A 72089-nucleotide genomic window follows, 5' to 3' on the forward strand; every position below is an offset into this window, starting at 1 on the left:
AGAGAGTTGTGAAGAATATGGACAATACGGAAATATAAAATATATGTTTTTGTCATTTAAGTGCTTTTCTATATAACTTCATTAAGAATCCTGCTGGCAGTTGAATGCTTCGTAAAGCATAGCCGGATGTCTCTCTCTGTTGCAGTATTTCCTTTTTAATTCCATCCAAGAACAGAAACACATAAGTAAATTATTGCCTCTAGGTCTGGCATGTGCAATAATTTTTATTGCAATTGAGCATTCCTCCTGTAGTTACTGTCTGTTAGTGTTCATTTTACCATATAACAATTTCTTTATGACGAATAATGCTATTTATACATACTGTGATAACAATCAAAGAACTATATTTACGTAGGTGAAACCTCTTGTCAGTGTTAGGAGGTTCTATAATTTAATAAGTGGGTTGAATGATCTTAATAATTTCAAAATTGATCTGTTATCTTGTATTAACGTTAACTTGATTGTGATTATCCAGGCACTCCACTCGATTCAAAAATATTCTTAACTATGTTAATTGTAAAAAAAAAAAAAAAAAAAAAAAGTAGTTTACTGAAAAATGTTCCTGCAATGACTTTATCTCTTAAAGTGGGCACCTCAGCTGTACAGTTAGCTACCCTGTTGACACAGAAATCAATACTGTATACCGATCCTTAGAGGAAATGGAAGTGGTTTGGAAATATCTCCGACACATTCCGTCAGCCAAATATCTAAACAGGATAAAATATTGCCTAGGGGACAAAGTTTATGCTATAGAAAGAACTAACCATTAATATAAAGATCTTTAAAATTGGCTTTACATCTGATTGTTTTGGATCGATGGATGAGAGTTCTCAAGTTATCTCTTTTGATGAATGTCATAAATTATAGAAGTATTACATACTGTAGCAGGTGCTGGCAAAAGGGCAATTGTTATCTGGGTTATTAAGATTTAAGGATTCTTAGCCAGTACCTGAAGCGTCTTTGTGTATTTGATTTGCAGTTCAAGATACAACCACCAGAATAAAAAGATAGAACTCAAGAAGGTGAATGACAACAATTTAAAATTAAAACTTGTTACTGTTTATTGAAGTCGGTTGAAACTAATGTCAAACAAAAAACAGAGGCTGCTAAACAAACAAAAATCAATTAACTAAAAATAACAAACATTTAAAAATATATCACATAGGTGAAAAAACACTACAATCCTTGAACATGTTGTGGTTTATTTTTATTTATATGTAATAATTTAGTCTGAGAATTTAACCAATGATACCAAAATTATTTTCCTGTATTATATGGACAATTAGCACACGTTTTCTTACTTTTCCCCTTTAGCATATGGGGGGCCATGTAAAATTTCAGAAATAATTTGGTAAACTGTATTTTTGTGATTTAAATAACAATCCCATGCATCTGCTTTTCATTGCGGAGGTTGCTGATCTCATAAAAAGCAGGAGGCCAAGCTCTTATTTCAGGTGTATTCTAGTAAATGCATGTTCTCTGTAGGGTTTAGAGCTGAACTAAATCTAAATAATATAGATTGATTAAAGTGTGTGTAAACTCTCAGGAGGGCAATACCATAGATGTATGTTGTTTCTACAGTAACCACAGTGTATAAGCTTTTCTTCCCAAGGGTTGAGAGCCGTTAATTTTTACAAGTGCAGTTGTAATGAACACACTCGTCTGTAGACAGACATTAGTAATCAATCTAATCAGCGTGTAGAAAGAAAGACAGAAAATATACCTGCCATTTATTAAGATAATAAATTTAACAACTAGAATAAAAAGTAATTATATTACATATGGCCTTTAATTTTTATGGGGAAAATATATAAAGAGCATTAATGTGTCTGGTGATACTATTAGATAGGCAGCCACTTGCAATGTTAAACAACTGTGTTTCAAAAATGCAGCTCCGCTAGCGGTAGGAGGGATAGGGATGGGAGAAGGGGCTGGCAAGATGCACTAATGATGGTAGGGTGTGTATGTATGTACAGTATGTATATATGTGTAACAGGGTCGCCTTTAATATTGATTGGACTCTGGGCAAGCATTTACTTGCCCCCCTACTCCCTGGCATTGAATCACAGCCTACACTCTAATACAAAAAACCTTGCTGACTCTGCAGATTAGGAGTCAATACAGTCTTCCCTCTTTGTGACCCTAGAGTGACGTCCTCACGCACAGGATAGGGGAGAATTACTATTTTATATTGTATAGGAAATGCGGGTCCGGAGAGTGACCTGGAACCAGGGCCGGCTTTAGTTGTTCAGGCCCCAGTGCAGACCACATAGTGCCCCTCCCCCATCATCACTGTGCCACACCTCTTTTCATCTCTCATGTAGTTCAGTTATAGACCAAATAAACAGATGGAAACACAGCATTGCAGATATAGATCAAATTAATAAGATATACAAACTTTGCATTTGCAGGTATTAATAAATAACACATGAAAAATAGCATTGTGGGAACAGAGCAACTAAATAACACACAAATTTGCAGTTATAGATCAAGTGAAAAATCACAGGCAAACTCAGCATTGAAGGTATAGTTCAAACAAAACAATGCATTGATACCCTAAATTGTAGACATAGATCACACACCCCAAAGGCCAGCCCTAGCACCCAGATCGCATCCACAAGACCTACCTAGCACCCAGATTGGATGATTAGGATTTGCCATCTTTGTCACCAAACATACTCCCTGGGCCATCTTTGCCCCAAACAGCCTTCCTGTGCTGTCTTTTCCCCAAACAGCCTCCTTGTGCTACACTTCCTCAAACAGCCTTCCACTGCCTTCTATGAGCCAAACAGCTTCCCTGTGCCATCTTTGCACCCTACTTACACATCCATCCTATTACACACATACACATTTATTCACTCACTCAAAGATTCATTCACAGATACTCATTCACAAATACTCATTCATTCACTCATCCACACATATCCATTCACAAATACTCATCCACTGAACACTTACTTGTTCAGACACTCTCTCCCATCCCCTTACCTGAACTGTAGATTTTTCTGTGGCGCTCGCAAGGGCCGGCAGCTTCCCTCTGTGTTGCTTTCACTCTATTCTCTATTACTGCCCAGAGGAAGCTGGAATGCAGAAGTGTCACATGATGTAATGTGACTCTGTTTGGGTTCCTGCATCCCCTGGCCAGTACAAAAGACGTTGCTCATGCAGTGAGAGCAACGCAGAAGTAAGCAGTGGACGTGTGCGGAAGCAATCATGGGTGAACCTGGTCACACCTCTGGCGACTGCGGTGGGCTCAAGGGGCAGCCGCCATGGGCCCTCCAGGAATGACAGGGCCCAGGGCAGTTGCCCATTTTGCCCCACGTTTAAGATGCCCCTGGTGTGTAACTGTAATGTGCTGAAGTGTGTATGGTGTTAATGTGTTTGTGTGCATGTATGTGTAAGTGTATGGTGTTACAATGTATTTGTTAGTATATGGTGTTAGCATGTGCGTTTATTACTGTATGGTTTTACCATGAATGTGTATGCCAGCATGTGGTGGTAGCATTTGTGTCAAACTGCTAGATGGTCAGGAGCGAGCCTACGGATAGAGTTTTTAGGGAAACACAGGAAGGGTATAATGTGAGTAATTCCATATGTATTAATTTAACCTTTACAAAAAGAAAAATAATACTTACCTTAGGTAAATGCTGCAACTCCAGTGGTCGTTTGATTGAATCAGCCAATCAGTGGCAGGAAATCACTTCCATTTAAATCAATGGGGTCTTGTTAGTGCCGCTGGGGCTGACCGGGAGTATGAATATAAGGGGATATGCTTTGCCTCTTTTTCACACTTATTAATAGACCTGGATTTTGTCCTTTCAATGCAAAACTTAGGCAATTTTAAATATCAGTCAGTCCATTATCTATTGGAGCCCAATACCCATTGATCTGTAATGTAACCCTAAGATTTGCCTTGATTGGCACAAATACATGACCCTTCAGAACTACTCTATACAAATCTGTATAAATCCACCAAACTACACTAAACGAACATATTGGGATATCTGACTCAGGACAATAGGATCATTTTATCTAGTTGCCCTGGTTCCCCAGTTTAAGTCACTAAAATATTGGTAGAATTAGAAACAGAAGAATCGCTACCCAAGACCCATAAATGACCTAAATGTTTCACACAAGTACTCACCCACCCATGATCCCCTTGTACCTTCAAACTTGTTCTTACAACCTGGAACCCTCCTAGAGATCAGAAAATTACACCTGTTACATTATACATTTTAATGCACATGACAGATGAGAGGTCCCTTTAAATTGCTATGATAAGTCTGCAGAATCCCTCTATCCCTCATTATTATAAAAGCACCTTGATTTATGTCTATTTTTTTGGCTATGGACTATATGGTGAACTCATAAGCTTTAGCGGTCACAATTATTAGTGAAGATAGGTTTGATGTTTACAACAAAATGAAAAAAAAGAATCATGTGTTTCCATCACAAGCCTTCCAAAAATATACCCCTTCTTTATCACCTGACCCTATCAGTAATCAGCATGTGTCCTTATCTCCTTGTGCAGTTATCAAAGGCTATCTTTGTAATTATTTGCATAGGAGCAGACTAGCTGAAATCCAACAAATCTATGGAATGCCAAGGGTAGAAGAGAACATGGAATCCAATTTCTTAATTCTTACCTATGTTTGTGGAGGACAGAAACATTACCAAAAGCACTTATAAAAATACAGATTAGAGATAAATAATGTTTAAAGACCTACTGGTTTGCAGCTTCATTTAATAATAGCATCTCAGGAGATGGACTGAAGACAATTGCCTTTGGGGATATTATAAATATCTGGGGAGTAATTACAATTAGATTCCCTTCTTTTACTAGATAGCAATTAGTGATTTTTAAACCAGGAGGTTATTTAGAGGTTGTATTAGTTAGATGCAGATAATGACCTTATTCTGGTTTGAAATTGCTTTTCATAATGCATAGTTTATTTGGTGCTGTGTCAGTTTGCCTACATTTCACTACTCTCCTTATAATATACACAGATCCGACTCATAAGAATTTTTTGGAATGGCATTGAGTACTCCTGTCCTTTTAGTTTATAAAGAAACACTTTACCTAGTTAGTTTTAAAAATAGTTAATTAGTTGTTATGAATTGAGTACAGGGACTATTGTATATTTTACAGTATTGTACTATTTATGTATATTGTGTGTGTGTGTATATATATATATATATATATATATATATATATATATACACACACTACATGGATAAACGTATTGGGACACCTGGCCACTACACCAACAAAGACCATCATAATAAACTGAGGCACGTACTGACGGTGGTACAGCATAACACCTATCACTATATACTGAGCCAGACTTTGATGGTGGTACAGCGTAATCCCTATCACTATACATTGAGCCAGACATTGACAATAATGCAGCATAACCCCTATCACTATATACTAAGCCAAACATTGATGTGGTGTAGGTCTACCACTTTAGTGTCTGGCTCAGTAGTAGGGATGCACTAAAATGAAAATTCTGGACCGAAAACTAAAATTCAGAATTCACTTTGCCGAAACGGATATGATTGTTAGCAGCAATCACACTCCTATCATGCCCATGCATACAGATTCCAGCATGTACTAGCTGACTTGGCATGATAGGAGTGTGATTACTAATTAGCTAGCAATTTGAAATTCTGGAATGTAAAGGTGATTTGGGAGCTATACTGATTTTTAGGTGAAGAATAGAGTTGTATATTAAAAAGCAGAACTGTATTCGACAGTAAACATCATATTTGTTTATAGTAAAAACATCAGCTGACAGCAACAGTATCTTTTTTGTTTTAGCTTACATTACGGAATTATCATACCTAGCCTTATGATATCTAGTCCTCTGTGTCAGGAAGGATTTGTGAGACTAAAACTGTAAAGTGAGAATATTTATTTGTGTAATCCCCCAACAGATATCAGTTAAACTGCCCTGCAGAAAATAATAGCTCGAAAAACACAATGTGGTACGTAGGAGTTCTCCTGACAAACTCTTTCAAAGATTGATAATAACAATTAATAATAACAATAATGTAGAAGTTTGTCGGTTAGCATTTACGAAAGGCCATCAATGACATCACTCTAAGCACATGTATCTCCCAATGAGGTATGTTCAAGGGCTAAAACAGACTGAGCACCACCTTCGCCGAGAATATATGAAAAATTTTATCCTGGTATATCCACTGAAATAATTGTGCAGCTTCAGCACTGATAGTTTCCAGTGAGTTATACTCGAGTGAAGTTCAGTGAATGGGGAATTAATATACCGTATTTGCTCGATTATAAGACGAGGTTTTTTTCAGAGCAAATGCTCTGAAAAATACCCCTCGTCTTCTAATCGGGGTCGTCTTCTAATCAGACCTCAAATAGAGTCTGATTAGGAGACTAAGATCCAGATCCCCCGCACCGCTGCAGGGGACCTGGATCCTCCTGTCTCACCCCCCCCCCCCCATCATACACACACTTACCGGTGCTTCCTGCTGTATTGCCGGGGCAGCGGGTTGACGTCTACGCGATCCGCGTAGACAACGTCCGCTGCAGCCGGAAGGAGGTGTGGCTAGCAGCGGGGGTTGTCTGCGTCCGTCGCGCAAACCTTCCCGACTGTCAGAGATCAGAGTTCCCGCACCGGTGCGGGGAACTCTGATCTCTGACAGCCGGGGAAAGTATACGCGACGGACGGATACAAACCCCCGCTGCCAACTCCACCTCCTTCCGGCTGCAGCAGAAGGCGACGTCAACCCGCTGCCCCGGCTGGAAGCACCGGTAAGAGAGGGCTGAGAGGGGAGGGGAGGGGAGAGTGTGTGTGTGTGTGTGTGTTAGTTAAATGGGGGTATAGGGTGTGTGTGTGTGTGTGTGTTAAATGGGGGCATAGGGCATTTCTGGAGTGGCGTTAAGTGGGCATTTAATAGAGCACTCTGCCTCCTGAAATGCCTTATACACCTATATGCCACTCTGCCCCATAATATGCATTTTAACCCCCTAAATGCCAGAGTGGCATATAGGGGTATAAGGCATTTCTGGAGGCAGAGTGCTCTATACAATGCCTTTTAACTCCCTTAATGCCACTCTGCCTCCTGAAATGCCTTATACCTCCCTATATGCCACTCTGCCCCATAATATGCATTTTAACCCCCTAAATGCCAGAATGGGATATAGGGGTATAAGGCATTTCTGGAGGCAGAGTGGCATATAGGGGTATAAGGCATTTCTGGAGGCAGAGTGGCACATAGGGGGTCAAAAGGCATACAATGGGGCACAGTGGCATATAGAGGGTTAAAAGGCATATCATGGGCCACAGTGCCATATTGGAGTGGCAAGCCTGGGGGCAGATGTGCGTAACTGGGGGACAGGTTGGAAAATACAAGAAATAAAAACAAAAAAAATATTTTTCTCAATCATAGCTTTTATTAAAAAAAATAGTTTACATGAATTAACATTTACTGGTAAAACTTTTTTCCTTTAGGGTCGTCTTATATTCAGGCTTTTTCTTTTTTTCCTAAGTTAATATTCAGATTTTGGGGGGTCGTCTTATAATCGAGCAAATACGGTACATAACACAGAACAAATTATGCCTGTTGTGATAGCTGAGTAGTCTACCTTTATATTTTTGCGCTGTCCCTTTTGCAAAAGAATGGGGCAATATCCCACACAGAATTCCCTAATATCCATCTGTCCTTTTCGACAGCCCCTGCTAGGTTTTTTCCTCCTTTTTTTCATATTTAATATCCATTTTTTTTACCGGAGCTGCCACGGATATTAAGATGTGCTTCAAATAAACTCAGTCTTGTACTATTATATCCTGAATAAAGTGTTCATAATGACAATGACTATTAGGATTTGATAGCACATCCTCCTAATTTTGCTTTGCTTCATTGGCAGGAGAATATTATGGGAGATTGGACTGCTGGAAGCCACCACATTGACTTTGAGCTGACAGGTTCAGTGAAACAGAGCTCAGTGTGAGCGTTGTCATACTGACAGTGATTTGAATGCCTGAGCAAAGGTTCGAGCATCCCCTTCTTGCATTGTTTGCACCAATGTCTTAGTAAGGTTAGGATTACAGATCAGTCTGTGAAGGCCTCATACGCCTTCATGTAGAAATATATATATATATTATAAAAGGAGCCATATAAATCTATACATAGGACTCTGGGTTATTGCTAGACATATTTTGGGTTCCAACAGCATTTACTATTCATTTTCTATATTTTTTACATTGAAAATAGTTCTATTTACGTGAATATAGTTTGAAAAGAAAGAATAAAGTTATATATTTTGTCTAATTTATTCTAAACAAGAAGAGGGGGACATGACAAATGGTATAAGTGCCACTCTTTGGGTGAGGGGGGTCAACATACATTTGGCCACAAAGGACCTACACGGATCAGGCTTTTTCCTCTCAAGGTTCTGGCACGGTTTGGGCTGTAGAACAGGATTAGGTAAGATGTTGAAGTATTCGCGGAAACTTTAAAAAAACAAACCCATTACATGCATATAAAATGACATTTGTTCTGTCAAAAAGAAAAGACCCTGTGCGCGTGTGGACACAATACGAATGTGCGTGAATATCGTCCCGCAGTGTTATGATTCATTAGAATGCATGTGTCCGTGTAGAATGCGGTCCTATAGCAGTGACGGGAGATGCCACATGTCCCCTGGGCCACCCTGTCTCCCCCGTAATCTCCCTGTCAGAGCCGCCCACCGTGTGTGACAGGGAGAGCCGGCGTGATGCATGCTGGGTCGGGACAGCCCCCTTCCCGCGCTGTGTGAGCTGCAGACTCTGCGCTGTCGCCGCCATGTTGCCAGCAGCCGCTACCGTCAGCCTTTAGCTGTGCCTGTATTCCCTTTCCCCCCTCCCCCTCTGCATCTCCCTTCCTCGACAACCCGAACCGGAGCCGCTAGCCGGAGACTGGAAAAGCCGCTGCGGAGTCATCGACAGTAGGGAGCGGGCCCTTCCCCCGCAAGCTTTCCAGCCATGTCCACCGTGGACGGTAAACAATCCACCACCGAGCGGGCGGTTAAATGTGAGTCTGTTTGTGTCAGTCTGACATCCTCGTATCCTCTTGTAGCCTTGATCCGGGGAAGCCCGCTCTCCCCATTCCTGGCCCGTGTGACAGGTTTCTGTCCCCCCCCTGCCTAGCTGCCATCCAGCTATAATAAAGATGGCGGCCCCGACACTTGATGGCAGCAACCGAGCAGGGAGATACATGTAACGGCTCCGGCCTGCTCTGAAACGCACCCTGCTTATTGTCTGCACGGCCCTGATCCAGCGTGTGTGATTAGGGCTGCCATGAGGCTAATCTGTGCACCTGGTGTGGGAGGGCAGCCTGACCCCTCTGTCAGTCGGGTAACTCACACATTTACGTACATCTCCCGTGGGCTGCACGGTTTTTGCCCCCACTCCATAGGGCTGTATGCAGGCTGTGTGGCATTGCAGAAGTACATTGGCAGCTATTCCTGGCACACGACGCACGGATACCGAGCCCGTCTTTACTCGGATTTGAATTCTAGTTGGTGTTTATGGCTGTGACTTGTAGGGCATTTAATGACTGGGGGGGGTATAGTCTACCTCAATGACCTGTCAATTGGAGGTATTATTATGTGGTGGTTATACAGTGCCAACTGTGTACACAGTGCTTTGTACAGTATGTACGTTAAAAGTATTTCGGAACTAGATTGACGTATTGCTCAATCCAGATTTTAAAGCTATTCATATAAATGCCGTCCGTGATGTAACTAAGTAGGGCTAGAAAAATATTATATAAGCAGTCAGTCTAGACAGCTTAGAATTGTTTTAATGTCAACAAGGTATCAGACTTCATGATCTCCAGTAGGGTAGCAAACAGTAACATGGATAAGTAATAACGTACTGAACTCTATTAAGCATGACTGTTTCGTAGGAGCAAATCAATCACACCTCGACCTGAGTAGTCGAGGTGACTTAAAGTCCACTCGGCAAAATGTTATCTTTACGGGAAGCAAAAACATTTTGATTATCGGTAGAGTGTCTACCGAGGGACGAGACAAGTTCAAAGAGGTATGTTTTAGCCGGGCACGTTAGTGATGTGTGGTTTGATCTGTCCAGCGCCAGAAAGGATCTAGTGCATTGTAGAATCGGGTTAATATCACCTTTTAACTCCTTCCTTACGTAGGGTTAACCCTTTTCTTTCCACACGAGAAGTTTGCCCAAGTAGGCTGTTCAAAATACGTAGCTAAACCAAACGGAGAGGGTTGTTTTTTTTTGGCAATCTGGACCGCACAGTTTAGCGAATAAACTCTTGTGCGGACTGAACACAAGCAGGTGGTAAGCTGTCTGCGGCGGCTCATGTGAGAAGAAACGCTCCAGATGTGTTATGGGTGAAGTGACTGTACCTTGTGAGATGTAAAGGGATTTACCCCTGACAGGAGCTCCTCGCAGACCTCGCTTATCTGTCAGATCATTGCACGATCACATTAAATGGAACTTATTGCTTTCAATTATTATTATTTTTTCCTTTTTTATTGGTGGCTTAGTTATGGAGTCAGTACGGGTCCTGTGTAGTCCGGTGTTGGGTGTAGCAGTGCTTTGCGTAGGTGTTCTTAGTACCCGATTCCCTCTGTGTGCCAGGGACTTCAGGGCGCTCCAGCCGGACTTCAGACTAAATGGAGACGGCCCTTACAAGAAGCCGCGTTTTGCTGAAAGGAAAGCTTTTTCAGTAATACGCGGCTTGAGTACGGGGTGTCTGATGCCGTTTGCAGCATCCATATTTGCTCGATTACATTACGTGCTATGTTTGTTTGTAATCGCTGCAGTGTTCTGCTCTCCGGGCTGTGAGGACAAGTCTATAGAGTGCCAGGAGATATTTGTAGGCGAGTACTCATGTGAAACGTTTAGGTAAGTAAAATTCAATAATTATTGGGTAATATGAAAAGCCTTGTGATGTAGACTCGGCTATCATATGCATTGGTGTGTTTGCTGGAATACACCTTTAAGCCTTGTGTTTGTAAAAGATCACTATTTGCAGAGGACCTTTCATGAAAGTTTTTGTTCTTTTTTCATTCACAATAAATGTTATGCTGACGAAAGTTAAGGTTGCTGCATCAAACTATAGGAAGCACCGCTTTTTAGTCGGGGAGCCTTAGCAGTTGGCATGTATTAAGCATATTCCACGTGAAACCATGACCCACACTTAAATTCCACAGCGGAGTGTCCGCTCTTTCTTATCTATTCTCTTAATTCTTCTGCTTGGTATTTGTGCAGCTATTGAGTGGATCAAAATAAATAATTTCCCAAACATCAAAACTGAGGGATTGTACGCACTTGCTTTGCATGCGCTGGATGAGAGATCCTTTCGACTATTGGTTTAGTTCCCATCTCGTGCAGCTATGATCTTGGTGCATCGCTAACACGTGGAAGCTTGTCACATCTTACTGCTGTTTTCTCAATGGCTAGTCATATGATGGGCTTCGCAGTACTGTCGTAAACTAGTTCAGTACATGTTAAGTTGGCTAATGATACCTTTTAGTGGATAACATGGATAGTGTAAGATATTGGGTCTCGTAGGACCTCGGAGGTCCATTTTATGTTTTTATCTGAAGTGCCTTCTAATCAAAAGGTTTCTTTGAGACCAATATGATTTTTAGAATCGTTACTTTGTTTGTAATGAGCATCTAAGGCTTGAATGTCTGTATATGTGTGACTTGATCGTAGTATCGCTTCTGTTTTATGTGCATGAAAGCTGTCGGTAGTCTCAGTTGTCATGTTATGACTACCCTAGTAATGGATAACTCTGGTCCACTCTACTGGTGTTCAGAGGTCAAATGAGGACAAGGACAGTATACAGAAATAGCTTTCTGATCCCTTGTTTGAGGTTTCGAGAGTTCTTATTGATGTAAAGCTGTGTGGTTAATGAAACTCCATAGATGTTTCTGTTTGCTACTTTAAGGCAGTAAAATGCTGCTAAAACCATCATAATAAAATCTTGGCGTCCCGGTGCACCGATTTACCAAACCCTGAATTATGTTTTGTTTGCTGTAATGCCGTTAGAATACCATTTTTCCAAATGCCTTTGTTTTTTGGTGAATAAAAAATGGAAAATGCTTTGGAAACTGGAAATAACTCTTGCAATGTATTTCCAGTAGAATGATGGATACAATGTGTAAGATGAGGTTCATATATAGTGTTGCTAAAATATTTCCTCGGCATGTCATTCTCTGTACAGGAGGGACAAGCGGTGCTTTGCAGTACAGTACGGTATAAGCCCAAATGTAAAAGCAGGATCTGTTTCTACCTCAAGAGGCGGCGCTGACCTTTCCACACAAGAGAATCAAGAGGGGATTTGTACTTGAGTGCGACCTTTGTACTTCTGAGTGTCTCTTGTTAACATGTGCTTTGCTAGATCTGCTCCTGTCCTTCCGAGTCTCTCTGGCAGCATCATCCCTTACTTTCTATAGCGGTCGGAAGAAGTAGATTCTTGCCGGCTGGCTCAAAAGCCTCAAGAGAGGTGACAGAGCAAGACTGAAAATATTTACTTTTGAAGCAACTTGGCTTCTTCTCCTGGGTCTGTGACCCTCGGGTAGACAGTGATGTAAAAGCAGCTTAAAGTGTTTCATACCAGGGATATAAACTCCAGTCCTCGGGGCCAGCAGACGGGCCACAATATTGGGATATCTGATCTTGAGCACAGGCATCTCAATTAAAAATTCATTAAACTACCTGTTTTGTCCCTTTAAGACAGTTGTGCAGCCTTGTGTTGTACTTTATGCTATACCACCCAGCCGCTTGATTTGGACAAAATCACGATGGTCTGGCGTCTTTAGCGATTAACAGAGCTGCCGTGCCCAAGGTAAAGAGCAGGGCCTTATTTAAGAAGTTAATGGAACCTTTTAAGGTTAAAAAGTGACGGATAACTTGTGGGGAAAAAATGATCTTTATATCACTAAAGTACAAAAAGAAAATAGTGAGTGCATGTGTTTCAGTTCGCTTTAGTACAGGGATTGCTGTAATCTTTAATGCGTCAGAATTAAAATAAGTAACTGTACAGTTTCACCACGGAAAAACCAATAATCAGGACTGCTGGAAAACGCGGTGCAATTAGACTTTGAAATTAAAGGGATCTCCTTCATGAAACTGTGTACCTTGTGCATGATAGTGTCATTTTTTCCAACGGTACTAGGAGATAAAATGGGAGCTGTTTGCGATAGCAAGAATCACTTTCTCCGGTACGGATCGTTTCAAGCAAAGGCTTTATGGCAATGTTTTTACGGGAATGTTTGGCGCTCCTTGTGACTTCAGCGGAGCAAATAGCAGCATCTTCAGGTCTCTTCTAGCTGATCGCATAACCTCCACATTGGCTGGATTAAGACAACTCCAGTATGAATCTTCATATTTGATTGGAAGGGCCCTTATATATACTTGTTTCAGACCATGTTTTGGGTGGGGGGGGGGGTCTTGAGAGGGGTTACAGGGCACTCAGACTTGATGCAACACAGAGACTGGTGAGATCAATAAGTAAGGGATCAATGTTTGAGTGTTTTGTTTTTCCCCCATAGCCTAGTTAGGTCTGTGAATTTTATAGATTAGAGAGCTTTATATGAATTGTGTTTTCTGTATAGGGTAGTTTTGTGTAGATAATTATTGCTTCAAAAAGGACCCTCCAGCCTTCAGATCCACTATAATGCGGATGAAAGCTGTGTGGTCCTTTTACATTGTCATGGTGTCCTCCTTGAAATGCATGGGAGGGATTTTGCAGGACCCCTGTATGTCCCTTTCCCCAACCCCCAGCTTTTTTGTGTGCAGGAGATGTTTGACCGAACGCATCTCCTTGCACGCGGTATACTTATTGCCAGGCCGCTCCGGCACTGGTTCCGCAAACGCCGAGGGTGGGGGGTCTGCTCAAGCCCTTGTGGGCATATGAGGAAAGTGATCCCATAGTCAAGGGGGAAAAGAGGAATCATGCAAAACATGATTGTATTTTTACATTTTTACCTATGTGGCTATGATCCATTAAGCAGATTGACTATTAATGCTTACAAATAAGTTGCTCACTAGGGTTGTAATTTTACAACAAAAGGAACATCAGAGTTGCTGCCTTCCATAAGAAGACCTGCAAACTTCCAGGGCCTGTAGTCTGCGTTGTTCAGCCACCATTTAATCAGTAAAGACAGTTTAAGTAATTGAGCAATCAGCGTCTGTCACTCGATTGATCGCTCTGCCTTCCCATAAAAAAAGGCTTTCCTATCCCAAGGTCTTGTCGCGTTTCTTTTCAGGCAGGCTCGTACAGTTGTGGGTAATTAGTGTTAGTGTGACTCTGTGTCAGTGATGTGTGCGTGTTAGGAGTGGGCATGCAGATTTGCAATGTAAATTTTTTATATATATATATTGTCAATGCCAAAAGCATTGAAACCCTATTAGTACAATTTATGTTGGGTTCGTTAGCAAATAGAAACATGCACACATTTAAATCAGAGTTTAGTACGTTAATGACTGTACTCCATTGATTGGGGGTAGATCTGTTTATTGTGAGTTGATATAGAACTGTACCAGAGTAGACAGCGTTGACATATATAAACATTCAGAGTTGAGCTGATTATTTTGTTTTAATTTATGTTCGTTTAATGTTTGATATCATTAATAAAACATTTTATGTAAAAGTATATTCCATTGAAACTTTTAGATATGTTAAAGGGACAGTCTAATGTCTCTGAAGAAGACAGTGGCAAGTATTTGCCTTCCCATTTAAAGAAACACACACACAGTTTACATTCACCCCACTAATCGGATCCCGCAATTCTTGCCACTCGGCTGCTTGAAGCGCTGCCGTTGATATTGTTTGTAGCCATTGTCACGCGTGCGGATCTCGCAAGGCTTACAGAACCAATGTTGGTGCCGACTGATGGTAAGAACGTCAGGTGAGGAAAATAGCTGGTGCGGCAGATACCTAAGGGGAAATTATATACTTTATAATAATGTATCCCCGTGTATTTGCAAAAAGGACACAACCGGAATTTAATGGGGTGTCTCGGCTGTCATCTGTGTTACGAGTACATACGCTGGTCAGAGTGCGCCTTCCGCTGCTTTTTCGTGTGAGAAATGTAGCCGGGTTATGTTTTCAGAAGGGCCATTTACAATCTGTGTTCCCGGCAGCATATATGTACTTCGCTTTAGGGCTTTGGACATCTCTTCTGCCCCTTTAAAATGATAGAGGATATACTACCCATGTGTCTGTACTGCATATTATTGTTTTGTCTAAGTTTCATTGTTTGTTTTCTCAAACCTTTTTAATATTTGTTATCTTGCGTGTTTTGTGATTAGGTTTTTAAACTCCTAAAAACTTCAGAAACAAGGATCAGGCGTACACTAATGCGAAAAACAGCCTCAGGGATCTGGCAGTAGGAATGACATTTGGGTGTGGGGGGGCAGATAAAATGTAAGATGAGGTTTACATCATTTCACGTCACCTTTTCTTGGGGCGCAGCCTTAAATAAGTAGCGGTCAGACTGCAGCATGCTGATGCTTTCAGTAATTCTAAAAACCCGGGTCGGAGCATTGCTGCCCAACTCCAGGCCTCCAGCAAATCTCAGCTCGAACGTGGTCCTCTCAATTAAAAATTCCTAAATATATTCACAAAATTGCTGGCCTGTATGCAGTCCCTGTCTGGGTTTAGTCCCACTACGGTAGTTTCCCACTTGGCAGGCTTTGGATGAATCCCGTAAATTGCTCATTGATTCGGTTGCAATAAAAATGCGACATTGGATTGATTTGTTTCAGTATCTGATTTTTGTCTCTTCTTTTTGATACAGCTGTCCCGTTTCCCCCAACGCATCGGTTAACGTCCGAAGAAGTATTTGACAATGACGGGAAGCCTAGGGTGGACGTTTTGAAGAATCACTTGATAAAGGAAGGCCGTGTAGACGAGGAAATTGCACTTCGGATCATTAATGAGGGTGCTGCTATTTTACGACGTGAGAAGACCATGATAGAAGTAGAAGCCCCGATTACAGGTATAGCACTTTCCATTGCTCTGTTTAACCTTTTATTTAATAGTAACATGTATGGTAAAATCATTTGTGTTACGCTATAATTTAGTGGTGGAGAACAATAAGGCAAGCAAGCGATGCAAACAGATATAGAACCTGGGATCACCTTTTCATGAAAGTGCCATTTTTAATGTTTGCTCTTTTTTGACAAAAAAATTAATAGTGCTTTCATTCACCAAAATCTGATTAAAGTGTGAGATGCCCAAATGCTGTGTCGTAGGAAGACTGTACTTTTATAATCTGAGGTTTAACTCCTTCAAGCCAACCATGTGCGATAAATGTTTGATGTGGGTCAAGGATGTCAAACATATAACTTGGCGCCTCTGTAGGCTTTCAAACTTAAAAAAGATTGCAGAAAAAAGCTTTCTGTAATGTAACGGGGATGCTATTTGGCTTCTGAGCCAATCGCCGTCCATGCGCCCGACCTGCCACAGAACTCTTATATCCATGAAGAAGAAAACCTCTTGTCTGTCGTCACATGCTTCCAAAATGAGAACAAAATTAAAATCCAACACTTGCCTGACCTAGAAGTTCCAGTCCTGCTGCAGCAGCTTCCTTCCTCCATGGCGCAAGATACTCATTCAAATCAGTGTCAGTAAAACAGACCCCCACACGCAGCGTGTGCCAGCGCTGGATCTGAGTATATTACGTGCAGAGAGATGCGTTCAACGAAACAGATAGTAACATAGAACATAGTGACGGCAGATAAGAACCGTTCCTACCATTCAGTCTGCCCAACCTCTGAGTACTTTCCTTAGTACCTGCCCTCATCCTATATCTAGCTTGGCGTTATGCCTATCCCATGCTTGCTTAAATGTCTTTACTGTATGAACATCTACCACTTCTGCTGGGAAGGCTTTTCCATGCATCCACTACCTTTTGAGTAACGTAATATTTCTTTTAAACCTTTGCCCCTCTAGCTTATGACTATGTCCTCTTGGTTTGGTAGTATTTCTCCTTTTTAAATAAACAATTTTCCTTTTATGAGAGATCTCCTGCAGGACAGTTAGCTGGGTGCGTGTAGAAAGGGGCGACTGCATATGAGGGGAATCAAGCAGAACAAACAGCACAAACATTTTAAGGGACCAAACACCTTTATTATACATTAAATTGCGTTACCAAAGCTTACATGTTGTGAAACCTTTACTCATGTACATGCAAACATGGCTTTTCTTAACAGCAGGTTTAGCGCTCTAGTGCGGTTCATCATGGAAGTATTGGATAGAGCATGAAATACTTGAATGTTTAGCAAATGTTGAAGAAGTGGGCTATAAATACTGTATGTTTAATCCCTTTAGCATGTAATGGGTCCATCAACCAATGCTGGGACCGTGTGCAGGAAGATTGGGGGCTTGCACACTATTTCTGCTCCGTTTTAAAGCTACATGTGTTGAGAACAAACCCCTAGTTGAGACAACTTTGTGTAATCCAGTGACCATGGCTCCTTTTACAGAAAATGGCGGTTTGGTCAAATGTAAAAGTGGACAAATATGTGCCTCCGGATAAGTATTGGCACTCGTTAAACTTTGCAGTTGGTCATTATGATCAGGTATCGTTCCAGGAGACTAGAAGGTCACTTCTACAGAACCACGGCACCAAAACATAAAAGCAGGAAAAGTTGTCTGGGAACTAAAGGACAACGACTTGCTTTAATAACAGAAACCGTGGTGAGAAGATTAATGCGATCCTGTTGAAAGAAAAGGAAAAAAACCATCTAATAATAAGTAATAATTGGCCCACTATAGCATTCTTTTGCTGCAATATTATGTCTTGAGTTATTTGGTATATAACTAAAAACGTGAGATGAGGGGGGAGCACAAGGTGAACAATTGTGTTACTTTGGGCAGCGGGGGCAAATGCTTCCCTAAAATTAAGTTCATTCCTAAACTCCATACGTTGGGACTGAATTTATAGAGGTGAGTGGACGCGATTTTTCCAAAATGATAGTCGAGTTTATTCATAGGAAGGAAAGGTTGGTTATGGGGTTCAGGGGTATATATATATATATATATATATATATATATATATATATATATATATATATATATATATATATATATATGAAATTACTGGTGTCCTCAATGCCTGTTTGTGGACGATACAAAACTGAGTAACGGTTCAGTTCAACTGGGATGAATAAAGAAACTAAAGGAACACAATGTTTAATATGATCAAATGTAAAATAATCCACTTGGGACGCACAAGGCGGTAAGGGAGACCCAAATTCATTCAGAGCATTTAAACCTGAGCAGGCAGTGTAGCGGCAAGAAAAGACCGTACATTTAGATGGGTTGGCGGGAAAAAACCATATACTGATGCAGTGAAGGGCTGGGGGCATAGTGAGAACATATAGGAAAGGATGGTACGTATGTGTAAGTAGTACAGAAACACGGTGAAAAGGCATTACGTTTGGTATATGGAATAAAGGAATAAATAAGTAGAAAGTCTTTCTATAAGGGCAGACTATATGCTGTCACGACCTATGTTTCAATCCGGACAGACCTGTAATTTTGCCTCAGTAGCATAACTTTGGCTATAATTTGAAGCTCTGACCACCCTTCCCTTAATCTGGGCATTAAAATATTCTTTTGGAGCCCTAATAGTTAGGATGAAAGATGGGTGTAGGGAATATGAACTAGTGTTAGTGTCAGGTGACGTACATTATCAAGATTTGACTTTTCCCCGGTTTTTCTCACTCGTAAAATGGTCATTTGTTTCATAGATGGTTTATTTTCTTATTTGAGGTATTTCTGCCATCGTTTTCCTCGTAGCGCAATACGTTTGCTTTTTCTTGCAGTTTGTGGTGACATTCATGGGCAGTTCTTTGACCTGATGAAGTTATTTGAAGTAGGAGGATCTCCAGCAAACACAAGATACCTCTTTTTGGGGGACTATGTAGACAGAGGTTATTTTAGCATAGAGGTAAATGAATGCTCTATTGTTTACATGCATTATTATCCATAACATGGCATGGTTTGGCATTGTTTTGTGAAATGTATCAGTCGGGGAGTCTTTTCTCCACAGAGGTGAATTGACACATTTTAAACATTCATGTAAACCGCAAAATAATGGGATCTGGCACAGCATAGGTTTAAACATGTAACGCTTTTAATAGTGGGACTGCAGTTTGAGGTCACCTATAGCTTCACATATTGATAACTATACATCATTTGTGTTGGTTTTATCAGATCATAAATAGGATTGAATAAAAATGTATATAAATGTCGTTGTGCTGCATGCAACCTTCCTAACGTCACTTTAGCTGTAAACTTTTTTTTTTTTTTCTCCATCTGCAAGTAGAAACTTAAAAATACTGCTGTTGGTTCCAGCGTTTGTAGTCTGTTAAAGTTAATGCTTTTAACGTACATACAAAGTATCTTAAAATTGGAGATTTTGTTCTGCAACTGCATCCTTGATGTCATTATCTTGACTTTAAGAAAAAAAAAATGCATTATTTATGTCGGTGTCAGACATTCATCATTCAAACACATACTGACACCCTGCATCTGAACGGGTGTTTGAATGTGCCCACAGCTCATAAGTGCTGCTGGGATGTTGCCCATTTTTTTTTAAAATGAATGAGCAATAAATGCACATTTGATGTGCTGTCCCTTTTACCAAAACCCGCCATTTCTTAGGTAATAAAATTGTTGCTGTCTTTCTCCATGGTTTTCTTTCTTATTTGATATAGCTTGCGAGCAGGGCTCTCTCCACCAAATGTATCGGTTTGTTTTAGTCTGTGAATTCTTGTCTTGTCATATCCCTTGAATTTATGTATTGTATTAAGCGCTGCGTAAACTGTTGGCGCTATATAAATAAAGGATAATAATATACATTTATTTCCAACAGTGTGTATTGTATTTGTGGGTTCTGAAGATCCTGTACCCCAATACCCTGTTTCTTTTGAGAGGCAATCACGAATGCAGGCACCTTACAGAATATTTCACGTTTAAGCAGGAATGTAAGTCAATATTTAATATCTCTGTCAACAAGAAAATAAACAAATCTGTTCTCATTGATAAACGTTTGACAAAAGTTACATTGTGGGCTACAGTGTACAGTAAGGGGGTGTGAAAATATTATCTAAAATATATTATAAACCGTAAACATGTTTGGTATATACAAACCAGTTTTTCACACTCGGACATCTGCGCTAGAATCTTCCAACTTTAATACTGACCTGATTGTGTCTGGATGTGGACTGTTATTTGGGTCATGTTTGGGTAAAGTTAGCATTTCAAGATTTCTTGTGATTCTAAATGGCTTTTTGGGTGCTTTCTGTAGGTAAAATAAAATATTCAGAGAGAGTATATGAAGCCTGCATGGAAGCTTTCGATTGCCTTCCTTTAGCTGCACTTTTAAACCAACAGTTTCTTTGTGTACATGGGGGACTTTCGCCAGAAATACACACATTAGATGACATTAAGAAAGTGAGTATCCTTTTTACTTGTTTTAAGAAAGTTTGTCAGTTTCAATGGAATTCATAGAGACCTAGACTTTGACGACAGAGAAGACGACTCAAAACTTAATCGGCACTTGGTCTCATAGCCATATGCATATCCCATTCCCTTATTAAGTTAACCTCTATAACCTCTGCTGGGGGGCTGCTCCACCTATCTACCACCCTCTCAGTAAAACGTCCATAATTTTGAGTTGGGCGCTACTTACCGCTGGATGCTGATTGACATAAATTAACAGATTTAACTAAAAGCAATAATGGATTGTCGAGTTGCAAGAATGAACTTAGTTTGTTGTTTCCACTTCATACAGTTAGACAGGTTCAAGGAGCCGCCTGCGTTCGGCCCAATGTGTGACTTGCTGTGGTCCGATCCTTCTGAAGATTTTGGAAACGAGAAATCACAGGAACATTTCAGTCATAATACCGTCAGGGGGTGCTCTTATTTCTATAGGTATGTCGAATACTTCAGACGTCGGCACTACACGCGCCTAAATAAACATTTCGTTGATGGCTCTCTCCTCGTCTTCTTTTATAGCTACCCAGCCGTTTGTGAGTTTTTGCTGACCAACAACTTGCTTTCAATCATCCGAGCGCACGAAGCACAGGACGCAGGGTAAGAATCTGTACATAGTGAGTTTCCACAATCAATCCTCATCATGCATTAATACTTTTTTGTTTTTGTTTTGTTTCTTTAAGTTACCGAATGTACAGAAAAAGTCAGACAACAGGATTTCCTTCACTAATAACAATATTTTCAGCACCTAATTATTTAGATGTCTACAATAATAAAGGTAAATGTCCTGTGCTCCTGTCTAGTTTTTCCTGTCTTTGCAGAACAGAATCGTGTACAGAATCGTGTACAGGCATAGAAAGTTTATTTAAAAAAAAACAAAAAACACCTTGGTTCTCATTCATATTAGTATTTTGGCCTATATATGTCTTAAGATATTCAGATAGAAGACTAGCAAGTTTAGAGGTGGATGTACTATAACCCGTATATGTACGGGCTCAAAATGCATTGTTTTCAATAGGTTTAGGGACCGCCATTGTCCTTAAGGGGATGATGTGCTAACCCGGAGTAAGAAGTGTAAATATTGACTGACAAAGAGATCAAAAACCCGTATTTTAATTTTTCCATATTTGGTTTAATACTGTTTTAAAATCTTATTACCACAGTAACTAAAATATTTAGAAAACCTATACTATTAATGGGCATCTTTGTTAATGAATGCCAGAAATAACAGCAGATTGAGTATAGAGATCTTAAATCATCTCATTTTGGAAACCGTTTTATGCAACTCGTTAAATTTAGCCTTGGACAAACGGATGGGTAGCTATAAAAGAAGACAATCTCTCGTTATTTTACACGAATGTGTACTGGGCATGGTAAGGGGCCCATAGACCATGCTGATTTTACCATGCTTCATTTTTGTTTTGTCTTTATTTATTTTAATGAAAGTCTACACTGAACTAAAATTGCTTTATATGATTTTTTTAGGGTAAATATGTGTCTAATACTTTCAAAACCTCACATTGCAGCTGCTGTATTAAAGTATGAAAACAATGTGATGAATATCAGACAGTTCAACTGCTCGCCACATCCGTACTGGCTTCCAAATTTTATGGACGTCTTCACGTGGTCGTTGCCATTTGTGGGAGAAAAAGGTATACGGGCGGTCTTTCCTATTTTATTTATTTTTTAAAGAAAAAAGACTGATGGTCTTTTAATGGGTTGTAAGCTTGCGAGTAGGGCTCTCTCCACCAAATGTATCGGTTTGTCTTAGTCTGTCAATTCTTGTCTTGTCATATCCCTTGAATTTATGTATTGTATTAAGCGCTGCGTAAACTGTTGGCGCTATATAAATAAAGGATAATAATAATAATAATAATAATAATGGGTTAATACATCCCTTTTTTCAGTGTCCTGACTTAGCAGGGAATTATGTTGTGGGGGTCTAATGGTTGCAGCATATGTTAACTCATTAGCGAGTGCACATTTTTAAGTAATATGGGATATTTTTGTTTTTAATTTAGACCAGTCTTCCACAAATATTTGCTCCTCAATACCCCTCAATGCCTGTATAAAGTCAATGCTGTATTAAATGTTGCTTCATTGGGGTTCCTGATGTGTGATTAAACTTTTTTTTTTTCCTGGTAATGTAGTAACGGAGATGTTGGTGAATGTTTTGAGCATTTGCTCAGATGACGAGCTTATGACTGAGGGAGAAGACCAATTTGACGGTAAGATCATTTTAATATCCCTCTCTTATTTTTTGATTCTTTTATTTCTTTGCACAAATTTAGCTTTCTAACAAGGGGTGCATTTTCTCATGAGTTTACAACCCTTGAGCCAGACAGTGTAAAAGCTTTAAAGTGAAATTTCACAACGTGCCCAAGGATGATGATGATGTGCTAAGAATCTCCTATCCGCTATGTCTGTATTTGAGCCATCCCTCTCTAAGCCTGAAGATTATCCTTACTTGGTCGAATCTCAGAAAAACTAATTTCTTCAATTAAGTTCTCACAGTCAAGCTGAACCTTAATTCCTCGATGAACTGCCCAAATCGGTCCGGGTCTAGTTAGAACTCACAGCGCAGTTAAATGTTACAAGTGTCTTTCATCTTCATTGGGATGTCTGCACTTTAACCAATTTATTTTAATTTTTTGTTTTCACATTCCTTGTAATCATGTGCTTCTGCTTTATATTGTGTATATGTTTGGGGGGTTGCACCAATAAAATGAGGACCCAGGATGCACATGAACACGGTCTGCACAATATCAGCGCGTGGTAATGCATCTAAGAAAGGGACTCCATACACAGAGGATCTCTAACGCAAGCCCCCGTAGCTACTGAAATACATGTAGTGTAATGTAAGAGGGTAGGTTGCCCCCATTAGCTGTTTCATAAATAGCTTTTTAACATCAACTTTTAGTGAATTTGTCGCTATATACACTTGGTCTTGCCTGTGGTCATGCAGATGCTTGGGCTTGTTCCTTGCCTAATCATCCTTCTGCATCTAGTTTTGAACATGCTAGCCCTGCTGTAATATATACACAATATGCATAATATACATGAGGGTATTGTGTGTATACCTGTGCGTACTGCAGCACTTCTTACCTCCGCACATTATAGGCATTCCCTCTCCATTGTCCCTTTTACAGTTACGTTTCTAAGATCCAACCATTCAATCTAAATTCATTTACAAATACACATTGCTATTTTTTTTTACTGTCTGTTTTTTCTGTGTAGTCTATTAAATCTCTTAGTTACCAGTTGTGTGTTTTTAAGTTCCAAGTGGGTAACTAGGAACTAGTTGTGTGCAGCCAGAGCAGACTAACGGGCCTCTGTATATACATTTCTCATGCCATATGCATCCTAAAACCAACCTTTCTGCTTTCATGTTTGATTTAGTTGCTGGATTGCCGACACCCTTTTTATTTATTTATTTATTTTTTTTGAAAAAAAAATTGCTTTTCTTTGTGTGTTTTTTTGGGTATTGTTTGATATTTTCTCATAATCTTTGACCCATTTGTTTGGTCAAACTCATTGCAAAGCCCGGCAACGTCCACATTTAGGAACATTACATAAGGTCCTATGTGGGAAGCATAAAGACCACCCTTTGAAGTGCAGCTTTTATGTATGTTATGTGATTAGCAAGCGTCGCTATTTGTTCTATGAATTAAACCCTTTCCTTTCTAGTCTTCAACGGCAGCAGTATTGATAACAATGATGCCTGGCCTGAATTTTCTTCTTTGGTTCTTCTTTATATGCTACCTTTCAGCTCAAGTGCAGTTTTAGAAATGTATTTTATGATCACAGCCAAATAATCCCCACGGAATTGAAGATGTGCAAGCATGCCATTTCCATCGCATGGCCGTGTTTTCCAACATTTTTGTCTCTTCTCAAACGTGATCTGCCATCTGTTCTTCTACATTAGATCTGGAGACGGTACAAGTGATACTGACAAGCTGTAAAAATATACTGTAGGCAAGGCAGCAGAGCTCATGCACTGCCTCAGAGCTCTCCATGTTCCAACACATTGTCTTGCTAATGGCAAGTTAAGTACTTAACCCCTTCTAGACCTCTGGGGCAGATACAACAGTTAATCATAGGGAGGGGATGAATTCCTCACAAGGGGTTACACTCTATCGCTGCACCCCACTTACATCAATCTGAATGCTTCTTCATGCATTTAAGCTCTGCATTGTTTCCTCTCATTGTAAATAGAGTCCTACAGTTGCAGCTTTGCCTGTTCCTTTTTTTCTCCTCCCTTTTGCCTTTTCACCCTCATTCTTGTCGCTGCCAAGTAAAATATCTTTATTTTTTTATTTGTCTCACTCACCTTTTTCTCCATCGTTCACTTCCTTTTTTTCTGGACTCTCCATCTGAAGAACGACTCATATATGGCAATAAAAAAGGTACAGACCAGACAGAGCTCCATTGTTTCGAAATATGACTTCCTAATTCTTAGATTTACTGTACAGTACATTAAATGATGTTACATGTGACTTTTCCATGTAGCGTTTTATTTTATTTTTCAAACATATATATTTTTTAAATGATTCGCTTTTTTTTTTTTTTTTATCATGAGCATTTGAATATAGTTTGCTTTCTTTTGCATCGTTCTGAAGTCATATTCCTAGACATCTGTCTTTCTGTGCATGACCGTTTATCCTTCATTCTTTTTTATATCCTCTTCATCTGTATAGAACATTCCATATATCTGGCCCTGCATGTCTGAGATATCGTTCATTTGTCTCTTTGTGCCATGATTTTAGTATTGGTATTTTATATATATATAATATATATATATATATATATATATATAACACATTACATAAATGTCTGTGTAAGTATTTCATTTCACATTTGCATGTTAACCGTTTTTGAATGTTACTATGGAAATTTTAGGTTATTGTCAAATGCTTTCTTTTTTTGAAATGATTGGGAGGTTTTATTAACACGTTTCATTTTATTAATGACGTTCTGTGTAACAAATCTAATGTGCGGTCAAACATTGCTAGTACACCAAGCCTCTGAACACCGGGAGGGTGCAGTTCTTTGCTTGCATTTCTTCAACATGCCCTTAAGTACGATACGGTTGAGGCCGTGCAAGCCGACCGTTACATTTGGAAATTAATGCTTGAGGACTGAAATCCTGTCCCCTGTTCTAAGGAATAAGGTAGCGGTATTTCATGGGATGACCCAGAAATGTGTTAATATTAAACCTGTTACCAAAATGTTTCTGATTGTACTCTGTGCTGTCGTCCTAGAAATGTCTTCCCCTTGAATAGCTCTTTGACAGTAAAATATTCAGTGTTCTCACAGCTGGCTCGTATGGTGTTACAGCCTGCAAGGATTCTGCTCCGTTGCTTTTAAGAATGACTATTGTTTGTTCCCTTGCTTACAGAGATAGTACAATGTATTGGATGTGATCCGTATCACACCTCTTGGGCTACACGCAGCAGATTTGGAGGTTAAGACTTTTGGGAATTGATCAGCGAAGCACTTTATAGAAACTTATAGAAACTCTAAACCTCTAGCATGGTTGTGACCCTTGTAGGCTTATTTGAATGATGCTACCGCACCATGTTTCAAATGTAGCTTTTAACCTCCTGTGTACCCGATGTGTATTTTAATCACTGTGTCAGCGTATAAGCAGATCGGTCATAATAGATGCCTTTTATTTGTCAGAGAGCAAATGAGGAAAGAGACATTGACCATAGACTCCCAGATGCTTTATGATTACGAAGGGTCCCGATAAGCAGTGTGGTTAACAAATGGTATAGCGAGGAAACATGAACATGAGCGGCATTAGGACCTAAATTCTGTTTCTTTTGCTCTATGTATAAATATTGATTCTCATTAGGACCACGTTTCCAATGTTGCACCAGAATAACTTTTATATATATATATAATATATAACTTTTATTTTTATCTACAATTTGATGTTTATTTCTGTCTTAAATTGTAACTATTAACATTTGTGGTTTTAACCCTGCTTAAATAGAATCCATGTGAATACCTTTGAATGTGTCTCATCAGTAAAACATTGTTTTCTTGGTTTAACACTTATTTTTTCTTTGTTGCTTTTATTTTGTGCCTTATTTTAGCTTAAGTCCCTCCCCCCCTCCATATTTAACGTGCGCTATCTTTATTTCGAGTGTGTAGTGGTGTTGTGTTGGCATTTCTACTAGAGATTGTTTAAATGGATCTTCTGTGTTCCTGAGCTTGAGATTTTTCTTATTCCATTGAAAGTAGGTACAGCTGCAGCACGAAAAGAAATCATCAGGAACAAAATCCGGGCAATTGGAAAGATGGCAAGAGTCTTCTCTGTGCTCAGGTAAAACACCTATCTGTGTAATAATTATACATAATTGGTTTACAAATGTGTGTAATGTGAGATCCCACATTTCAGTGACACACACACACCGATACCTCGCATGAAAGCGGAAATAAGTGGACCTGCTTTATGCATAAACTGATAAATAGTGTGAAGGCATAGCTATTCGAAACATAACCTAGTTTACATAAGAAATCTTAAGATATTTTTGTCTTAGAAAAAAAAAAAAATCACTTTTATTGAATTTATTTATTATGCCAAAATTGCATTATTGTTAACCCCAAAAATGCTCCAGTTTTGTAGTAATACTTTTTTTATTTATTTATTTTTTATCTTGCTTTTCAGCACATACGAAAAAATTCAACCAAATTAAAATATTTGGGTGTTGGGAATGTTTGTCATTTTTTATAATTTTATTAAACTAAAGAATGCTGAAGTTTACTACATTGAAAGTCTAGTATAGGGCGCATGCACACTCCACTCCCATCATTTGTGATGCGGTAAATGTCATTGAGACAGAAATTAGCATCATATTAGGCTTTGTCGTATGCAGTGTAGCAAAGTGATTTAACAAATGATTTACAAATCCTGTAATAACGGGTACTTCTGAAATGAATATTACTTGTGTGAAAGCAGAATCATTTAGATTTCAGGAACATGCCTGTTTGCATTCTGTGTAAGGTAGGCTCAGCTGCACACCCGAGGAGTGGGCATGTAACATACGGTGCTTTGCGGCTAAGATTCTGTTTTTGTAATCCTAAACAATACTTGTAACTCTTAAAGGATATAGTGAAGTACTGCACAATTCTTTCAGTAGACGTACCCTGGTTTATTCTCAAAACCCGGATTTGGCATGAAAGTTGTGGTTTTCACAGTGGAGCAGAAGCTCGTTGAGGTTGCCGCAGTGTAAAGTAAAATCAATTAAATGAAAGCACAACTCTTCTGTCAGCTCCTGCGAATAAACCCATTGTATCTATGGTGTACTTGGTATCCTTCTTGGCAAATATGGGTTTAATGCATTAGCAAAACACTTAAACAGTACCAATACGTCATGAAAAAAGTGCAAAAGTATAAACTGACCTAAAAGAATTGTGGTGTTTCTTCTATTAAAGGAACATATGTCAGCTTGTGGGGTGGTCCAGTGGCCTACCAAAAGTGGTCCAAGGAAGGAAAAGCAGTATACCAGCGATATGCGTTAATCTCTGAAACACTTCCTGACTGTGTTTGCAATTATCTAATTCAATGAATGTCCAGTGTATTGTCATTCATAAAACACGCTCCATCCCATTCAGAAATCTCTCAAACGTATCCGTCAATTATAATACCGATCTCCTCATTAGTGTTAGACCTCAGTGTTTCATTTGTGATTAACGGAGTCTCCATAATGTATGGCTTTCCTACTAACCATTTACTTGCTGATTGTACTACTCATAAACTCGCCAACCATTTTATTTGCTCGCTGGTTGTACCTATATATATATGCATACTGAAATCACCAGTCAACCTATGGATGTATGCAAAAATATCCGCTACTCAAAATCTAACAGTGATAGTTGGTCAAATGAAATCAAATAATGTGAAAGGAACCACTGCTGGAATTAGTTTTTACTTCAGTAAAGTCCACCTAAACCAAGGGTGTCCAACCTGCGGCCCTCCAGCTGCTGCAGGACTACATCTCCCATACTCCTCTACCAGCCATTGAGCTGAAAGAGCATTATGGGAGCAGCTGGAGGGCCGCAGGTTGGACACCCCTGACCTAAACTGTTGCTGGGAACATGGCTACCTTGTTAGTAGAAGTGTGCAGATTTTGGATACAATTTAGAGAAGTGGTCTTCAAACACATGCTCTTGTGTTATTATTGCATATTTATATATTCACAAAAAAAAAAACGGTGAACAGAAGATCTAGAAAAATTATCTAGAAAACATGCATTTCAAGGTTTTTGTTTATAAAAAAGGCTCACATGCATCCTCCCAATCAGTGCCTGATAATGCTGCCTTCTACAAAGGAACACCTCCGTGAGGCAAATGCTGTTTGCCCTTATTTAATGCCATAAATATATTTTATTTATTTCTATATAGCTATATATATTGCCGCCCCTTTAAAGCAATAACTACCAACATGTGCTTTTTTGGCAAGAATGCTACTTTCCTTTCGTCAGAATCGATGGTAAATTACGCACTAAAAAGTTAGACAATGAAAAATATTTGCTCAATTTGAGCCAATTGTGACATGAATAAGTTTTATCAAATGTTCGCTTCATGCTGATTGGTTGCCAGAGTGTTCTTGAGGGCCGCTAACCTCAACATGCTGTATTTCCCCTTGGTTTACTTACCTTGGACTATATTGGGAAAGGAACTTGGGCCCCCGTGCGAGTCCCCTAGAGGGCATTCCGCTGCCGCTCATGTCAGCAATGTAATCTCTGCGTGGATCGCTGAGCCGGCATTCCGCGGAGCGGTGGGTACAACGTTCAGGAATGCCTTATGTTTTTTCGAATGGAGCGTTTCCTGAGATCTTGCTCTGCATGCTTGCTTTCTTTTGGGTCTCCTCTCCATTTTTATTTTGATCGTCTGCTTTTCACTCCCAAAAACAGACCTATGTAATGTTGTACTCTTTAAATCACTTGGCATGAAACCTACAGCATAGAATCTTTACTGTATGTACAAGAGACACTTTTATGATCATCGAGATGTTTGACACGATTAGTTTTCCCACCGTTTAACTCTTACTCTCCTGATTTTAGCTTTTTTTTTTTTCTGTTTCCACTTTGGATATGAAAGTCAATGTCTACCCTACTTTAGTTTGCAGATATTCTTACAGCAATATGTAGGGTATAATATCGATTCCATTCAGTTGTTCTTTGTTTAGTTCTAGGGAATAGAATAGGTTGCTGTCCGTACTTTTTGTCGTGGATTCTATTCCTGATTTATGCTTTCCGTTTTCATGAATCCTTCCGCATGGGTTGACAGTGCCACTTGAAGTAACACGATGTGTTCCAAGGAAGTCTTTGCATTCTGCCTGCCCCCCAGCTCTTCTTGTTTATGGCATATATATAAGGTTTTCTTTCTTTTCATTGATGTTTGAAAAGCAAGGAACTTGCCCTAATTCCGACTCTTGTTTCTTGCATCAGGGAGGAGAGTGAAAGTGTGCTGACGCTCAAAGGCTTAACACCTACTGGAATGCTGCCCAGCGGGGTCTTGGCCGGAGGACGACAGACTCTACAAAGTGGTAATGACACAAAGCTTTTTGTACCTCCGATGGATTGGGGCACTCATTCCTTTCCCAATTCTACACCTAGTGCATGCTGGGAATTTCTAATGCTCTTCAGCTCCTCTCGTAGCGGCTAGTACTAACAAATTGTGATGTTAACTATGCGGTAGCCGCGTGACGTTTATACCGGAATTCAGCCGCATTTCTTTTGAACGTCCGTTAACCTCTTCAACATCTCTCCCACACTGGTCCCTTCTTACAGATGTATTGGTTTGTTTTTCTGTCCTGTCTGCAGCCCTAGCCACATACCTAGCCAAGTATAAGGTCACTAACCAAACCTCAGACCTATGTCTTTGTTTTACTACCTCCTTGTCTCTCTTTTTCGACAACGGTTTTCTGCTGACACACATTGTTTTTATTTAAAGTATCGCAAATATTCTTTGTTTAGACCTTACACAATCGGTTGTGTACATATATATATCAGATATAAGGCTTCTCTATGTGCCTATATTATTGCGTGAAAATAAAGAAGTATGTTCAAACATTTGTAATCTGTGTATGGAATACGTCTAGATAGCCAATATTGTTTCCCTTGACCTTTTGAAAGTGGATTTCTTGTCTTCGTTTAACCATTTACTCAGTGGCAGGGTCATTTACTGTGAACACTTTATGCGCAATTCCATTTTCAGATTAAAAAACAACAAAACACAGGTATCCCAGGTAAACCTTTGAATGAAATTTTAGACCAAAAAGTCGCACCTACGCTGGAACTACTACATGTGCCCAGCACTATGTCATGTACCTCACCTATGGACTGTTTTATTGCAACATAGAGGGGCATTATAAACGTAACTCACAATCTATGCTTTTGTGAGGTGTATGAAAACTGTTTCTTGTGCCTTATAGCCTTATAGGCTTTTTTTTTTTGCTTCCCCCTTGCAAATGCGTGGTGGGGTTCAGCAGAATTTGGCCCATGCCCCAGCTTACCTGTCATGCAAGTTACTCCTTGCTTGTGAATCTATTCTTAACTGTAGTCCGCTCCAGCGCTGGCCCTGTGAACGCCTTCCGTCGGGTCCGTTCAGACCCCCCGTGCGCATGCATGGAAAGAGCTGTCATTGATTTTACTTGGGAGTATTTTCCTGCTAATGACCAGCAGAGGGCAGCTGCTGCAGCTTCTACCACAGTAAGTCAGTTTATTGTCGAGCAAAACTCTTGCCGTGCATTTGCAAGGTGGTAAGTCTAACATGGCACAAAAGAGGTAATTACTTTTTATGAACCTTTAAATCTTAAACGTAGAATAATCCCAAACATTTTCAATCCCAAATGTTCACATGGCTATATTTTAACCCCTTAAGGACAATGGGCGGTCCCTAAACCCATTGAAAACAATGTGTTTTGAGCCCGTACATGTACGCGCTTTGTCATTAAGGGGTTAATATAAATGGCCATTTGCTAACACTGTTGTTATGATGTATGACGTGTAATAGATTCTGTCTGGGAGTATAGGATATTTCAGTGTATATAGTCAAGTTGAATGGCTTAGTTTTGTCCCTCTATCTATATATATATATATATATATATATATATATATATATATATATATATATATATATATATATATATATATATATATATATATATATATATATATATATATATATATATAGCTTAACTTCCACTTTTTAAAAATACCGCTATATAAAAACATTTTATTTTGACCTCAAAATACCCCAAAGTTCTCATTATTTTCAACTAAATAGCATTGTGTTCATCTCTTTATCTATTGTGCTAATTCTCTAGCACTTGGTAGAGAGATGGTTCAACGCACCGTTATGTAAAATAATATCTAATAAATTAGGGGGCATCTGCTTTCGTTCAAGATAAACATGTTTCTGGTTTTAAGACTGAGTAACTGCCTTACACGTTTTAGTGGCGGTTGAGCAATGCAGTTGCAGCACGGTTAAAAAAAAAATTCTCTAACTGTATATGATAACATTTACCAGCAGGACAAAATCGCCCAATAATATATGGTAGCTTAGCCTGAATTGTTAGAAATACGGTTGTCTAAAGCTGCACAAAAATACTGAATTTGTGATTCATGATCCATGATGTTTTACCAGGTTCGTTTTGTTTAGATAATAAAGGAATGCTAGCTAAAGAATATCCCAGTAGCATTTTCCTTATCTAGGAAAAAAAGGTTACGTTTTGGGACACTCACTAAAAGTATATTTTTGTGTAGTCAAAATAAGAGATTTTATGTAGTTCTTAATAGATTGGAGGGTTTTTGTTTAAAAAATAAAATTAAAATCACGTTGTGCATATAAAAGAATCCACTGCATTGTTTATAGCACTTGTGAACTCAGCCCGAATAGCATATAGCATGGAAACGCAATGGAAACATTAAAGGTGCTGGCCCACTTAGACAGAAATGAATTCCACTCTTCAGTCTGCTAGCCAAATAAACCTTTTCAGGTATGTCATGTTATTTTCTGTAAAGATTTAATCTTTCAACAGACCTACCACATTTTAGGACCATCTTCTGTTTCTCTGGCAACAGCTTAGCGTTGGCTTTTGTGTTCCCAGGACAAAATTTGCCAATTAAAATATTTTTGGGCATGCTTTGGCGAAAGGAACTGCTTTTGTTGCTTCATTTTGTTACAAAATTGTTCAGCTGATTAGGTGGGAGAGCAGCTCTTAGTAGCACACTACGCTCTTTTTCAACTGGTTGAGTAGAAAGTTCTATGATTTTTGTGAAAACAAATAATCAAATTTAATGTGATATTCAAAATGCATTCATAAATACCATTCTGAAGTTTGTTCCCTTTTTTCAATGTTCATTAATCTGCAAGCTACATGATCCATTGCAGGACTGCCCTTTATGCTCATGTATTCTTAGCCTGTCACATTTCTATAAACTAACTAAAAAGTGAATTACACCGCCCTGTTTTCCCAATGTAAGACCTCTACTACCCCCTTTCTGTGTTTAGTGTTTTATCGTTATCTAGATCTTTTTGACAGTGGAGGGAACCTTTAGCATGGACATTCTTGAGTACATTTGCTATTCATGGTTATGGTGGTCGTACCGTTTTTATACTACTATGTTTCCGGTACAAAGTGCCGAATGTACAGCTGATAGTACGGCAGCTCCACTGATTCCTTGGCATTAATCCACGTTGTGCACTTTGCACCACACTTGGTATTCCTGAATAAGGAAAATGGATATAGCTGTTCAAGAGAAGATGGCGGCTTTAGTGGAAGGTGATAACTTTTTGTTGGGCCAACAGAGAAGGATGTAGTCACCAGGTCTGGGACTTCAGCTGTCTCTCGTTCACATGGACGAGACCACTCGCTCTTAAGAGGACACCACTGAGGTCCTGAGTGCAAATGTGTCATTGGACCAATAAAAGGTGTCATCTTTGCTAAAGGCCTCCATCTTGACAATATTGAGGTACCTGTGTTTTTAAAGAGGTAATGTAAAATATCTGAAACGCTCTGCATTTGAATAGTTCCTAAAACTAAAAGATTGAGTGCTTTTATCTTGACATTTGTGCTACTTAGAAGATGAAACCCGTTTCAGTACACGCCTCATTAAGGATTCATTTTGCCTGTCATGATGCCATAAGGATAGATTTTAATACATTCATTACTTGTCATTTTTGGCAAATTGTGTTTTCCGACTAACAAACGTGCTTCTTCAACAGCATCTCCTGATTTTATGTGGAAAATGTATTTCTAATGCATAACTGTGGGAGGCTGAAATGTATATTGCTTTCGTCATTGCCTTTTTTTTGTTATGCGATATTACACTTCTCATCTTTCTCATTCATTTTGCATGCATCTGCTCACTTCTGTACAGCCACAGTTGAGGCAATTGAGGCTGATAAAGGTATGCTCAGAGTCTTTGCTTCGTAGCAGAGATCTGTGTTTTGTGTGGGATCCGATCTGACCTTGTACAACCAGAGCTGGATCCCTTTATTGATCTGTTCACGTAAAGCTCGTGTATTTTTTATTGTTGTTGTGTGCGTTCTAGTTTTTTACCCGTGGCATGGATATTGTAGAGTAATTGCTTCTGTTTTCTGTTAATTTTTTCCTTTTTTTTTTTTTTTTACCCCAGTAAATGCTTGATATTTTACTGTACCTAGAGGAAAGATCTACTTTTTCTAGATCAAATCCTTTTCTAGAATATAATTTGTGCATGACCTTAAAATCATAAACCTTGTGATGTGTACATTATGATTTTATTTTGATCAATTGAGATGTTTTAGTGCCATCATGTTTTCTACTATATTAGTCTTTTTTTAACTTGATTTTTTTTTTAAATGTCATAAAAGTAATAGTTATAAACTGAAACCGGGTCCTGTGATCTTTATCCATGAAATGGCCATACAACATAATTTTCTAAAGATTGTATTCCCCCCCCCCCCTGAACATCTTAAAACATGCCACATTTATCTATAAAAACACCATCTTGCTTTGTTTTCCTAACTTTTTCTGTTTGCATTTAAGCAATACGAGGATTCTCTCCGCAACATAAAATCTGCAGTTTTGAAGAAGCAAAGGGATTGGACAGGATCAACGAAAGAATGCCTCCTAGAAAAGACACGAGGCAGCAAGACGGTATTAATTCACTAAACACAAACGCCAAGGAAAACAACGGGACTGGTAATAACAACACGCAGTGACCGCTTTGTGTCCGTTTACTCACATCTTGCCTGAGAAGTCCTACTAGATACATGCTTTATGACATAACAGCTTCAATAGCCAAGCGGGTCTGAAAGACTCTTCGGGGTCCTGGGATATGCAGCTGATTCCTATGTATAAATAATGCTTTTCAAGAAAAAAAAGAAGAAAAGTGTAATATCTGGACATTATATCGGCATGTTTTGTACCGGCCGCTACCTTTGAATCCCGGGGTATTGGGCTGTTTCCATGAAAGCACATCTGGAGCCGCATCTCGCGCTTATCATTGTTGACACTTAAGTTTACAAAAGGAAACCTTGTTTTTGTTCACTAGATACCTTTTTAGCTTATTTTTCTCAAAAAAAAGAATTTCATCCCTCAAAGCTATTTATTTATAAGACATTTGTTTCTTTAAAAAAAAAAAAAAAAAAAGTCTTTAAAAGATAGATTAGGATCGTCTTAAATATGCCGAGGCCGCAACCTGTATTTTAAAGTGTATAAACCCCTGCCAAAATAACGTTGGCTGTTCTATGATGCTGACCTCAGGTGTATTAAGTTGATGTTGAAAATTTATGTATTATACACACTGTATTTTTTAGTTTAAGGCTTATGAAAAAATTTCTACATAGGAACATTTATTACTTGAATACAGATCAAAAAAAAATATTTAATTTCAATACTTTCTTTCCCCCCCCCCCCCCAATTTGTGGAGATTTTTTCATCTGTTTAAAATTAAAAAAAAAACAAAAAAAAAAAACTCAAAACTTTAAAATATATTTAAAAAAAATAATAAAAATAAGGATTGTTCATTCTAGGGTACTTTAATTGAGCATTGTATATTATGTTGAAGTAAATTTTGATTCATATCAAGTCTGTAAAGCTTGGCATTGTATTTTGTGTATGCATGTTTTCTTTTTTTGCAAATATTTAATATATAAACCTATGATGTACAGGAAGCACATCTATAGGTTACATAGATGTTATGGATACTTTTTAGTTTACTGTGAGTATTCAATATGCTTCAACAGCTCATCACGCAGCAGAATTTCAATACCTTAATTCTGTAAAGGCTGATTTTTCTTTTTTAAGACTGTGTAGAACATAAGACAATGCTCCGTACAAAAGTTACAACATCCGTGACTCTGTAAAATCAAACTGCATGAATTTTCTTTTTTTTATTTTTATTTTTTTTTTATAGTTTCTGGACTGCTAAGTTTTGAAAACTCCAATTATTTACTACTTCGTTCCTCCTATAATGAATTGTACTGATTTCAAGTGTGTTTTGGTATATATTTTGACATTTACATTACTCATCCTTTGCAATATAACTTGAAATTCTAAGTATGCCTAAGGTTATTTCCCTTTTTTTTCTTTCTATACCGCAAATGACAAATTGTAAATACCCGTCTGAGTTGGACATTTTATGCATGTTCTGAACTATCGAAGAATTTTATAAACCGTAGCACACCATACATTTTGTGCATGGGCCGCTGCTCTAAACAGTGTGACTATTTTGTATGTTTCTCCCTTGTTTGCTTTTTAATATAATCTACAAGTAAAAAAAAATATATATATATAAACAAAAAATTGTAATTAAAAGCAAAATTGACAGACCATGATGCAGCAACTCTGATCTCTGTATAATTTTTCATCCGGAAACCCCTTTAGTTGTGCAAGCCCTTAATAAAATGTATGTACATCTAAACTGCCAAACTTTTTCCTCTACAATATGCAACTTATTTGCAGGCGATAATGTATGATGTTCTCCCAAATAAAACAAAAATGTATTTAAAAGTAAATGAGCGTCCACGACTTTATTTTCTCAAACAAAAGAAGCCAGTGCCTTAACCCCTTCAGTCCCAGGGGGGGTATTTGGTACCTCAAAGCCCGGAGCAGTTTTACAATTTTTGCGGTATGTCGGTTCAGCGATTATTCTCTTTTCCTGTAAATAGTGTACCCATGTAAACTATATATTGTTTATTAGGATGAGAAGCTTAGTAAAAACTAGCAAAAAACCCCGATTTTTATTTTTTTATTTTATATTTTTCCCGCTGAATCCCTTCCAAGTTTATCAATTCAGGTGTCCTGATTTCAGAAATACCTAACTTTATATAGAATTTCCAGTTTCCCAGCACTTACAGGGACCATACTATTTTTCATAGAATTTTTATGCTTATGACTTAAAAGGTTTGGGGGTTGTGAACGGGGGCAGGAGGGGTATACTGGGTAGATGTTGTGTTAGGGCAATGGGATGTAAGGGTTTTTTCTATTGCACTGATATCAGTGCAGTATGGAAAGAGGTCATCTTAGGGACCTCTTGAACATGTTATTAATGCCAGTGATGTCACAATGTCTTTTTCCCCCCATATTTTACAAAAAAAGTTTGAATTTTTTTCCTATCAGTGATTCGAAAGTTGGGCTCCATTGACTTGCATGATTGGATGCAGTGCCTGTGTTTTTTTTTTTAACGGGCGCCGGCATCTTGCGAGCGGCAGAATCACTTGCAGTGGCGGTTGTGACCAGTCTCCGGAGTGGTCACAACGTGTCCTGGGGTGGGTGTTTGCCACTGAATGCCTCGTGATCGAGGCATTTCAGCGACACCATTGAAGTTTTAGGAGGTGATCTTTTAAAACATTGTATGGCGGATGTTGACGCCCCGGGGAGGGGCCAGACATGGAAATGCCAATCTCGGCTTTACTGAATGCCTCGACATCGGGGCATTACAGCACCGCCATTTAAGCAAAGTGATCGTTGATCACTTTCTAAGCTTATTTGATTTGACTGTTCAGGACCGTCAAAGGTCGTTAAGTGACAGTTTTTCTGTGACGGCCCTAAACCGTCAAAGGTCACTAAGGGGTTAACTTAATCTTCTTAGAGTTCTCAGATTGTTGGTTTATACAGAGTATGTATAATTATGCTTTGGATCTTTTTGGGGTTTTTTTACGCCATCGCTTTCATACAACTTACCAAGAGTGATATTTTATCATTTGTAATTTTTTTTTTCCCTCTAGTTAAGACATTGTTCTAAAACAAAATTATCCAGGAGCATATTTGTCATACATGGTATTTTATTAAAAGCTATTTTAATTCATGTTCATGTTTGGTGGACACCAAGTGATACAGAAACTAAGTGTACAGGGGAGATGCATGCGACATCCTTGATGGTTCAATAGCTGGAAGGACTTGCACCATTAAATAAGGAAGTTATTATGGGAATAGTGGAAACTGAGGTAAGTGCAACATTTAATATTTGCTGGACAAGAGTTATTGAAATATTACATGTTAAAGCAGGAGGTTATGTATTTAACGAAGGAAATAGTCGCAAAGCGTAATGTTCCTTTACAAAAGTCCCCCTTTGTGCACTTAGTAAGAACCTTACTGTCCAGCCTGGGTTTGGGAGCCACAGGGGTTAAGGGGTAATTCTCTGTGTGAATGCAGATAAGCTTTCCTTGCTTGTACCTCAACCATAAAAGTAAAGGTGCAGCCATGCCTCTTCAAATAGTGTTACTCCAACCTTTGGCCACCATTGATGTTGTGGTATTGTGTTTTCACCAGTGTCATCTCCCAACACAAAGTCATGTGACACTTTCTATCAATCCACTTCTGTGCATTGAATGTACATGCATACATCTACGGCACACGTAACCTTTTTAATAGGCCATGAAAGTATTAGACTAACCTACTGCGAGGCTCCCAAGCCAGGAGGTGCTGAAAATACAGCTTTACACAAGTTACTACTCTGTTAAATTCACATCTTGTATTATGATCACTCAAACAAACCAGGACACATATTGGTTGGTACAAAATCTATCAAACATTTATTCATGCTATAAATGTATTGACATGTTGCTCTGTGTTAGGCATGGTCATCTGTGTCACTGTGCAGTCAGACATCCACTAGAGTCCATAGCAGAACATTGGCTGTGATATTTGGCCAGCTACATTACGGCACGTATAAACATTTATGTATTCAGATTTATTTTGGCCAGACTGCACAGGTCATTTTTCATTGTGATTTTAACTAACAAAATATTTTGAATACGGCACGTGTATATAAAAATGTACAAGACAAGGCTTATAGTGGGGGGGTTATGAGATACTTAGGACCCGTTTCTAGGAGTATAGATTGCATAACTTGTAATGCATCTAGGTATATAAAACAGGTAATTCTTCAGGACACTCCAGGCCCGTGGATAGATCCTACTGGCCAGTAATTCCCAGCAGCAGACGTTTGTAATCACCACTTGTATCGCTTGAAATCATTGTAGCGAGAGTTTTTTGGTACTGTTGTGTGAAGGACTGTTTGATCTGCACAAGGTCAATCTGGAAAATAAACAAGACATTGAGTTAAGGCAATGCTCCTAAAACTAGAGATGTCAAAACATGCAGTTTTCATCATTTATAGCAATGCTCCTCAAGGCACACCTAACAGTCCAGGATTTAGGTATTACTTAGATGTCTTAATTGTTGCATAATTAAACACCTAAGTAATACCTAAATCCTGTACTGTTAGGCGTGCCTTGAGAAGAGGGGTGAGGAGCACGGATTTATAGGAAGGAGGCTTATGGCGCAGGTGGTGTATAGGACTAAATGACTGGCAAAATAACCAATATTTAAGGCTAGTGGGGTGGTGGTCTTTTGAAAGCAATTGTGGTGCAGGCAACCAATGGAATTAAAGGGGTCCATTTAATTGGTTGCTAAGAACAGCCAAGGTTCAATGAAAATAGCAAGTGCGTGCTGTTTGGTTAAGGCTTAATAACTGGTTTACCGTGAATTAATATTTTCAATACATGTGGTGTATTTTACCATCAACAGTTACTTTATACCATCTAAAAAGTCCACTGTAACAATTGCTTAAACATTTCTGAAAATGGAAGGGTTGCAATTAACTGGAAACTACTACATAAAGAAAAAAGAAAAATACCTCACTACGGGTGACAATAATCCGGATCAGAGTAGAATCCTGTGTTCCAGCTCCCTTCATGGAACGGTAAAGTCTTTCAGCAAAGAATGCCGGACGGTGGATGGCACACTGCACTGTAATAGGACAGGCGGTTAAACAACTGTTAGGCCAATAGTAAAAGATGGCCGACACTACTTTTCTTCGCTTTCCACAATCCTGTCGTTTTTTGGTTTTTTTCCTCTCTTCAGTAAGATGACCATTATCACATGGCCTTAGTTTATGGCAACCTAAACCCATTCTCTCTTAAAAACTTTTAGATCACGTAATAAAGCAAAAATAAAATCCCCACATTCATAAGAGACTCATTAAGCGCTGAAGCACAAAAAAAAACCAAAAAAAAAAACCACATCAAGTACAAGCCTTTCATTCTGTTCCTGTGAAAATAAATCCACATTGCTATTGTGCTGCTATTCATCAAAAGAACACAGGCGATACATTGTTAATGTTGGTGGAACAAAACTTGAAGAGTGTACTCAAATTAGAAGATGACTTTACAAAGACAAAAGAAAAATACTTACAAATGGCCTTTAATCCATCTTCTACATAACCAGAGAATTCTCTTCCAATGGTGCTAAGCAAGTCCCGCTTTGAAATCTAAACAAAAAAAAAAACCCACACAATTGTGAGCTATCTACATTTAGCAATCTGTTCACCACCTAGTTTTCCTAGGACTTCTGCAGAAAGTTGATCCCCCCTTCCTCTACAATCCCTACAGTCTTATGGCACCCATGACACTCATAGCTCATATCCTACCTCTAACTTCCCCTTTAGTATGTCTGTCCCTGGCATCATCACTTTCTAAGTGTTTAAAAGAGGTAGGTGAAAGTGTTTTACTTACTAAACATTCAAGCTCCTAAAAAGAGAGGCGTATCAAGGGAGGAAAGAACCACAAACACATTGTGGCTGGGGTGGGAAAATTGGAATGCATGCCAATCTAAAAATTAAAGACATCCTTTCTAATGTCATCTGGGTATATTTCAGATAACCCTTACCCTGGCATAAGCCTCTGCCACAGCTTTCAGTTGGGGAAAGCTCCGGCTTGCCAGCACCAAATTAAAGGATGACTCGTCTGTACCAAGCTTTCCTTCTCCTGCTTGGTAAAGGCGCTGGGCATCTTGCTCAGCTTGTTGAAGGTTAACATTTTGGTTCTCATCACGATTGCCCTGTAGATAAGGAGCAAAATCAGTTAAAACAATTCTTACAAAGGCTATGGAGCTTATTCCCTGGTCTTGTCTAATGGTTGTTTTCAGGTTAACATCTAAGCCTCTGGTCCTCTACTTTTAGACAATGGGCTCTTGTTCCAGCATGTCTATGTAATTGCTTGCACCTTGTTGAATTTTTATATACACACACACACACACACTTTTTTTGGTGTTTACTCTTAATTATTCTATAAACCTTGCACAGTTTTAGTTACTTATTTTGCTTGGGGCCTCCAGTGCTGAACAAAGTCTGTGAGTGAGGTCTGACCAGCGTTCTGGGGTGACCACCTCTACTCTACTGTTACTACTAATGCCTCCATCAATACAACTCAGCAACTGGGTCCTGTTTCCCTGTAGTGACCGACAGTAGTACATACTTATAGTCTGCCATTCAATTTGTATTTTGCTTTTACCCCTTTTCCATTCTTCTAGATTTACCAATGTATATTAAGCCACAGTGTATTACAAGGGAAGTTACTATTAAAATACCAAATGGTAGAACAGCTAGCATGGAAATTGTACGTCTAGGAAGCTGACTATTATTTATATAGTGCCAACAATTTACACGACACCTCTTACAATACATATATTCAAGGGGTATGATAAGACTAAGACAAACCAACACATTAGGTGGAGAGGGCCCTGCTGGCAAGCTTACAATCTTGCTTGTTAGCATAAGTGCATTTGCCTGTACAAGGAAATGCAAAGCTAGGGGTATATTGTGCACGGTGACAATTTGGTTCTAAAGTAAGCGGAACTTACGTTCAACAAGCATGTAATACAACGTGTTGCAACGTGAGTAAGCGTGGCTAACCTGGCACATCGACACAAGCAATCTCTCAAAGTGCCCAGAAGTGTCCGATCGGATATCCTTCTCGATGTCTCGGCCGAACTCTGATTTGTAACACTGGACGATGTTCTTGATTTCACTATTAGTCCTTGTGCACAGGATCTCAATGAGTACTTTCTCCTTAGTGCCTGCTCCCTAGGAGGTAACAAAAAAGTGCAAATGCATCAATGGATCTAAGTTTATGTGTTAATTTATTTGATTTATTGAAAATAATCAAGATCTTTCTTACAAATATTACGTTTTTAATAATAAATACTAGGCTACTTTTAAATACAGTATAGGTCCCATATCTCCCAATTTATTACATTAGAGACAGACACTCCAGACAACTCAGCTCTAGTTCCAAATCAAGTAAAAATGTAAATACATAGAAAGAGAATGATCAGGTGGCGGCAAGTAATAAAACACAGGTCAAATGGATCGCAGGTACATGGAGAACTCTGTCTATACTAATACTGTACTTGTTACAATCCATTGTGTATGTTAAGTTTTGGCACTATGACCGGTAGAAACATAGCCTAGCGTGTTTGTATGACAGCTGAAGAATGAAGAAAATAAGGGGGCGAGGCTGGTTTTCAATAAACTGATAGAATTTATCATTGTGTGCTCTGTCCATGATGCAAAAAGGCCAGTTTAATCCTACCTTCATGGCATTATACAAGCTCCAAGCATCATAATATGTGGGAGGCATGAATAGAGCGATGATGAGTTCTTCGACATTACCACTCAATTCAGACTTCAGGTCTTTTATTAAATCCTGTGAAGAAAAACGATTATTTTCATAACTGATTAATTTGATTAAAAAAAGAAATATGCAATATATGAAATACGGTCATGTTATGCAAGTGCTCAGTCGTAGAAGCCTCGGCATAAGTGGAGGCAGCAGCGGAGGTTGCTTCCGCGCATCGCGTCCACCGGCTGCCAGAGAGGAGGATCCAGGTCCCCTGAAGCGCCAAGGTCGGATTATAAGACTAGGGGTACAGGATGGGTCTGTAATTGACCATTGAGCAGCATCATACAGGACCTGCCAGTCCAGGCCTAGGTCAGAATACTCTGCTGTTTATTTTTATATTTTGGCAAAAAATGGTTCAGAAGGGAACTTGTTAATCAACCGAAAAACAAATGATAGGCTTAATTCAGTGACCTGACTAAACCCTAATTGGCCTCAATGATGCCAACAAACAAAAAACAGCAATTCAATATCCTGAATAAACCTCATAAAACAGACGTCTGCAGTGGGTCATTCCATCAGAAGTGTATGTGTGGGGCATTTTTCATTGAGAGAAGATATATCCCAACCTACCCCAGAATTCACAATATGCAGAGTGTATCTGCAGCAGTTTTTTTTTTTTACTTATTCAATACCGGTGCTCCACAGGACCACTGCATGTAAGCATTAAGCCCTAAAATGCAGCGGTCGCAGCAAGACTCAATCTTGGTACTGAAGGGTATACCGCAGCTTGATCGCTCTCGTGGAGCGATCGAGCAGCAGGGGAATGAAGACACAAACCTTAACCCCTTCAATGCTACAATTGAGTTTGAAGTGATCACATTTAAGGAGTTAACGCTACACAATCACTGGGCTGGTCCAAGGCAGCCTCTGCCACAGAGCGTTGGCAAGTAGTAGTGCACCCAGCCAGCTACATTGTAACACAGTATGTATACATCCGCATTGTCGTCAGGCGGGCTGCATCTTGTTGGCCTGGGTGTTGGATGGCCTGTCAGAACGATTGCACGTTCTACAGTACAACCCCACGGAAAACCCTTTCCTTGAATTAATTCAACGAATCACGCAGTGTGCCAGAGCACCGAAAATGGATACATTTCAGGCTACACCCCCCCCTGACTTAACTAAACGTAGCCACACAGAACAACCAATTAAAAAGCGCCTGCGCAGTCAAGCAAGAATAATCTTTACCAAGGACGTCATTTAAATGCCGTCACATCTTACGTACCATGTACGGAACATTCTGTATTTTCTAACTACGGCATGACTTACTAAAGTTCATTGAATCGAGCCGAGTGAACCTCGGTTATAGACTGGTTGTTAGTGAACACATAGCATACCTTGCCATAGGCAGTCTTAAACGCTGCTTTAATCTTCTGTCTCTGGTCATTAGAACGGTTAGAGACAATATCAATGATGGTTTGTTCATCAGTTCCTGTAACACAAATGTATGTTGTTAGCAGCAGACAAGTTTAGGTGGAAACTTACAGAACCGTACGTTATCCTTACCAAATCCTTTCATTGCTTTACGCAGTTTTTCAGCGTCGCTCAGTGCGTCAAAGTTGGCTGCTGGTCTAATGGTGCCTTGAGTGGCTGTCATGGCCGACGCATAAGGCTGGGGCACAAACAGAGTGAGAGACATTATAGAGAGCAGTAATATGCCAAGAAAGGAAGCACAGAAAAGTGGTGTAGACCAAGTTTACCAATGAGCAGCCATTGTCACAGCAAAACCACATTCACATGAATCCTACAGTTGAACCCACTTTCTACCCAGTAATAATGTGCCCAACAGCTGACATTCATCTATGTGCCAGAAAAGTAAGCCAACATAAGGCAGGCATAATAAGCTTGTGGGCAGTGCACTCTTTAGCCAATGTACTGTTTTGTCAGTCTGTTTTTTCATATCCCTTGAATATATGTCTTGTAAGAAGCGCTATATAAATATTTAATATGAATATAATATGTCACTCTGTGGTGTCTATCCAGCAGTCTCATAACAAGGCAAATATTTATTAAGTCTGCCGCACTATATAACTCACCGATCCTTTGGCACAATGATAGACAAACAATTTCATGCAACTAACATGCAGAATAAGATGGATGTAAAATGCAAACTGTACGTTACAGCATGTATGCAAAAAACCTTAAATATTTCGAAGAAATACCAGTCCTGGCTTTTATAACACAAAGTGCAGTGGTACCAAGGTACACGGCCTGTATGTTGACATTTGCCCCCCCCCCAGCTTCACAGCATGACAGCTAACAGCTCCTAAACCCCTGATTTGGACATATAAAAAGAACCATTTCCTTTAAAAACAATTCCAACAAGTAAATGGGAAAAAGCAACAAATAACTTCATTTCCATTGACTTCCTTTCCAAAACTCTTGCACTGTGATGTACGGGACAGATACAATTTTGCCTGTAGCAGCCAATGATAAGAAATATTTGTTCTGAATAAAATGATTGGCCAGGCTTGCCTTTAAATTCGTTATGTTTTGGGCATTCAGGGCACCTCTACTCTGATTTTGCACTAGTTATAAAATACTATGTGTTATAACAATAAAATAAAGTATATCTGAGCACAAAGAGACAGTCAGGCATATGATGGGAAAAAAAAACCATAATACTAGTAAATGTGCATTGACAATCATTGAAAATGATGGTCTATTGAACAATATACAATTTTCCTCTTAGATTCCATCTCGGGTCTCATTTGTGGTGCCAGAAAAGTAGAGATCAATGCAATGCAGTATTTCCAAACTCAAACTAATGCTCTTTATACAATGTACGTTTAGCTCACAGGTCATATTCACAATGACTTTGTAACGTAATGGTAGGAATACTAGGGGAAGGTCTTCCCAATTTATCTCAGGATCTTTGAAGCAAACTGTGTGCTTGCAGTGCCCCCCCCCCCAATCTAAAATTATCTATCCCAGAAGTGAAGTAGGAACATATGAAAAAACAGTTAAAGTTTTAACATTAAAACTATGTAATATAAATTATGTCTCAGGTTTGATACATGCAACTGTAAACAAATTGTTTCATTAACCGTGGGGTAAATAAAAAAAAAAAAAAAATACAGACATGCAATCACCTCGATCCAAGCTTTTTATTTATCCTTTAGGCAAAATGCAGTGGAGGACAGAACGAGGAAGAGACAAGAAAAATTAGGCTTGCAAATGTTTTGTGTTCATTTGTGATCTTTTGTTGTTTGGAAAAAAAAATACTTAACTTGCAGAATCAAGTCCATTCTTTTAGAATTGTATTCAAATTATTTAAAGAAATACTATCTATAAAAGCAAGCTCTGTATACAGTCGTCTGCTAGACATTTGAACCGGTTCTGTATAGAAGTGCTTTGCATGTGCAGCAGGTGAAGCCATAGGCACCAGGATACAACCCCTAGTTGCCATGGCAACACAAGACAACTGAAAAGTTGGCAGTCTCTTCAAAACAAGCCAGAAACGATTGTAACAAATTAAGTGTTCCATAAATAAATATATATATATATATATAAAAAATGTGTCCGTGTTAAACATACAGGCTGTTTTTGAAAATATGAAGCAGAAACAATATTTTATAAAATGAAGCTTGGACAAGGAGGACCGAGGCACGTCTGGTCAGCCACATGACAATACGTGGAAGCACATGCGCAACAATCTCATGCCCATTTCTAAGCGTGTCACAGTCACCATTCTAGTGCAGTTTATTGTACAACATACCTGATACTCCGCACTAACCTATGATACAGAATGTTTAAAGATCGAGATTACAAGTGTTATCCAATATAGCTGGAGGGGCATTCTCCAAAACATGGACCATCTTACTCATTTGTTTTTCCCCCACACCAAAAAGACTGTAGGGGACCCCATAAAAAGAGCAGTTATGATGCAGTGACGATTGCTCCAATCCAACCAATTTTCACCACAAATGCACTAAAAAATACCTAACTGAGAATTCATCTTAATTCATTCATTTTTTGATACACCCCTGAATAGTGTAATTGTCTTTTCCATACTTGATCTGAAGCTGTGCACGTTCCGAATTCTGGGCAGACATGCCGATAAGGACACTTATTGATCCCCGAATCCCCTGCTACATGCGCCCATAGTTTGTTTCTTCAAACATATCTTTGCACAGTGCAGGATTGGAACGGCATGAGCCGGAGATTTACCTGCATGTAGCTACTGCAATCCTATATCATCTCATCAAAAGATATATAAATATATATAAATCCTTTCAACATTGCTTAGTGCTAACTGATCAGCAGTGTTAATCTTTCCTAAATCAGTCTGTATTCAACACTATTTTAGCCAAATATTATATGCCTTCCTTGAATCAACATTATAAAAGTTAGGGTCAGCATAAAAATCGTACCATTACAGTAATCAGGTATAATCTAATCCTTTGAACAGCGATCATAATGCAATGTCTATCCGTGCAAGAAGAAAAGAATCAGCTGGCGCTCAAAAATAAGTGTTCTGTTTTCACCAATACCGAGTACCAAAGTTTGTAAACGTCACAACATTCTCCATCATATAAATAACATACCGTAGGGGTTTGTCCTGGGCCACCCGGATAGCCACCTGAATGGGGGACAATAGCAAGAAAATGTTTTGTTTTTTTTTAAACAGAATTTTGAAATACGAGTACTACAATTTAGCTAATTAAATTAATATTTTTAAACGAAAGTTTAAGTGTGGAGCTGTGGCTTTTGGTTCAAGCATTTAAAGAGCAAACAAAGCATAGGATACTTTTTATATTAATGCAAATAAATAAAAATCATCACATGCCATATTCATCACAATTAGAAACCCAAACATGGCATAACTATGCAACTAAAAAGAAAACACTTTCCGTAAAAATGTAGTAATGTGTGTTTTCACATTAATATTGCCCAATTGACCCTCTCACTTGTTCAGCCGACGTAGAAACTTATTTTAATTGGGCAAGTTACAAAAGGTGCATGTAAATTTCTAATAAAGTTAGAATAAGAAAAACCCAACAACTGACCTGGCATTTGGCCGGGCCCTCCGGCTCCATAGCCCTGAGAGGATGGTTGCTGGAAACCTCCATAGCTTTGTGGCCCACCGGGCGCTCCATAGCCTTGTGGCCCACCGGGCGCTCCATAGCCTCCAGCTGCAGGCGCACCATAGCCCCCAGCTGCAGGGGCACCAGGTGCTCCATATCCACCGGCAGCTGGCGCTCCATACCCCCCAGCTGCAGGGGCACCAAATCCAGGTGCACCATACCCAGGAACTCCCTGGGGGGCTCCATAACCTGGTGCACCGGGGGGAGCGCCGTATCCTGGCCCTCCAGTTGGTGCCCCAAAACCTGGAGCTACAGAAAAAGAATGCAAGCAAACAGAAACAATACTGAGAACTGAATTCTGAAATGTAAATTCAACATCATTTAAGGCACCTGTGTGCTACATGGGACGGTTTACAAGAGCATCTCGTTTGTAAACCCACACGGTACTAAATGAAAAGGAACTGAGAATCAGTATCCAAAAATTAAGCTGATTTTATTATTATTTGTTGATTTACATAGCACCATTACATTCTGCAGTGCTTTACAATATGAATGAGGATGAAAAAAAAAGGGAAAAAGCTACGTTAAACCTACCTCCAGGGTAAGAGGGCATCCCTCCAGGAAAGCCTCCAGGGGCTGGATATCCACCTGCGGCTGGGAAGCCCCCTCCAGATGTTGGGGGGAATCCACCACTTCCCGCTTGGGGAAACTGCCCACCAGGGAAAGACTGCTGACCTGGTGGGTATGAAGGATCAGCTCCCTGAATAGGGCATAAGAGGAAACATGGATTCCATTTAATATGAAGAAATATTAATAAAGACGGAGCTTCAGTCCTAAACACAACATGCAAAGTATTTGCAGATAATTTGTTATCCCAACCCAGAATGTGCAAGCCAATTTGCAAGAAACTCATTATTTCATCCCGGAATATTCATTCATTCTGTGTAATGGATATGAGAAGCCAGTCAAATCTCTAACAAAATCAAAAGGTTGGCCCATGTTTAAAAAGGTGCTTTGGGGATAGAGGACATGTCAGCACACATATGACAAGTGATCAAGACTAAACTTTTTATACGTGTAAAAATGTAAAAAAAACAAAACACTAATTTTAAACACGTTAAAAAACAATTACATCACATACTGTAAATATATTTCCAAAGAATAATGGATCATTTAAAATGTAAAAATACATTTTAAAAACATATATAAATAGAAATAAGTGTACTCACAGGGTAACCTGGGTATCCTTGGAAGCCTGGGTATGGGAACGACATTCTGCAGGGAAACAAAATCCGAAATAAATAAATATGAACACGAACACAGATTTATGCCCCCCCCCCCGTCCATGCGTTGAAAGCTCTCCCACTGATTTCAATTGACTGATTGGGTCCTTCAAGCACGTCCATAGGGGATTGAAGGGGTTAAAGTAAAGTAAGGGACCACAATGTGAAAGCTATGGCCGTTTTGTGTAATTATTATAATTATTTCGTATAGAAAAGTGGGTTTCTAATCCAATCATATTGCTTACTCTGTAAAAACATAACAGGCTGATTTTGTGTAATAAATAATCTGAAAACGTGGAATTGTAAGCTTGCGAGCCGGGTGCTCTCCACCTAATGTTTTGGTTTGTCTTAGTCTGTCAATTCTCGTTCATATGAAACAGCAACACAAAAACCACATCAACTTTCCTAGTCGGACAAACCGATTGTAAAAAAAAACAAAAAAAAAAAACAAAGCCACAAGAAATCCATAATCCACCTATAAAGAAAGGGTTAAAGTGTGTTAGCTAATGCTTTGCATTAAACAAATGCGACTTGTAAAAACCAAGAGATTATTTGCTTTGGGTATTTGTTTCCTTGAATTAGTTACGTGGTTTTTAATGTACAGAGTGCTTTTAACACTTCACTCTACCACCGTTGGTAGGACTGACATAGCAGGTAGCCCTAGGCACTGGCCCTTCATTTAGGAGGGACACGGACATAAAGATGGGTGTGGCAAAGGCAAAAACGTGATGAGCGAGGAGCTTGGATTGACTATAATGGGTGGGGCTACTGTTAAGCCCCACCCCTATGAAATCATACTTAACCTGCCTGCACTCACCATCTGAGAGGAGGTCGAGCATAGGACACCGACATGGGAAAGTTTGCCAAATAAAGATACAAAACGTGACATCTATAGATGTTTGCAAAAGGGACGACAACCCACAAAAATATATAACTATTAACCGCGAAATATGTAGCCTAAAACAAATCCAAAGCACCACATTCCCCACACCTTTCTTCTAAAACCGTTTGTAGCGAGCTTGCGTAGAGATAAGGTAAAGCTTATATAGTCACTTTAAATGCAAAGGAAAAATGATGCTTTCACATATTTGTGGTAATATTTAAATACGCATTTCGAGTTGTTAACAGGACATAGGCTTCTGTGCTCTACTGAGGCAATTATTTTAGGCAGCGGTCTGTACTCGTCATCCTCTGTTTGCTGAGAGGGCCCCTGGCTGGAGTATTAAAGATAATTCTGTATACAGTAACGCAGGTTAGCACCGGCTAAAGCCTGGTTTTATCTCCTTCTTACAAGAAATGCCCTTTATTTGCACACAGAGGGGGCGCCATTGCTGTCAGTCATGTAATATTTTGGGCGACTACCCCCCCCAGTATTGTAACATTTCCTTATATTACATCTAAATCTCTGACCCTCTAGTTTTAAATGATACCCTTTAGCATATGTACAAAAGCCGATATATGTCTAAAAACATCAAACAAAAACCAGAATAGATTTTAAAAACAAGCATTTTGGAAAATGCGGGGTTTTCCCCCCCCCCGATACAAGCAATACCAATTGGATGGTAATTCCCCATTAATACATTTAAGGCTTGTAACATTTTTAAGCCAATGATAAATTGTGGAGTTCATTGCGACATCTCTGAAATGAAATATTCAGACTGGCAGGATTCTATTTAGAGACTGCTTGATTCCGAATAGTTTGCTTGTCTTAAATAGGAAGCTAAGTAGAATTCTTAGAGTGGGATGAGCCAGAGCGGAGGCGAAAGCACTTAAAAGCTTCTCTAATTAGGTCCGGGCCCACTCAACGACCATAAGCTTCTACATGCCAGCTAGCCATTAAAAGTCCTTATCTCTTAATTGGCCGCATTAGGAGGCTACGATAATGGCTCCCAAACAAGGAAAAACATATAATTAAGTAAACAACAATTTATACATATGATAAGGAGGTAAAAAAAACAAAAACAACTCTGCTCCACCTTTAGCACCACAATCTGTTCTAGACATTGGTAATGTGTTTCTAATCCTGTCAAACATGTAACAGTTCTATATATAAAACGTGCGTCGTTTCACGATAGGTCCATGATTCATGCATTTTTTGCCCTTGGTAGGAACCAGCTTTCTGGGCTATTGGATTACATAGAAATGTTAGGCAATTAGCCACTCTGTAAACAAACTGATTTTCTCCCATGGGCATCCAGGAAAACAAGTGCCATTATTCTAATGTTAGACCAGGCAAGTCCCTGCTCCTACATCTGCCATACAGACAGAGCCAGCAAGACAGTAAGCAATGCAGTAGCGTTTACACTGGAACAATGCTTGGGTATGTGGACTAAACAAATGCTCATTAGGGTCCTTTTAAAAGCATAATTACGGTATATTGCATGTTTCCATGACGTCACTGCTTCTTAATGCATGCTGGGGATATAATATTACATCCCCACAAAGCAGACCATTAACATCAGGGGGTGGAAATATTATATCCCTACCTACTGATCCCCAGAAGATCAAGCTGTGTCCCCCAATCAGCATGAGCCAAAACATTTCAAACAGAATGGAATCAAAAAAAAGAAAAATACCTAAAAGGAGCCTTCCTGACATCATTAATACTCTCTCTAGTTCCAAGATACATCCCCTGGGTCTACAAGACCTCAAGGGTTTCTATAGCCATCGCATCGCGTTTGCTCTGCGATAAAAGAAAAACGGAGTGCTGGCGTAGGACATATCCCAGCGATCTTCCATAAGGACAACAGCCGCTAAGGGGGTGATGGGGGGCTGTCTTAGCTTGGGTCTGCAGATGCACCAAAGAATAAATACACCAATGCGTAAGAAGCATGCGTGCCACCTTCGGTTAACATGAGATATAAATGATCTGATGGAGAGAACACGCGTTGAATAAGAAAAGCAATTCTGCTGCAAGGTTTCGTAAGTGGTCTTATCTCCAGTCGCGGTGGCCAGCTGGCCAGTGACACAGCACAAGCACGGAGGCAAAAGAGCCATAGCTCAATGGGAATAGCAGGATCAAACTGGACAACCTGCAACGCAAGGACAGTCCTCATAAGTGTCTGTATGGACTAAAACCCGAATAAAACCCTAATGATGATTGACAATCTGCTAGTACAGCTGTGATCACAGGAGCAACCCATGAAACTTTCCTGCTAATTGGACTTTTCAAACATTAGAAACACCAGAATCGTATTTATTTTTTATTAAAAAAAAGTTTTTTTATAATATGTAACCCAACCAGACTGGTAAATCACTGCGGTAGGGTAACCAAGAGTTGTTTATGGCGAGAAAGGAAAGTTATTATTATTATTTTTTTTTATTATGCCGATTGTATTCAATTATTAATAATATTTTAATCTAGAACAGCAAACAATTACTGAAAACTTGTACTCTGCCTCTATGACCCAAATTCCGGTCATTAATTGACGCCATGGTCGGCTTTAACACGGAACACTCCGCAGAAAACGTATAGACTGTGGGATTCTAACATAAAGAATAAAGTATTTTATTCAAATCTATAAATTGTCTAATTCATGTATTTAAAAGCATGATGCACTTTATGTTCTGATAATCATCATAGGAGAAAGAATGAAAAGATGACATTAAAAGGACAACCCTGCCATCATATGCACTTTAATGCATATTATAAGCGGTCCCTTAAAATGTACTCGGTGTATACCTTACACATGGTAGAAAACAAACACTGTTCAGACGCCAAGCGTCTTAGTGTTGACATGTAAAATAGATTTGGTCTAATTATTGATTTACATCATCATATGCCACAGCGCTGTACAGCGGAATATATACAGCGTGCTACGGCAAAGCAGAATATATAGTGAAAAAATGACATTTTCTTAAATTATTGCTAAAGGGAAGTGCAAATGCAGACCGCGCTTTATTGCAGTGACAGCTGTGTGGTCCCTTTAAATGTTTGTGGCGCCCCCCCTTGCCAATGCATATGGGAGACGTGTTCGGACGAATGCATCTCTGCACACGTGACATACATACCGCCAATCAGCTCCAGAGCTGCTAGGGCAAAACCAATGGAGTGCGGTCAGTCAAAACCATTTCAATGGGAAAGCTTTCCTGATTCAAGAATCCTCAATGAGGTTGATGAGGATGAAGAGGAGGGGGAGGGCAGCTGCGGGGTCAGGATCAGGTATGTGCTTTTTTTTTTTTTTTTTGGAGGAATGTACATTCACGGAATACCCCAATAACATTGTTTAGAGGGGCTGTCAGACACAGGGACTGCACCTTGATCAGTATACAAGAATCCGGGATTTCGGGGCCACAGTAAAGTTTTCACACTAAATCTAGCGAAACACTTCGTGCAGCTTCAGTCTGGGAATAACCTTTTGGGTGCGGCTGCGAAGGTTAGGGGAAGGACTGATACAATAATATACTGCCGTCCATTATACTTAATGACATATCGATTTTTTCCTCCCCGGACACATGTCACACGCTACTGCAGAACGGGCTCTCCCGGCTCACTGCGCAGTAAAGTTGGCACCTGACTTCTCCCGGTGTTAAATCTCTGCAGTGTTACGCTACCGGGTTTGGACAGGGGGCGGCACATACCCCAAAGTTACACAAATACCCCCCTGTGGATTGTAGCGGGGTCGGCTCACCTGGTCAGGGGTCCTGCGTCACTTGCACCCGCAATGCAAAAGGGAGGAGGAAGCTGGGAAACCTACTGCTGCCAAGATGGAGCGCCGAATATTGTATCCCCCGGGGGCAGAGGAGGGGAAGGGCTGGGCTGCCCAGAACCAGGAAGATAAGTAGGCCCCGCCCACCAGCGACGTCAATGGCAACCAAGCTTGCGGCGTGGAACAAATGCTATGCGGAGGGTGAAACGTAACGTGGGAGGGGTGCGCCAAAGTCAGGGGGTAACCATGGAAACAAGTGGGCGCGGAACGTTTAGGGGAAAGATGGGAGGGGAGGAATGAATGTGATGTGTCAGAGTGTGGTGTCATGTGACAGTGTGCAGGTTGTATGATGAAGTGTCCGGCAGTTAAAGTGCGTTACGTTACTTTGTGTTGTGCAGTAGTGTGGTTTATTTAATGCGTTGTGCAACTGAGGTAGTGTCAGCTGGGGCCAAGTCCTGCGGGTCTCATGTCACCTGATTCACAGTTCGGAAATAGCGCTGGATGTGTGGTGTTCAGTGGCCCGCTTTTATTATCTTTTAGCAGTGACTTTCCACCAAGAAACCCTTGTGCCTCAAGCACCACCTCATAGACCACGCTTTTAAACCATGTAGGCCTCATCCATGATCCACTTGGCCCACATAGGTGATTCTGGCACAGCTGACCAGTGACACAGCACATAGGTGACTACCTGTCTATGGCTCTCCAGACATCTATTGCGCATTGTCCCGTTTGTATAGAGACTGCTGTGCCTGTATTTAGATTTTACTATCTGGGATCAAAACTGCATTATTATTAATATATTTATTTGTATAATAAATACATACTTATAATAAATATTTAAGCTAGGGCTAAAAATATTTATTTATTCAGGTGATAACATTTACAAACAAAAACAGCTGAACAAACTCCAGCTGGACTCAATGGTAATTCCTAATGCTGCCCACCACAATACACTGTCTGAAGCATCGTGATATACTGGATGCCAAAGGGTCCCACCTGAGAACTCCTCCAGAACCTCCAGTGCTCTGTGGATCTAGTGTCCCTGTGTATTGATTAGAATGATATTACTCCAGGCCCCCTGGTCCACTTCTATCCAAACCTAGGAAATATTCCCAGATTTTATCTCGGTTTCTTCTCTTGCTTTTTGAGTGTTAAGTTTAGCAGCCACAGTTCTTTTATAATGGATTAATGCAGCTGTTATTTTTGTGAATGAATGCGACAGCTGCTACTTTACCAGGGTACGTTATTTATGAATTGTCATAGGCGATTAAGTGATAGTCCTATGAACCAAGAATAAAAATTAGCCATGGTACCGCTATGCTTTGTGGCTAACCTTTTTCTATGCAGAACAGCATTAACAATGTTACATAAACTAGAGAAGAGGCAAAAGTACAATATTAAAAGCTACAAGAAAAAATAATAATGTACTTAAAAAAAGAAAAGTTCCCTTATACCGTGTTGTTCAGTCCAGCAATATTGAATGGCTTGATGTTATGTAGAATAATTTTAGCTTGTGTTATCCAATATGGTCTACATAGGTCACGTTGTAACATTTCACGTTGAGGATTAATTTGTCATGTTGAGCCATCACATAGCAGTGAATCACAAGGATCTATCAATAACATAATATACTTACAATGAATGGTATATCACAACAAACAAATGTATTTTTAAAAAAATGGGTGTAATATTTTGCCACCCCTTCACAAATATGGAGTTTTACTTGCTCGACCATCACTGGTAGTTGAGGATGACTAGTATGCTTGGTCTTGTCATACTGCATATAATACACCACAAAGAAGTATCTGTGTATTTATTACTTCTTTGTTCAGCCCACCTATTCAAAACATGCTTAGGAAGGGGAGTTTGTGTTGCTTGTATGCTCTACCACTCCCTGTGTGTTAGCACAGCAAACAATCACACCGCGTATCGTGCTAATTCCTGCCTGCAGAGGATATTTTCCAGTATTGGTTACTCTTTGAGTGTCACCTGTGTATGTTATTACTTTTAAAAGCACAGGTTCAATCATTTAAAGGTCTTTTATTTTTGGACGCCGTGACGGGAACGACCTGTACCCCGACTGGGTACTCCCGCCAATCTTGCTTCCTCCTGTCAGGACACCAGAGATTTACCCCTTCACCGCTAGACAGAACCAGTGTGCAGAGAGAAGGGGCTGCTTTACCACTGTGCTTGGCGAAGCTGAGCTACACCGTGGGGCTATTGTCCTAAAAAAAAAAAGGACAATAAGCGATCGTAGCAGAGGACGCAGCTCTTCAGGAACCTCGGCGGCACTGTAACATACAGAAGTATAGCAATACAGCGCTCTACCTCCCTGATAAGGGCAGCACCAAGGCTTACCTCAATAACAAGACAGGACTCGCAGTGAGGTAAAACAGGGACTCTTTTTTTGTGAAACACATAGGCTTATATACAGGGTAGGTGTGAGGAAGACCATAAATCATGTCCACATCTTCCCGCCCAGCATAGACAGTCCGGCGCCACACTTAGGCCACCGAGCCTCGCAATGTCCGTACAGCTTTCAACCGTTGTTTTTGGGGGGATCCCGAAGGAGCGGGGGGATCCCGGGTACGGATGGATAAAAAGTGACGCCATCGGATGAAGGGACCCCAAGCAGCAGCTGTTCAAAGTTTTCCCCGGACGGACCGCGAGATAGCCTGGCGCGTTTCTTAACCGCGCCGGCTAACCCCTGCTCTCATGGAAGTCCCGTCGGTCGGAAATCTACAGGTGGCTTCCTCCCTGAACCACCCCTGGTCCGTACCCCCTCCATCTGTGGGGTAGCTCCATATAATAGTGCTGTGGTCAGGCCGAAGGTGTCCGGGCTACGAGGGGTTAAAGTCCGTGGGCAGCACATGTGGCCCATGGACAGGGTAACACATGAGGGGAGAACAAAAGCCTAACAAAAATTACAACATACACTGGGAAATGCAGGCATCACAAACAATAACTATTACAGACCGCATCGATTAACCCGTGGCCGTCACCGACGCTTACATTAATTATCTCCAGGAATTCACAAGGTGCTTGTTGTGATATCACTGGCTTATTTTTTTGTGCAAAATGGGCACCTCGTAAATTATTTGATCTGTAACAAAACCACACATTAGTAAATATGTAGCACTTGCTATTTTACTTCCTCCATTCTGAGGTGGTTCCATGAGAAACAACCTAATGAACAGCAATTTCATCCACTGATGGAGCAACAGGTAAATGTCCCAGACAGCCTCACCAAAGACAAATACATATTAAAGTACTTTGTGATCAAAAAATAAAACTGATATTTATGACAAAGTACTTATCAGTGTTATTATTGTTAAAATTTCAAATTGTGATGAACCTGTTTTCTCTATAACATTAGTTATCTGTAACCGTGATAGCATTCTTGAATTCAGCCACATGATTATTCATTCCTACTGTCTAAACATAATGTGAAAAGCAGTCTACAGCAATTTCCAGGATACCCTATTTGGCATGGGATATAAGTTTTGAAGGTCAGCAATCAAAGTGGAGTTAATAAAAGTGGTTATTATGGAAATGTAAGAGGCTCTGAGGCTGTAAATGCACACATCACAAATGCACATGGGGATACACATCTCTTATACCCTTAATTACCGTATTTTTCGCTCCATAAGACGCAGTTTTTTTCCTCCCAAAGTAGGATGAAAAATCAGCCGCGTCTTATGGAGCGAAGATGCAGGCAGGCAGGCAGGGAGGGAGGGAGGGGGGGGGGCAACGATATACCGTATTTATCGGCGTATAACACGCACTTTTTTAACTAAAATCCGGAGCTTAAACCCTACCTGCGTGTTATACGCCGATAAATCCGGGGTCGCAACTGAGGCAGGCGGCGGCGGCCGCCAGCAGAGGAGTCCTGGATTTCTGCCAGTCAGGGGGGCCCAAGGGGTGCCGAGCGGTTGCTGAAGACAACCGCTCGGCAACTCTCGGGCCCCCCTGCCTAACAGATATACAGGAATCCTTTGCTGGCGGCGGCCGCCACCGCCGCCTGCCTCAGCGCTTCAACTCCTGTGTTGGAAGCGTTTGTCTCGGGTGCCGGCGCTTTACGCTGGGCGCCGGCATATGACGTCAGGCGCCGGCATATGACGTCAGACGCCGGCGCTCAGCAGTGAAGCGCCGGCACCCGAGACAAACGCCTCACGCTTCCAACACAGGAGTTTAAGGTAAGTGACCGGGGCGGGGGGGGGGAGATCCTGAGAAGGGGGGGTTAGGGAGTTAGAGGGGAGATCCTGAGAAGGGGGGGTTAGGGAGTTAGAGGGGAGATACTGAGAAGGGGGGTTAGGGAGGGAGGTCTTACTGTGTGTGTCTTACTGTGTTTGTGTGTGTGTGTCTTACTGTGTGTGTGTCTTACTGTGTGTGTGTGTGTCTTACTGTGTGTGTGTGTCTCACTGTGTCTGTGTGTGTCTTACTGTGTCTGTGTGTGTCTTACTGTGTGTGTCTTACTGTGTTCATAGCTTATTCAGTTATTGTAATAAATATTTTAGCCCATTTTTTAGCTCAAAATATTTTTTCCTTTTTTTTCTCCTCTAAAATCTAGGTGCGTCTTATCAGCAGGTGCGTCTTATAGAGCGAAAAATACGGTACCTTGTGAATGCAGCAGACCAGGATAAGTGCTGTCTCTGCTGAAAAGGGTGTAACTGAGAACATGAAGCCTCAGGCTTCTAAGCCAACACCTCATGAGGCTACATCAGTTACTGCCACAATTTAACATACCTGCACGTATATCAAAATATCATAACCAGTATATGCATAAGAGAGAGACACAGTATACAAAATGCAGAATATGATGTAAATATTCACTGCAAGAAACATAAATACCAAAGGTTACATGTGTTTCTTAAGCATCATAGGTTTTGCAGAACCAAAATATGTATCTGGTCAATCTTAATGTGATTGTGCATTTTCATTGCCCCCCTGATGTAATAGTGCTACAGAATCTACTGACGTTCTATTAATAAATGTAATGTCAAAATGTAATGAAGACAATATAATTTTAGCAAAAACAAGATTTTTGGAAAGACTGATATTTTTTCATTATTAAATCAATGCATACTACAAAAGAAAAGTAAATTATCATTAATCATCTTGGGTTTAAATGTGATAAAATCCTCTAGTAATTTATTGGTTTCAACGTTTTGGCTAGTTATGGTAGCTTTAAAAAAAAAAAAAAACCAACCACAATTCTGCAGCAGTCAAGTAATGTTGGCAGACCAAGTAAAGACTAAGATCCATTTTAAATGTGTACCTGTTATGTTTTATTACCATTCGCTTTTTAATATACGCCATTGATTAAAATGGAAAACCATGGAAAAACAAATATGTTTGTCTGGGTCTTAAAAATAGTGCTTTATATAGTAATGTAATTTACCACTGAAAAAAATTTGCTTTCATTTCATTTTGGTCCAATAAACTTCCTTTATCCTCAGACCTAAAGGCTGCCATTGCAGGCAATCATGTCATATTTGGGGTGACTTTCCCTGTTCAGATACCGCATTGGGCTGATTCCTTATAGCAGTGCTAACAAGTCTTGTTTATCTAATGAAGCCCTTTTCGTTAGTCAGCGTGTCTTGCTGGGTGATTAAGACTGAAACATTCTAGAGTTCACCATAAGGCAGTTTCTTAAGGAGTCAACCTAATATTCAACTGCCCCAAAACATCATGTTTTAAAATAATACAATATTTTTAAAATATTATTTTTAATGTGACATTTTTGAGTTTCCCTGTAAGCAGCCTAGGCTCTTATGTTATTATTACCATGTTATCATGTGGTCAGTTAGTTTATAAAGTTTCCAGATATGTCAATACTATACAATTCATATATGTAATGAGAAAGAAATATGAACTGAGTGGCTGATAATATGTCCAACGTAAATGCCCAGCCTACTACTTATCCAAGGTTCTGTAACTGAAGCCTGAAAAACCTGTTTTGACTTACATAAGAAACCTGTCAAGCAACCTCAACAGCTTCTAAAGGGCAAAGAGCTACTGATATATTGAGAAATGATGCAGGTTGTTGGTTCGATAAGGTTCAGAGTGTGAACGACTTGCTCATTTATTTATACCTAAGTTTGGAACATTTCTCTTCCTGATAAGTGTAGTTAAGTCTTCTAGTAAAGGATACAGCCAATTTATGTATTGATCAAGATCACTTTAAAAATAACGTATTCATATTACAGTACTGCATTTTTTTACTCTGAATTAGAAGTCTTCTTAAAGGAGAACTCCCTCTTCTATCTTGTCCTTTTGGTGGTATAGTTAAGTAGTCAGTAAGGTACCCAGTAAGTGCTTAGTAGGTAGGTGTTAGGTGAAACTGTGTATTGTAAAACTTAACTAAGCCGGCAGCCCAAATCGGGTTGTGCTAACTTCCTCTACTTCCTGCATGTCACTCTGCACACCACCTTCCCGGATCAAACACTCTAACACTATATGCAAACACTCACTCTGCCTAACACCACACATTCTTACACCATAGACTAAAGCTCAAACAATGTATATTAACACACACTCTAACAATGTACATAGACACTCTAAACAGTCCAACACTGTACACTGATACCACACACAACCACTGTAGGACTATACACTAACACTCAACACAATCTAACACTGTATGCTGACACCCAATAAAATGTTTACCTGCTGTCAGAGAGGAGGATCCAGGTCCCCTGCAGCACTGCGGGGGATCTGGATCTTAGTCTTATAGTCCGACCTCTATTTGACCTCTAATAAGATAAGTATTCATTCACAGATTCTCATTCATTCTCTCATTCACAGATACTAATCATTCACAGATAATCTATTCCCTCAGTCACGCATACTCGTTCTGTAAAGTGGCTGTACAGTGGCATATAGGGGGGTATAAGGCATACCTCTAAAAGCGGGCACGAGCGGGATAAAGAAAACAGTCCTGCGCAGGGCTCTACAGCACACCTTCAGAGGTCTAGTGGAGTCCATGTCTCGATGGGTCAGGGCTGGTTTGGCGGCAAAAGGGGGACCTACGCAATATTAGCCAGGTGTTGAAAATTTTATGGCTGATCGGTGTATATATATATATATATATATATATATATATATATATATATATATTTCATTTACAGCAGCAGTGCCCCAGTCCATCATATTGAATACTTGTGTCTCTTTTTTACCTTAATGAGAAAGGTGGCAATTCCAACTTTCATGTCATAATGATGCTGTTCAATGTATGGACAGACTCACCGTCAGTAGTGTAGCAAAATTAACTGGGAATGAACGGAAGAATTTCACTAATTTTGCACAGGCTGGTAATATGCAATATAGAAAAGGGAGTTGCACTCAAAATAGAGGAAAAAAGGAAAACTATATTTAAAAAATGGTAATATGTTATTCAAATCCAATGGATACAATATCCAAACACAAAATAGAAACTTACATAAATAAGGCAATCACATGTGGCAGCAGAGCAGAAACAACCTGTGAGACCCCAAGTCTTTTTCCTGCCCTTTCAGTTTGGACAAAATTCAGAGGCTTTTTCAATTCGGAAAGTCTTATTCACTCTCTCACACTCTTTCACACTCATACTCTCATTCACATTCTCTCACGTTCTCTGATGCTCTCAATGTCTCCCTACCTTCTTCACCAACTGATTCTGTGTCCCTATCTACTTTTCAACAGCTCCGCTTCTTCTCTTGCCTCTTCTTGTTCTTCTGTCTTCTTTTTTCTGTCGTATGTCTTTGCCTGCTTCTTTGCTTGTTTTCTTTCTTCGTCCGCTTCTCCATGAATCAGGCCTCCTGGAGCATTTCTCCAATCTGGGGAGAGGGTGTGCCTGGAAGCTCTTCCTTCCTAGTGGTCTGATGTTGTTATATACATGCATGACATCAGCACAGTGCATGAAGGAGGGAGGAAGGGAGGGCTCACCATGCATTGTGGTGCCATAATGTATCAGACAGGGTTCTCGGCTGCTGGTACGACCACTAGGGGAGATGTTTATTTTTAATGGTGCCCCTAGTTCTCCTGTATGAATCAATAGACAGATGAGATATGTTCACAATAACTGTGAAGAACTCATCTTCCATGACTTCCATAACATAAAAACATTTCAGTATAACCTGTGAGGTTGCCAAATTAAAAATGTCCTTTAAAATGTAATAACAGTAACAGCGCCACACTATTGTGCCATGTACCCATCCATTTATTTCAAACAATTTGCCATCGCACTTAGGTTTACACTTGAGTATTAAAGGTGAACCATGTACCAGGGTGTGCAGCGCTGTAAAAATAGTATTTGTGGGAAACAGGGTGGGTGCCTCATTCCCACATTGTTTTGCAATATAACAGCGCCCCCTGCAGGTAGAGTTACAGTGCATATGTCTAATGTATGGGCATAGCTTTCTCTGTGCAAAACCTGTCACTCTAAAGAGATGGTCATGGTATAAAACTGGTAACTGACATGACCTTTAACAATATGGCTAAGTTGGTTAAATACCGGTCACCTGTGTGTTCCGAATTCACAGAGACCATCTGGTGGACTTCAAGTCAAAACACAAAGGCGGATCATCAATGCTGACCATTGAATCAATAACGCGCACATCCGTTGGTAGACCCTCTATTTATAAAAACAAATAAATATTCACTACAAATATACCATTTCCAACATACTACAGAACTACACGTTTTTGATTTGTTTATTTTTGTTCTTGCGGTTACCATTGGACATAAAGGGTGATTTCTTGAGCTACTAAATGAAAATATCAGACTTCCTACTAGTTAAATTGGCCTTGGGAGTTTAAGGCCAGCAGGTGATAAATCACACGTGTGCGAGCATTGCAGGGTGAGAATTATTTTGCAACACAGCCTTAACAAACTTTACAGCCAATAGCTGCCCACAATCCTTTATTTCTGGTACAGTCCTGACAACTGCACTTGGCTGATGTCCTGATTATCTGGACTGCATGGAGCTCTTAATGCGTGTGAATTAGGCATTATTACATTTTCCACAGCTTGCTTCTTGGAACTTTCCATACAATACATATTTTTATTCAAATTTTAACATGAAAACCATCTGTATTTGTGCTTCTCAAGTCTGTCGGATGTACCAACTTGGAAGATTATATTGTTTTGCCCACATGGAGGTGTAAGAGAGCTACTTAAAAATGCCTTGTTTTCAGTTACTGTTATGCTGAAATTTGACAGCTGCTTTAGGAATAATTAAAGCCTAAGTAGTTAATTTGATTGACGTGCTACAATTTACATAATAATGAGAAATTATTGTAAATGGCTTTATTACCTATCATCAGAAAAGTCAGGGCCCATTCACTGTGTAACCTTAATTGAAGGTAATAGTAGCTGAAAATGCATGGTTTGATATTCAACTCCTTAACTAAACTCCAAACAGCAGTCCCAGACTATTGTTCATAAAGAGACATAGCCAGCTCTTTTTGCGCCCCGAAGCAAGAAAAGAAAATTATGCCCCCACCCGCTATATTTCTAGTGTTATTTTAATGTAAGATACATAAATTGCCCCAGATTGCACACATAGGACTTGCCCCAGCACCCAGATTGCATCCACAGGACTGACCCAGTTTGCATATACATGATTTATCCACAAGCCGGATCAAAATGGGAAAAATCCAACGGAACTACTAGGAACATCACAGAGCCAGGAAGCAAAGAAACTGAATACACTGCAATGCGAAGGACTGGAATGATGGAATCATTGATAGTACCGCTCCCCAAAGAACGACCTCCGGTTGCTCCCAGAGCTGTTGTTACCTCGTAGCATTGGCGCGTAACATGTATTCATATATACTGTAAAGTCATTAAAGCAAGCATGGGATAGGCATAAGGCCAAGCTATATATAGGATAAGGGCAGACTGGATGGGCCTACTGGTTCTTATCTGCCGTCACTTTCTATGTTTCTATGTTTCTATATAGCTGTAGGTCTTGCTGGAGTCCTATGGCTCCATCCGGTGGCAGGGGTTCAGCAGAACCAGACACTGGATGAGTGGACACGAAATTAGCAATGGGTACAGATTAACTGCACCAGTGATTACCACAGGGCACAAGGCATGGGGTACAGCAGAGGAATGAGAACTCTCAGGACTGGACTGCTTCCTGACTGGACTGGAAACAAGGTTTTTAGGAGGCTGTTAACCCTTCACAGGCCTTTTGTTCTTTCAGAAATTGTTTGTACTGGTCAAGACTTTTCCTGTCAACTACAGTACCATCGGATGCCAGGGAGCAACCTGGGGGCCCTAGTGGGTGGTTTGCAGTTTGGGGTTTTCTATTTTTTACCCCTGGAGAACACATGGCACTAGGATACACCCCACAAGGCCCAACTTACAGGACTTAAAGGATCTGGTTCAGCACACCTTCAGAGGTCTAGTGGAGTCCATGCCTCGACGGATCAGGGCTGTTTTGGGTCAAAAGGGGGATCTACACAATATTGTGTAGGCAATGTTATGGCTGATCAGTGTGTATAGATGGTGGCAAGAATGATAAACTACTTTCAAATGAACACAGTGAAACACAACTTGTCTTAAATTACCACCAGACTAAAATGTTGTTGACTGCAATTGAGTTTCAAATAAATACTAAACTCTTGTTTTGAGAAGAATGCAAAGGTGACATGGATTTATCAAAATGGTAAATGCAGAGCTGGCTCTAATATGCATAAATAGGCAAACTAGGCAGCTTCTTGGGGGAATCACCATCAGGTTCCCATGAGGAAGTGCATGCTGGAGGTGGGTGCTGGAAACATCATTTGCCTACGGGGTGGAAAATGCTAAATCATAGTCCCAGCCCTGGTTACATTATAAAAGACTTTTAAACAAACAATTGTATCAATGTATTGTGTTCCTTAGCTTGTGTATAATTATAGATGTTTTCCCAAAAGGATTCTAGTAAGTTAAGCATAGCAGGTATGTTAATATATCTCTTAAAATCACCCGATAAAGATATTTTTACACTGCTAGTGCTATACTTTTGATGCCACAGGGAACAGTTATACAATGCAAACCAGAATTCTGGCTTGGATCTTGTGCCATAGTAGCCGTCCCAAAATCTGTCTCTGTGCTGGACATGTTCATTCTTCTCTCCAGCCAGCTATCCCATATCTAATATGCCAATGCCACACACATCGTATAGGTTTTGGCACAATCCTATTGTAATCTCAAGTGTTTTCATTTAAATATGTTAGGCTTCTAGAGTCTGGGGAGTTTAAACTCAGTATTTCTCGAATTTAATGTTGTAGACAGCCAGACTCACATATTCTATTTAGCTATAGCTTGTGGGTTCCTTCTATTTTTTTATGCTTAGAATTCTAATTTTAGGACGAAAACAGCAGAAGAATGATACGAGTGCCTCAGGATTTGTTTCTACAGGTGTAGTTTAAGATGCTGATGAATGAAACATAGTTAAAGTTCAAAGAGTCTCCTTGCTTCCAGTGGTTTGATCATGAATGGAACCTTTTATGGAGTGCTTCACTTTAATGTTCTTTTTTCCTTAAATATTTATTAAGTATTAACTAACACATATTTAAAAAACTGTAAGTAACACAGAATATGTTATACAAGATGAGTACAACAGCATATAAGATTCACATAGAGTAATACACCACTAAGGGAAGTCTGGCAAAGGATAAGAAAGCAATTTTCCAAGAGCTGGTCTGATTTTAAGATATTTGGTCACTGTCTAATACCTCTGTGTAAGCTTTATTTGCACCCATATTTAGCCAATGGGGTTTCTAGGGCAAAAGGGACAAATGGGAAATTTCTTAAGGTGCAAAGTAAGATGAACATTCCCAGTCCAGACAGGGATGTATTTCTAAAACAGTCAAAGAGGAAAAATATGCAATATTATGTATCAATTTCTGCGAAGCTCATGAGAAGATTATTGTCACGAAGGCCTCCGTGTCATGGGCTCCTGGAGGGGTCTGATGGACAGTCTTCTTCCTACAGACTATGGGCCCTGGCCTTGGAAGGGGTAATGCTTGGACACAGATTTGCAGTACCTGCGTTTTGGGAGGGGGCTTATGTGTGGTGTTACTCTCCATTGGGTCAGGACTTGCAGGAGTCTAAATAATGCCAGTGAAAAAACTAAATATATAAATAAGATGCCAAAATACCAGAGTATTGCAATATGCAATGATACCTTTTTTAACCTAATACCTAGATGAAAATTCAAAAGCTTTTCTTTATAGTTTAGAAATAAGTACAGAGACAGAACAACTCTCACGCTGCCTGGTTGTTGTGAGCTGAGCTGTAGCTGGCTCCTTTTGTGCACAACGCAAGAATGGAAAATCGTGCCCCCTTCTCCCTGGCAATTTTTTTTTTTTTTACAGAGGTTGCCTTTAGACATACCTGCCCATAAACATGCATACACACATACACTGTCCTTACACAAACCTGCCCATAAACACACATACACTGGCCTTACACAAACCTTCCCATAAACACACATATACACATACACTGCCTTTACACATACCTGCCCATAAATACACATACACACATACACTGCCCATGAACACACACCTACACTGCTCTTACACACACCAGCTTACAAACACACATTTATCTACACTACTCTTACACACACCTGCCCTTACACATACACCTGCCCATACACATACACTGCCCTTACACCCCTTTCTCCCCATCTCTTACCTTTCTCATCTTCCATCCTGTCGGGGAAGCGCAAGGTCAGTCCTTTTCAGCTTTTCCTCACAGAGCCGGTCTTAAGTGTTCTGGCACCCTGTGTGGACTACTCCTCTGGCGCCCCCCATCCCAAAAAAAAAGAAAAGAAAAAAATCTCCCCCCTCTGCCCCTTCTCACTGCCTTCCCCCCCTCTGCCCCTTCTCACTGCCTTCCCCCCTCTGCCCCTTATCACTGCCTCCCCCTGCCCCTGCCATCATTTGCCCGCACGTAGTGAAGTAGCACGGAAGCCGAGGTCTGAAGTGACAGACCTTGTACTCCCTAAAATTGGGGCGATCACAATTTTGCTGAAGACCGGCCCAGGGGAGGCGGCCTCTCCGCTCGCCCCTACCCTATAGATACGCTACTGTTTTAGGGGCTTTAGGGGTCCCCCAGAACGAAGGGCCCCATGTGCCCATACGTTTAGATGGGGGTTCCAAATTCGATGGGGGGGCAAAAGGTATAGTCTAGGTGGGGGCACTAGCCCCCTTGCCCCCCTGTAGCAACGCCTATGTCTACTGAGCTGAGGAGGGCTAAATGCAAATACTGAGCCATGTGCAAAGGAGGACCTGCTGGAGAACTGTGTGTGGTTTGCTGTGTAGATTGTATGTAAATTACCCCTTGTACTGTTTAAATACTGGTGTTTTTCCACATAAACTGAGTCCTGTTTTTACCTCAACATGAGTGTTGTCTGATGCTTGGGGTGGGCTGCTATGATCCTTTATTGTCCTTTTTAGGATAATAGTCACACTGTGTAGCTAAGCTTCGGCTAGCCACAGTGCCAACGCAGCAGGTGCGTCCCATCACAATTATACACACAGAGTGTGGCAAATCAAGCATTGGGTAGTTGTGAAAAGGAGTTGCATGGGTGTCAGCTCTTCCTAGAATGCAACAAATTTAAGTAGGGCAAGACAGTACATCAGAAGGAGGAAGGAGGTAAATCCAGAGCCATAAAGGTATTCTGTAGGTTAACCCATCTCTTCAATCTGGTGTATCCCAGTGTTTGATTTATAGCTAAAGAGATGCATTTTTTATACATTCATTCAAGCATGGTCCTCTTCAACCTTTGCTCCAGAATGCCTGTAATCTCACCCGCTATTTATATACTTTATAGCACTGCAGGATTTGTTGGTACTTTGGCAATCACTTATCTAACAATGATAACAATTGCTTGGTGCCACAATAATATTAACAAGTTGCTGCTTAGAGGGGGGTCAGGAGGCTAGATGAGGTCCCTGGGTACATTGAAATAGTTGTGGGCCAGCCCGAGAACTTCATAGGGTTTTTTTCTGGAATACAGAAAACTTCAACATTCAAGTAAAAAATTTATTTCTCTGTAATGTCTTATTCTATACATCTAAGGATACTCTAGGACATGGTGTACATTGGAAATATATTATTGTACATGTTTAAACTAATTAAAACTGCGTGGCACTAAAACAATTAATACAATGACAATTTTTCAAGCAGGAAAAATGTGGGTGCAGCAAAATTCTGGTTCTAGGTGTGGCAAAACAGCTGCTAAGCTAACCATGGTCTCTTAGCTGAACTTTTCACAATATTATTGAAAATGATGTTTTTATACATTCCCTTGATGGGTTTGGCATTTCTAAAAACAAGCAATTTATTGAAATGAAAATTAACCAATCCCTTTGCACAGAACAGCAAGGTGACAAAATAACTTCTGCAAAGTGATAAAACTGGCACCGTTAGCGGGGGCATAATATTAGTTGCTATGGGGATTTTACCTCTTTTCTCCTTCCAATAATGAAATCGTATTTGTGCATTGAGTGGATTCCTTATTTGTGAATTGCCTATAAACGTTCTAGGGGTAAAGTGCTATCGTATTAGATATTGGAAATACTAGGTTATATATTATTAGCTGAGAATTAGTCTCTCCTTCAAAAATGTTATCAAATTAAATCTAAAGTATACATATAGTTACATAGTTAGAACTATGAAAAAAGACATGCGTCCATCATGTTCAGCCTTTCCCATATCTGTTTATTCCTTGCTGTTGATCCAAAAGAAGGCAAAAAAACAGTTGTGGCTCTTTCCAATTTCGCACAAACTAGGGGGAAAAAAATACTTCTTGATCTCTCCTTGGATCAAGAAGCTGTTTCCCCATAATTTAAAAATTATAACCCTGAATATTATGTTTTTGGAAGTATTCATCCAATTGTTGTTTAAATGTCTGTACAGACTCTGATAAAACTACCTCTGCAGGCAGAGAATTCCACATCCTTATTGTCCCAACTTTAAAAAACCCTTTCCTTTGCCTTAGACTAAAACTCCTTTCTTCCAGTCTAAATGCGTGACCATCCCCATATAGCTTTCTTTTTAATGACTGAAGTACCCTCGATCTCCGGTCCAGATCCCCCACCCAAATTACTTTAACCCACAAGAAACTTGGGTTGAAAAGACCTCAGCCAATTTTTTGTTTATTATCCAAGTCATTGCCACGCAACCTTAGGCTCAACACCTCTTGGGTTAACAGGGCAAAGACTACCAAACTGAACTCATAAATATAATAAATAACATCAATAAACATAAATAATTGCCAGGGATGGGTGTGGCGTTCACGCCTAAGGGTATGATGGCTGTAAGGGTCTTCCAATATAACCAGGGGATGGAGATATGTAAAATGAAGAAAAAACGAAAAATAGTGCAGTATGTCTTATGGAGCCAAGGTGAATAATAACAGGAAACACTTATAGCGCTAAATATAGCTCTATTGTAACGGGGTGGGCAGTATAAACCCCCCCCCATTTGTGGATGATCTTGTGGGTGTGGCTTCTTCTGATGGTATACTTCGGTCACAGGTTTTCAGGGTGGATATATAGAGACATAAATGATACAAGACCTAGTGTACACTGTGGTAATGGGATAGGCTTTAAAGCAATGAAAAAGTACTCACATTTGTGTTGCCGCCTATACCTCTGTTCAAAGTCTACTCCCAGCGCTGAACCTTTTTTTGTATACCTACCAGGTAAACTAGGAACCACCACACAGGGACAGACATACCAAGATTCCCAAACCCAAACCTGAGCCTCCCAGCACCCCCTACCGGGAACCTTCCACCAAATGCTCTCTCCCAGAGCATTCACACCCCCTAGATGTGTGGTAAGCTACCTACTCGGCTGTGACAGCATAAATACCCCAACCTAACACAATAAACAGGGAGGGAGGGTGGGACAAACAACACAGGGTAAGGTGACTACAAAATGTCCACTTAAATAATAGGGTAATTTTTCAGTTGAGATCTAGGGGAACAGAGACATATTCTGGCCTGACAGATTCAGGGGTTTAGTAGACCCTCTGCCACATACAGATCCCCTAGTGTACCACTACTCCATAGGCCAGTTCAGTTTAATAATTATTATTACTTCTATTTCTATATAGCGCCAACAATTTATGCAGAGCTTAATACAATGCATATATTCAAGGGGTATGACAGACTAAGACAAACCAATACATTAGGTGGAGGAAGCCCTGCTCGAAAGCTTACAATTTTACAATAATTAGGAGGGGTGTCCACATACATTTGGTTGTACGTAGAGTACCACTGAACCCCACTTGTGGAGATACATCACAGACCATGCATTTTCACTGTTCACATCCATTTAGATGGGTTTTTGAATTGAGTACCAAACATCTTTAGAGGTTGTTTTATGCAGACATATCTAACTGGAAACGCTAAAGGCATGAGAAACCCATGTACCTTTTTGCTTCTTGAAAAAGTCAATCTGTTAAATTAACATATGAGTATTGGAAGATACGTTGGCTTAATTATATTCTTTTTATAAGCTCTTTATAAGGTATTACGGAGAGGTAAACTTGTTTATGCTTTGGTAAATTATATTTCTGGCTCCAAAAGTACTCCAGCAGGATGACTCCTTTTCACATTTTCTCTTTGATTAAGCTTATGATTAATCACTTATTTGTGAAACACCTAAGCGTGTCCAGTTTGTTGTCCTGTTGTTTATGAAAGCCTGAATAAAGAATATTTTTAAACTCACCCATTGGAGTTGATTCAGTGGATGATTTGTGGATGTGCAGTGTTGCTGACCCATTGGATTTGACTACCCCTTCTTGATCTCCAATGTTCTATGTTCAATAAAGACTGGTGCATGCTTAGGAGCACACATGATAACAGAAATTAAACCTTTGTAAGGTTGTTTCAAAATGTTTGCGACAATGGGTCTTTTACATCACTGTGGAAGAATTTTGGCCAACTCTTCTTGGCAATTTTTTTAGAATTATTTAGCTACATTGGAGGCTTTTTGAGTATGCCACAGCATCTCAATTAGATTTAAGTCAGGACTTTGACTAGGCCACTCCAAAACTATTTTGTTTCTTTTGAGCCATTCAGAGCTGGACTTACTTGTGTGCTTCAGATGATTGTCCTGCTGCATAACCCAACGGCGCTTGAACTTTAGGTAACGAACTGATGATGACATTCTCCTTCAGGATTTTCTGGTAGAGAGCAGAATTCTTTGGCTCCATCAATTGTGGCAAATCGCCCAGGCCTAAAGCAGGAAAGCAGCCCCACACCACCACATTACCGTCAAAGTATTTGACTGTTGGTATAATGTTCTTATCGTGGAATTCTGTGGATTTTACTTGTTAGAGTGGAATGTTTCCAGGGTTTAACCTCCACAGGTACAGTTGGTGAGTGAGAAGGATCTTGGGTATAATATTTCCTCTCTCGGCTTCGCTTGTACAACCCATGGTAGGGTTGACACGTTCTAAAGCAAGTGGTCCCATCACTCATGCTAACACACACATACTTGCACTAACACACACTTACATATACTCACTCTCAGGTTATCACACACTTACACACGAATGCTTAAACACACAGTCTCTCCAACACACACACTTATACATTCACACATACACACTCATAATTATTAGTTATTATTTTATATAGCGCCATCAGTTTCCGCAAAGGGTACACAGGAGATAACAATTAGTATATTACATAACAATATGGCATACAGAAACAACAGGAGGAGGGCCCTGCTCAAATGAGCACTCGTGCTCATACATAGATACTTACACATACACACTCACTCTAACAGACACAGGTATGGAAAAATGCAGTGCTTTTAAAAATAAACATGTTACTAGTTTATTTTTATCACACCAAATATTGATTTGATTTAGATTCTTTTTCTGCTCACTTACTTTGCATTTTGTGGGCCAGGTCCAAGTCAGACCGGCCCTTTTTAAAGAATTGTGGCAGCCTGCCCCTGGCAGAAGGTCATAGATCACATAATCTGATGCCAAAGCCACTCTCTTGTACAAGCTTTTTGTGGCTGTTAGGAGGTCCATGATAAGTAAATAGTCTAGACTAGTAAAAGGGATAAAAAAAACTAGGGGCTTTGGCGTAATTATGTTTCTACAATGGTTAGTAACGTTACCTAAAATGCTTGGGCCCCTTTCAACCTCTCAAGTAGCCCCTTTTTTATCTAAAATGGCAATGCTTTAGAACACAAAGGAGTCAATTTGATATTTATTTATTTGTGTTTGTGTTATGGTAATTGGCAAATCTTGCACACAAAAAAACAATATAATAAACAGACAGACGCATTACAACAAATACAAAAGCTTAAGATATTCTTAGTGTCAGCAAATAGCAGTTACTTGGGCAACCACAAGGACTGCAGAGTGCAGACGTCTATGTTATTCCACTAGCACTTAGGCTTTATTGGCCTTTATTGTTATAAACTGATCTATTTTGTTTCCAGAGAGAGAACAAAGTATCTGTTTAATATGATATCATTATATTTGAAGCAGGGTATCTGATTCTTGTTCTTGAAAATATGCATGCATTATGTATTTTTACTGTGTGATTTACTTTAATTCTTATAGACAATCTTTCATTCTTAAGGCAATGAAAGACTTTTAAAATGTAGGTATGTTTATTATATTGTAAAAGAGTGAAT

General features: G+C 39.8%; 3 protein-coding genes across 3 annotated transcripts; 1 reads left to right on the forward strand and 2 right to left on the reverse strand.

Annotated features, from left to right (window-relative positions):
• The first annotated feature begins 8996 nt into the window (after positions 1 to 8996).
• Positions 8997 to 34734, forward strand: LOC149298907 (serine/threonine-protein phosphatase 2B catalytic subunit beta isoform). Its single transcript, XM_089486766.1, has 15 exons — positions 8997 to 9045; positions 15803 to 16003; positions 18837 to 18961; positions 19889 to 20000; positions 20324 to 20469; positions 20810 to 20949; positions 21034 to 21111; positions 21195 to 21289; positions 22038 to 22163; positions 22662 to 22739; positions 24891 to 24917; positions 26758 to 26842; positions 29973 to 30070; positions 33909 to 33938; positions 34559 to 34734. The coding sequence occupies exons 1-15, from the start codon at positions 8997 to 8999 to the stop codon at positions 34732 to 34734; spliced, it is 1566 nt and encodes a 521-aa protein (XP_089342892.1).
• A 4198-nt stretch (positions 34735 to 38932) lies between these two features.
• LOC149298908 (annexin A7-like) lies at positions 38933 to 44074 on the reverse strand. The gene is made up of 8 exons (XM_089486878.1): positions 43984 to 44074; positions 43815 to 43909; positions 42391 to 42504; positions 41712 to 41882; positions 40688 to 40858; positions 40214 to 40289; positions 39657 to 39769; positions 38933 to 39055 (listed from the first exon to the last, which is right to left on the reverse strand). The coding sequence occupies exons 1-8, from the start codon at positions 44072 to 44074 to the stop codon at positions 38933 to 38935; spliced, it is 954 nt and encodes a 317-aa protein (XP_089343004.1).
• Positions 44075 to 47391: 3317 nt separating this feature from the next.
• Positions 47392 to 48778, reverse strand: LOC149298909 (uncharacterized). The gene is made up of 3 exons (XM_089486767.1): positions 48734 to 48778; positions 48099 to 48264; positions 47392 to 47813 (listed from the first exon to the last, which is right to left on the reverse strand). Exons 1-3 carry the CDS (start codon positions 48776 to 48778, stop codon positions 47392 to 47394), a joined length of 633 nt encoding a protein of 210 aa, XP_089342893.1.
• Between the last annotated feature and the right edge of the window lie 23311 nt (positions 48779 to 72089).

The sequence above is a fragment of the Sceloporus occidentalis genome, unplaced genomic scaffold, assembly GCF_023333645.1.
Source record: "Sceloporus occidentalis isolate IW3139 unplaced genomic scaffold, rSceOcc1.0.p SCAF_30, whole genome shotgun sequence".
In the NCBI taxonomy this organism is placed as follows: domain Eukaryota; kingdom Metazoa; phylum Chordata; class Lepidosauria; order Squamata; family Phrynosomatidae; genus Sceloporus; species Sceloporus occidentalis.

Coding starts and splice junctions, on each gene's coding strand:
- LOC149298907 (XM_089486766.1), top strand. CDS start 8,997: ATGTCCACCGTGGACGGTAAACAATCCACCACCGAGCGGGCGGTTAAA. Junction 26,843..29,972: donor AGAGTCTTCTCTGTGCTCAG/GTAAAACACCTA, acceptor TTCTTGCATCAG/GGAGGAGAGTGAAAGTGTGC. Junction 30,071..33,908: donor ACGACAGACTCTACAAAGTG/GTAATGACACAA, acceptor ACTTCTGTACAG/CCACAGTTGAGGCAATTGAG.
- LOC149298909 (XM_089486767.1), bottom strand. CDS start 48,778: ATGTCGTTCCCATACCCAGGCTTCCAAGGATACCCAGGTTACCCT. Junction 48,265..48,733: donor AAGGATACCCAGGTTACCCT/GTGAGTACACTT, acceptor TGCCCTATTCAG/GGAGCTGATCCTTCATACCC. Junction 47,814..48,098: donor GATGCCCTCTTACCCTGGAG/GTAGGTTTAACG, acceptor CTTTTTCTGTAG/CTCCAGGTTTTGGGGCACCA.
- LOC149298908 (XM_089486878.1), bottom strand. CDS start 44,074: ATGACAGCCACTCAAGGCACCATTAGACCAGCAGCCAACTTTGACGCA. Junction 40,859..41,711: donor TGCTTGTGTCGATGTGCCAG/GTTAGCCACGCT, acceptor CCTTATCTACAG/GGCAATCGTGATGAGAACCA. Junction 39,056..39,656: donor TTATTGTCACCCGTAGTGAG/GTATTTTTCTTT, acceptor TTTATTTTCCAG/ATTGACCTTGTGCAGATCAA.